The following is a 72,089-nucleotide window of genomic DNA, read 5'->3' as shown; positions in this document are numbered from 1 at the left end:
CCAAAATTTCATTTTTTGACTGAAATATTTCATAGGCTATTCACATCCCAAAGGGGATTTTTTTTCAAAGTTTGAGATAATAGGTTTCAGCCATCTTGACTTAGAGCAGAATGAATAAATGCATTTTCTCCACAGAAAATTCATAATGCCTTAAGCTGAGTTTGTGCCTATGACACATTCTTAACCACCTACTGAATTGCTTTCTCTTCATTTTTGAGGTTAAATGGGAAGCCTGGAGCCTATAGTAGAATTTCACCATATGTGCTGGTGGAAAATTAAAAAAATAATAAAGAAAAAAAAGAGATACAGTTTTATACTTATCAGGCAGCACAGGGAAGCAGTAAAACTTTCCAAGAACTTACTGTCATATTCTTCAGGCCAGATGTCCACTATGTATCATGGAATTATTTGACCTGTACTTTAAACATAAATCACTGCTTGTTTATCTTTTCACTAATACATGTATTTTAAAGAGAAAGGAAGCATATGCTATGTTGTACTGTATCTGATTTTTCAGCAGTATTTCATTTGGAGGAAGAATGGATCAACCATCCATTTGGAGGGAGAAAATAAGCTCAGGCTGGGTAGGATAGAGGTGAAGGAATGTGATCTTATTACAGAGGAAGTTACAGTAGTGGGGAGCTCAGTGGTCGGCTCCTCAATATCAAGTTAGATTAATAGGCTCATCCCTGGGACCCAGGACATGGGGCCATATATTAATAATCAGATAGCTAGGAAGCAGGATTGAGAATATTTTCATCTGTGGCTGGCATTGCTGGCAATTAACATGAGTCCAGACTCCAGGTCTGTCATTAGGTGGGAGAACTCACAGAATCTTGTCAGCTGTCAGTCCTCTAAATGGTCTAAATCAGGCCAACTTGCATTCCTTGTAACAAAGATGGAAAGTGCCTTATGGGCACTAGAGAGCATCCAGGTAGAAATGTCAGGCCCAAGCTTATGGGAAAACAGGCGGGTGGAGAAGGCTATTCAACAGCCAGACCCTGCAGGTACTAACTAGAACACCAGGTCTGGGTTCTAAGAGGCATCAAGACAACTGTAAGCCACAGGTTAACTGAGCTGTATGCATAAATCCTAAGATCTCAGTCTGAGAGTGTGCCCATCATGCATGAACCTCCCTACATCCCTCTGTACTGCCTCAGATATTTTGGGGGGTTTAACACACACGCAAAGGCTATCAGGGTTGTTCATCATTAGGAATGTGACCAAGATTGACAACGAGAAAGACCCTAGACTGATAAACTCTCACAAACAAACATCTGTGAAGCTGACTTATAATCCAGAGATAATTATTTTTTTCAGTATTTTATTTTTTTTAAATGCATGTACATGATTTTAAAATGCAAGTAACACAAAACACCTAATAGAGAAAATAACATTCCTGATTGCTTCTATCTGTTCTACCAAGAGTTCTGCTTTCTAGAGCAAGCACAATAAATTCCTTCTTATTTTACAGTCTTTATTTTAAGTATGTCTTATATATTTCCATTATATAAGTTAATATCCTCATACTGCATATCTTTATTTATGATATTGGGCATCACTATGACTACCCTTTCATGAGGAATGTTTTGGTCTTGCCATCCTCTCCCTCTCCCCATGCATATCTCTCTCTCCTACCATCTCTTTCTATTGCAGTTGTGACACAAGATTTTTATATATCATATATTGTTGGTCTTTGGCATTTTGCTTTGCCTATGTTTGGCCCACTTTGGGTCTTTTATATTTGTGATTGCTATTGTTGCTGTTGTTTTATTGTCTCCAGTTTTGAAGATTTTACTCAAAAGCCTAGTCATTCCTGATTGCATTTATATTTTATTTTTTTATTTTTTAAATTTTTTAAAGAGAGAGAGAGAGAGAGAGAGAGAGAGAGAGAGAATTTTTTAATATTTATTTTTTAGTTTTCGGCGGGCACAACATCTTTGTTTGTATGTGGTGCTGAAGATGGAACCCAGGCCAGAGGCATACCAGGAGAGCACTCTACTGCTTGAGCCACGTCCCCAGCCCCTGCATTTATATTTTAAAGGGATAGAAAAGCTAATGGGAAGCTCTAAGTGCTTCCATGGGTCTTGCTGACTCTAGGACAAGAGAGATTCCCACTGGTCTTTCCAGTGGGAACTCAAACATCAAGATTGGTAGGATTTGCTGCCACACTTGGATCATTGTATTACTTCAATAACATCTCTGTTCTCCTGCTTGTGTTATGGAGATGGGGATAAAGAGGGACAGGCACTTCTCACTCCAACTTTTAGGTTTCCTATAATCTTTGAATTGTCCTTTTTTTTTTTTTTGAGATGCACTAAACTTGATGTCTCAATGTCTATATATACACCTATTTGGTTTATTTTTATTTCTGGGGATTCCTCTGAAAGTTAGGAAGAAAGAAAGTAGTGATGTAGAAGAAAAGGTAATCTCCAGGGGGAGGAAAAAGGGTGCTTGAGTATTATTTTTACCACATACAAATTTTTGCTTAGTTTCCCTGACTCAAATGTGCTTCATGCCTCCTTGTTCTGAGCCATTCTGGGTGGGGTTTTGGAGGACAAATATTCTCATTAATTTGTTAGTAAATCTCAAAAGGACACAGAATTTCCTTCTCTCTCCTCTGCCTCAATTATCACTCCATCATCATTTCCACTCTCCAATAATTTGCTGAGTTCTTCTTCCCTATTCACTTCTTTCTGTAGTTGCAAGAAACACTTTTTTAAGAGAATGCCTATGGTGTTTATTTCTAAAATCTATTAATTGTTTCCTACTTGCTTTTAAATACAGTAGTATGGCGGACACATAGTGCTGTTCAGAAGATGTGTTAGAAGTGGACATTCTAGGCATTGTGGTAAACCATAGGTATTTTAGTTTGACTGTTATTCTGGGTAGTCCTTAAGTAATTCCAGGTGGGTGGCTCTCTATTACATTTAGTTATGAAACCAAGATGGCCCCAACCAAGAACAGCAGCATGTATTGATTTTCCACACATAAATGACTCAGGAGAGCCCCATCTTGTCACCATTTTGCAACATATCTTTAATATGAAAATGGTACGGGAACATATATTCTATTTGTCTTGACAGAAAACACTCCAGGACACAAATTAGATTAGACAAATTCTTATTTGGCCAAGTGATCTTAACCATCTCACATGCACACTGAGACGTTCATACACACCAGAAAAAGAGAATTGTCTGGAAGGAATAGTTTTCACCATAGCCACCTTCAAGTCCTCCTCCTCCACCTAAGCTGAAGGTAGTGCTCCCACCCAGAAATCAACTAATACTCCAGCTTCTCCTCTGCTTGACCAACTAGTGGTGTGAAACTAATTGGAATTCCTCTCATGCCACAGCTATTTCTGAATCTTAGTTTGCATATCTAGAATAGTAGATAATGAAATTATACTTTCAGGCTTTAATATATTTCACTTTTGATTGCAAAATAAGTTAGAGAGGATTATTTGCGCTCAGAACTGTGTCTGAGCTCTTCTACGGAAGATAGAATTTGATACCACACCAATTTATTTACTTTCTTTTCAACTAGATTTCCAGAATAGCAATTTTTGTATTTATTTATAATGTTTATCATTGCTCTAATGCTAATTTAATCTCTTTGAAAAAAATCTTCAGGCTGGTAATAAATGATACACTGGGAAATAGGGAATTGATAATACTCACTGATTTCAAACTCTGTCTGAAATTCCAGTTTAAATTTACACTTAGGAATTATTTATATCCTCTTATGTCATATCAATTTAAATAATATCCCACTCACTGGGGCATAAATAATAATGCTAATATTAAAGTTTCTATTTAATATTTGCTAATTGCACATGAAGGGCTTATATCAGCTGCATTTAGGGTGTTTTTTATTTAATTTTACTGTATTAGAAAATCTATGAGGTTAAGTATCCTGAAATTATTGCTTTTAAATATTAAGTAATAAGAATATTGTCCCCATGATACACCCTATATCATGTGGCCTTGAATAAGCTTTCTCCCATCACAAAGGGAGAGGAGGAAGCAGAATATTTCATCTGATCTTGTTATAAAAAAGGATGATCTTACTCTCATTTTAAAATATCAAATCTGCATTGTAAAAGCTACTTTCTCTCTAACATCAGTATCATGTTATTGATGGGGTTGTAGATTTTATAAAACCAAAGCTTCAGAAGTGAAATAAACCTGATTACTATACAAAGGTAGGTCCTAAACTCAAGGGAGACATAGAAACCTTCAGTGCTCTCTTAATTCTGTAAGAATGGTGAGTTTAAAAAGAGGCTTAGGACCCCGACCAAGACTAGACATCCTTATGGGTTGTGTGACCTGAATCACATTGCTGAGCTTCTCTGAGACTTGATAGTTTCATTGTAGAAGCGAAATGATAATCCTTATGCTGGAGGGTATTCAATATAACAGAAAAAAAATGTTTCCAAAGTGTATTCCAGGGTAGATCTGAGGTTAAGTTTTCTTTTTGAAAAATAACAATAACAACAACAATAGTAATAAAATAATGATGGTGGTAGTAAACTCTTGGAAGTGACGGATGAATTTATGATGTAGATTCTGGTGATAGTTTCATGGGTGCATATTTGCATCCATACTCATCAGATTGAATACATTAAGTACTTTCAGCGTTTTTATATAAATTATACTTCAAAACTGGTTTAAAATAGTTTCTAGTCTATAATAGGTATAGATAAATTGTTGGTCTTAGAAGTCTATGGGTAAAAGTTTACCACAATAAAATAATTTAGATTCTCCTAGTTCTTTAACTATCTGCTCCTGTAGGACCTTGACTCCCATAGAATCCCCTCCAGCATTTGCAAAATACTAACCATTAAGGGGGAAATAACAAACACCTTGCTTCAAGCAATTTTGTATCCGCCATCCCAACTCCTGCTCCTACCCCACCAGAATTCACATAAAAAACTATTTTTCCCAGAGTTGATATTTCTATGTCTAACTCCTTTTTGTCTTATGGCAATGGTCATTTTTCTCCCTAGAGATTTCTCAGAGTTGAGAATCTCAGACCTTCTTGGATCTCTCTTCGATTTTTTCTGGAATTTCTGACAGGAGAGGCTGTGGTTCCTACTAAGATACTGTCCTGTCCAACAACAACAAAGAATGAAAGACTCTCATTCTTTAGCTGGAGAAATAATTCATTTATACTAATAGAAATGCATCTCATAAAAACATTATACAAAACACAAAAACAATATAAACAAAAGCTGAAGGGGAGAGAGAGAACTCTATGTTGGGACTATTGGGGAGAAGTTTAAGGAGGTGATGGTTTCTATATAAAAAAGATGTATTATTTTGACAGAAAATGGAGGAGGATAGAACCTCATAGCATTGCAGATTGGTAGAAAATTACAGTGAGAAAGGATAACTCAAAAGAGTGTTGGACAGAGGAAAGGAAGATAAAGGCACTGCGGTGGTGTTGGTAGTGATGGTCAGGATGTTGCTGATAGTAGTAACCATAGTGATGATGCTGATGTGCTGATGGTGATGATAGAGATAATGTTGAAATACTGTACTCTTTTATTCTCATCTACCATCAATAAAACTCTGAATTTCCAACATGGTATTTATTTAACCCTAAACTGTCTACATTTCTTTATTGTTCCTTTCATTACTCATAGACCACATGTACAGCATAGTGAAATAGTAGCAAAATGAGATAGAGATGAGTCTTATCCCAATGTCATCCCAGGTATAGCACCTACGGTTACCAAAATAAACAGCAACACTGATGAGAGGAACAGTCTGAAGTAGAAATGGCATGATTCTCTAATAAAAAATTTACATCTTACCTTTGTTATTAATTTTTATGTTGGTGAAACATTTACCTTTGTTATTAATTTTTATGTTGGTGAAACATTTATAATAGTTCATTGTTACATAATAGTTAAAAACCATAACTTTTTTCATCATTTGATTAGCTAATTTAATAGGCCCCAATATTTCATGGTCTGTCACATTCAGGGCAGTTATAAATGCCCCTACTCTCCAAATATTGCCATTTGTTTTCAAGATATGGGACAAGGGTGGTGAGTGACTTCCTAGAACGGGCTGAAAGAGCATTGTTATAGCCTCTTGCTATCATTCCCTCTCTGTTACAGTTGTCTAGAGACTAAAAAAAAAAAAAAAAAGATCAATATTTATCTCTATCTCTCCCCAACTCCCCCCCAAAAATTCTTAATTTCTTGTGTCACTATACTTTTCATAGAAAGAGGATCCAGTGAGTTTTATACATCTGTCTGCTTTTTGAAAGAAGAATGAAGGGGAAGAAATTCCAAGAACAGAAACATAGTGGAATTATGGGACAGTAAGATAAACAGATGAATATCAGAGGGGAGAATGTTCTAGAAGGCATGAACACTTTCACTACCTACAAATTGTAGAGGACAAATTTTCAGGTCTCATAGGCATATAACATTTCTTATAATCATATTTGTGGGAGAAATATTGTAGAAAATAAACCCAACAGTGGGAGGAAGCTTCAAAAAGATAATATTGAGGGATTCTGCACATCTGACCCTGACAATCTCAGGCAAAATTCTTATCAACCAAGGGGGAAATATTTTCAACTGAAGAAGCTTGGAATTAAAAAAAAATAGCAAGAAGGAGACTGTCTGTCACATCCATGGCAAGGGTGAGTCAGGTATTGCTCTTTAAGATAAAACTTCAGCAAATATACTATGTCATACCATGAAAATTTCTCCATTAAAAAAAAAAAAACTGTGGGCTGGGGTTGTGGCTCAGTGGTAGAGTGCTCACCCAGCATGTGGGAGGCCCTGATTTGATCCACAGCACCACATAAATAAAAATAAATAAATATATTGTGTCCAACTAAAAAATAAATATTTAAAAAAAGAATTAAAAAAAAACTGTTAGTAGTGACTAAAGCAATCTATGAATTTAGATAATACATTGGATAAATGCTTCTGGTTTGTGATACTAATCAGGAATGCTGCTTTAGTATTAAAGCTAATAAAATGAAACTCAAGAATGTAAGTACATACACATCTATAGTTAATATGTTTTAATGACCTAATTTGGAAGTTTGTAGTTGACTGATGAACAATAACTTCAGCTTAATAAATGTTGTTATTGACCAACAAAAAAATCAATAGCTGCTTAATAAAATTAAAAGAAAATACAAATATATCACTTATTTAATCAGATTACATATTACTTTTAAATCACAAAGTATGATACTTGCAAGAACACTGAATGTTTAATTAGAAGTATATTATCCATGTAGCCATTTTTCAAATAAACCAAAAAGAAGGAACAAAAGATGGAAGGAAGAAAAGAAGGAAGGAAGGAAGGAAGGGAGGGAGGGAGGGAGGGAGGGAGGGAGGGAGGGAGGGTCATATAGATGAACATCTTAACTCAGTATGTGCAGAGGCAATGAAACATGCAAGAAGGCACAACAGTTTGCCCTGCAACTAAAACGATAGGTGACAATTTCCTGGTACAATATTGCAAAGTAAATCTGCACACATATACACATATCCCTGTTAGGGATGGACATTTAAACATTTCACAATATCTTAGTAGGAACCAGAATATTATACCACTAGAGTTCACTTTTCTGAGTTGCATTCGTGTGTATGAAACACTTCTGGAAAAAAAGAAAACTAATACTAGTTATTCTTGGCTTTTAACATATGAATGAATGAGTTTATCTAAATAATCATCATCATTAGGAATGATCAATTAGATTGGGCATTTCTGACACAAACAATAGAATGTACATGTTGTAAAATATGCACATTTGATATGGTTAAGATGGCACAACAAGGTACCTAGAATATTATAGATACCATGAAAAGACACTTATTTCCATATTTTGATTCAAATTTGATCTATAGACCAGAATCATCATGTACATTTTGGCTTATGATCTTCTCATCTTCTCTATGCAATGCAATTACTTCCTAGATTTCCTTTTTTATTTTTCTTTGGTACCAGGAATTGAACTCAGGGGCGCTTAACCACCAAGCCACATCCTCAGCCTTTTTTGGTATTTTATTTTGTGACAGAGTCTTGCTGAGCTGCTTAGGGCCTCACTAAGTTGCTAAGGCTGGTTTTGAACTTGCTATCTTCCTGCCTCAGCCTCCTGAGCCACTGGATTAGATTTCCATCTTGACAAATGGTGCCACCATCTCTTCCTGGTGCATAGAACCCTCTCTTCTGCAGCCTCATTTCCCATTCCTTGCCCTGCCTTCTCTTTGTTCTGTTTTCTCCTCTCTATTATTCCCACACTCTCATTATTTATCATTTGGATTGTTGTTTTCCTACTTAATTTTATACTATCACAAGAATGATCTATTTAAAATGCAAATCAAGTACCTTTATTACCTTGAGCAGAAGAAGGCATGGTTTAGCTGGCATAATAATGGTAGGGTGTATAATGATGGAGGTCGTTGGAATTAAAAAAAAGGTAGGCATCAGCTTTGGGTGTTATCGCCTGCAAAAAGTTGGTCAACTAGAATTCTACCTCAGATGAGTCCTATCTTTTCAATGAGTTTTTGGGAGAGCTAGATACCCAAGGAAAAATTGCACAATATGCCCCAAAGTTCCTCTTTGTTAATAGTTAAAGAGACACTTGAGAACAGTGGAGGTCTATTTGGTGAAAGGCAAATAGAAACATGCTTCCTCTTATGAAGCTCCATAGGTTCCTCCTGTACCCTTCCCAATCCTACTGATAGACTCAGGCATGTGTGTAGAGACAGAAAGACAAAGTAACCAGCTTTATGGAGAAATCTTTGCTAGGATAAGATGGAAGAGAATTGAAGAATTGCTTTTTCCAAGGGTCAATTCTTTGCCCAAGAATTAGAAGTGAGATGATAAGAAAAAATCAGAAACTTGGTACAATAATCTGCTCACTAAGAAAATATAAAACACTAAGTGTGCTGAGATCTTTGATCCACCTGTCAATATGTCCCTCCTTGAAATGGAAAAGGATGGTTAAGGAGGCTGAGTTGAAGGTGCAGAAAGAACAGAATTTCTCTTGAGTCTTTGGTGCTATTACTGCCACAACCTCTATCCCTACCACTGGAAGCCGCCACTTGTTGAATGCTCCTTCTAAATACAGCCAAGACATTGCAGTAAGTCTATCCTTATCTATTTATGTTAAATAATTCAATCCTCTAAATAATCCTGCATAGTGAGCTCTGCCTTAGTGCTTCCATTTTTCAGGTGATAGAAGAGTTTAAGTAACTGGAATGGCTGAATATAGACAGATGTGGAGATTATAAGAGTTTCATTTTTTTTCAGGGGGAAATAAAGTTACCAATCAAGGCAGCTGGAATAATGGGAATAAGCCCTGGATATCAACAGTGGAAGGATACTATGGACAGAGAGTGCATATGTGGGCAAGTGACCCAAATAAATGTGTGGATCTAGAGAAAGTCTGTTAAGTAGATAAGAAGGACAGTCACTGAAGATGCAGAAGTGATAAAAACAGGATATCTGGTCATGTCCCGAGTCATCCAAAGGCATGAAGAAGCCTGGAGCAGGAGGGCTGGCTGACTGCTTCTCTTAGGGTGGGTCAGCTCAGGACAGGATCTGCCACTCCTGACATCCAGCATTCCAGAACACTCTGCCTTGTCCACAGTGAACCAATGGCCTCTCCTGCTCCACTCAGGACTTACACATTAGCATACTCCCAGAGCTTCAAGTTGCACTAAAAGCACCTTGAAGCTAAAATGCTAATGTATCAAAATGGCTGGAGTACTATCTCTAGTCCCATTTGAATTGAAAAATATCCAACTTCAATGTCCAGTGCAATGAATTGATTGAAATCTGCCTGCATTAGAAGACTTCAAGGACACAACTAGCACTCTAGTGACTCCCACTATTCCCAGGTTGGCTTGTGCCTGCAATTCTCCCATTGAAATGCATACTTTTAGCTTAAATGGAGTTCTCCTTTGTGATCAAAGTACAAATCTCCCTTGTGAGAGCTGTGGTTTAGTCTGATTTGGGTCACTTAGAGCTTGGTATAAATGAAGAATCTAAGAGCAGATACTGAGAGGGGAGCAAGAAGCCTGTGGGAAAAGAAAAAGTGAAGGGGAAGTAATCCTGGGGACATCCTGAGCTGATGTCTTCATTCTGCACAACTCTTCTCAGAGAAAAGCCTGCAGCCTTCTTATTCATTCAGTGCATGAACTTCTAAGCCTCATTATAGTTTACCCTGGTCAAATGGTAACATTTCTGTTAGACAAACCAAGGAGTTTGTAAGGAGGAGGGTTTAGTCAATTAAATCAATATCCATAACTAAAATTTAGTTTAGTCATATATTTTATTTCAAATGTATATGGAATAATCTATCTCTTGCCACATAACCCCAGCTTCAGCAAGGGTAGACCATGCCTACATCCTCTCTCACCCCCAGAGAAGGGTTATAAAGTTTTCATGGTTATCACAGACTTCCCTGGCCCAGGGGATTGTTGGATGTTTTTGTATTTTGCAAACGCAGCCTCAGGTAATAGTTGGAGGAGTCTAAATAAATCATTAAAAGTCTCCATAAAGATAGGGGGTCTTGATGTAAAAGTAAATTAATTAGATAACTTTGGACAAAGGGAAATCATAGAAAATCATCATATCCTGACTCCTCCCAAAATACAGTTATTTCTAGGCTTTTATTACCACTTCTTGAGCTTTTTCCCTTCCCCAGATACTCAATATATCAGCTGCTGGGAGAAAAGTCTCTCTCAAAATCCCTGATGCTGAGTTGTCAAGGAGTAAATGGATCACACTCCAAGGGGAATTATGACATCCATAAAGCAATGATTTGGAGTATGAGACTTGGGATCTCCTCTGGCCCCAACATAGACCAGCTGTGGGACTATGAACACAGTATTCCATCTTTTTGTTTGTCAAGGTTCTTACATCTCAGTAACAGAAATTCAACTTAAGTTTGTGTATGTAGAAAGGGGGTCTGCATTAGTTTGCATGAGTAGAAACTCTGAGGGATGAGGGGCTACTTCAGTGGAAGCTGGATTTAGTAGTGCAAATGACTCATGTATTCATTCTATCCCTTGGGGCTCTTCTCCAGAAGAAAGTAAGGTATCTTCTACGTTCCTTCCAGCAGCCTCACTGTAGATAAGCACTCAGTTCCTTTCCTCAGGAGGACCATATGGCTTATAATTCAGGGGAATAAACATGGAGTTACCAAATAATAAACCACTGAAGCCACAAATATAATCATATATTGCAAAATCATTATGTCTTTGTTCTCGGGCCTGAAAGGTATTAAGATAATAAATGAAAGCTTACTTTCTGCTTTTATTCTCTAGAAAAACCTTCACTTAAATTCAGCTTCTTTCTGATACCCCCACCTCTACCCAAGAAGTAGTTCCCAACCTCAAAACATCCCTCTTCCCAGCCTGTACACCAGGAAGTAAACTCAGCATAAAACCTGCCATGTTTTTTGTGTGTTTGTTTTAACTTCAAAGTGTTTATCTTTGCGAGTAAAATTGGGAATGGAGAAGAGAGTAGGAACTCAAAATATTTCAAAGGTCTAGTTCACTATGATGATTAGTCTATATATCAATTTGACTGGACCACAGGATGCCCAGATAGCTTCTTAAACATTATCTCTGGGTATATTTGTGAGAATGTTTATAAACGAGATCAGCATTTGAATTGATAGGCTGAGCAAAAGAAAGGATTCTAACCTAGATGAGTGGGCATCCACTGAAGGCCTGCATGGAAGCAAACAGTGGAGGAAGATGGAATTATGTCTCTCTGACTGGGTGACAAGAAATATCTATTTTCTCCTGCCCTTAGTGTTCCTGGTTCTCAAGCTTTTGATCTATACCACTGGCTTTGCTATGACTGTAGTGTGCAGACTGAATATCATGGGAATTATCAGCTTCCATAATTACAGGAGTCAATTCATATAATAAAGTACATGAACTTATATAGAAATTGCAGGTAGGAAATCCAGGAAAATAAATAAATTTGGAAGAAGTTAAAGGTAATTCTTAATCTTGGAAATGTAGAGTGAGTTGCCTGTGGGCCTACAGGTGAACTGTGGCAGTAGCAATGGCAAGGGACAGGCTCACTTGACTCTAGAGAAAAAACTAAGAGGAACTGGAGAGTCCTTTGAGGTGCTTGTAAAGATGAAGAGGGACCTACAAAAGGAAAATTAGAATAACTTTTCTGTTCATAAATGTCTACTAAGCAGTGGCAAGATCAATGCAAAATCAGTATGGACAACACTGTTTTCAACATGCCTGAACCCCCTTTTCTCATATTTTTTCTCCTCTTCAACTGCTACATCCTGGTGTTCCAGTGTCCTGTAACTTCCTCTAACCTGCAGGATTCTGGAGCATGTTGGTTTCCCTTAAAACACCCTCTTCATCTCTTACAGGTATGCTCTCCTAGGTCTGCATTTTACCTTTTGGGTTTCTTTCTTGTCCCATTCTCCCATTAATTCTGCCCTGAGTCTCATCTCTCTCTCTTGCTTTCTTCTTCCTCATATAAAAAGGTATGGACCCATAGAATAGATTCATGTCCAGCAGCTCCCTCTGTTCTCTCAAATCCCACCATGTTGGTGGACAACTCATCTGGGTCCACACTGAACCAATTCTTTGATGGACATTGTCCCAGAGCTAATTGAAACTGGAGTGGATACTGCAGCTACATGAGGGGCTGAGCTGTGTCCAATAGGAGCTGAGCAATCCTTGTGCATTCCCTCCAAAGTCCATTTATTTTCAAAATGATCAGCTTGAGTGAAGTAACCCTGGCAGTTGTCAGGGAATGGATTTCTTGGCAACACATTGCTCTCTACAATGTGGGTGATAACAATAATTTTACATACCAGTACTATTTCATGACCATTGTGAATGACGGTGTCCAAATGGAGGGAGAACAGTGTATTCAGAGTGAGGCATGGCCCAGGGACAAGCACGGGACCCATTCTGCTTTCTCCCTGCAAAATGTCTCCCCTGGGCTTGAAAGTGACGTTTATCAGCAAACAGTTATTATTACTGTTTTATTATTGCCTCAGTTAGCATTTATATGGCACTTTGTATTTTCAAGGTGCTTTTCAATCATTTTTATTAGTGAGAGAGGGCAGATTCTCAGGCACAGGTAGAAGAAGCTAAGAGGCTGAATTTTCTTGAGAAAAAGAGAGGCTTTTTTTTTGCACACAGTCATTCTGCTCTCTCAATTTGACTTTTCGAATAGTGGTTGAAAGAAACAGAAATCATTTGTGCAGTAATTATACAATAAAAAGTCACTATCGAAATGAAATTCCCAGGGAGAAATTATGAATGCTATGTTATTACATAATCACAAGGAGAGAAGTTCATTCATTCATACTTGTATGCATGAAATTCATTCATCGTCATTTACTGGAAAATGGACAATTTCCACCAAAACTTTGGCTAGGCACTACAAGAAATATTAAAAAAAAAAAAAAGTCGATTCATGACCCTGATCTTAAAAAACTTGAAGTCATTACTTGGAAGATAAAACACTTCAAATTATTAAGACCATGAAGCAAATAATACTTATTTAAAATACAAGGGGGATTTAGAGACAGAAAATTTGTGTTTGGGTAAAAATATTCAGAACAGGTTTCTTCAAGGAAATAGGGCTTAGTTAAACTCTAAAGGTTAGGTAGGCCTTGGAAACACTTTTGGAGAGATAACCTCAGTAGACATGAGCTCTGTCCCCTGAGAATATTCAGCCTGAACATATGAACTTATAGGTTTCTCATATTTAAAGAAGAAAAGGGCTTCACGAGTAGATATAATTAGTGGAAAAGATACGATGTTCTTATGGATTTCAGAATATGAGATGCTTTCCAAACTAAGGTGGGTTTTACCTAAAGTGAATGTCTCAGCTGAAGGGATTAAAAAGGGATTTCTAAGACAGAGACTCACATGAGTTCAAGAAGAAGCTACTTTTAAAAGGGTACTTGCTTAAGATCCTTTTATTGAAGGTTATCTCCAATCAGTCATCAAAGCATGGCTCACTGCTTAAGATGACTCAAGTGTCAGAAAAATTCTTTACCCTACCTTTTTCACCCATTCCACTCAATAATGTATACTATCCTCACACTGAATAGTGGGAACAGTTCATCCTGTGGGCCAAATTAAATTGAATATTTAGTATGAAAAAATAGCATAAAGATATTTATGCTAATTCTCAGTCCCAACCACTTTAATATAACCCATCCATGAATATTTACCTATTAGCTACTAGGCTTCCAGTCTTTAGCTAGTATCTGAAATGGAATTCTAGGAAAAGACCACTGATGGTTCTTAGGAAAATTATTTACTTATAAGTGGTAGCTTATGGTATCAGGAGAATAACATAAATGATTCCTAGAAAAAAAATGAGGTAATTGTGTGACAGGGTAAGGGTAAGGAAGGTGACAAAAGTCACAGTGTTCTTCCTTTAGGTACCAGTCACAGAATGGTGTCTCAGGGGAACCACATGGGATAAGAATGGAGATATGCAGGTATTGTTTCATCTCAGAACCAAATATAGGATATGAGAAAGATATTAGTACTGAAAAACAGTGATGTATATTTTACAAAGTGATACTTGCAAGCAAAATCAGGAATATGAACTTCATCTCTGACTTCCTCTCCTCTTCAAGTCAGCACCTTTTCCTACCCCATCATCCACAGGTACTTGCCTGAAGCTGAAATTTCTCAGATTTCAAAACCCTGGCCTCTTTCTACAGCCCATCATTGGTGCACTGTGGCAATGTGAGGCAGGGTGACTGAATGCTTATGCACCCAAATTTGTTCCCTTGAGGGAACAGGTTAACTTATGTAACACTGATATGTATCACTGTATTTTTATTTTAAGTGTAATTACCTCATTGGGTTGTTGTGAAGTTAAAATATCTAAGACATTTAGCGTTTTCTCCAACATATATTAAGGAACCTAAATATTCTTTTAATTATATTTTAAATTTATCCAAAGGCCACAGGATTTTGCTGTTTAAAATCTTTCAGAATTCTAGCACCTTCCAAAATAATGATGAAATGGTCCTGAAAAACAGATCTGTGCTAGTCTTTTGGTTACCTTTACATTGTTTCATGTTTATTTGGTGTTTTTATCATTTACAAAGCTACAACACGCACTCACTGAAAACCTCAGATAAACTTTAATATTAGCAGAGGAGGAAAACTATGGTTGGTAGAAATTAAACAACTCACCATGTTACCTGGCTTGTGACAAGAGAAACTGAGAATTGCCCTTTCGTCTTTGGTCTCAAATTGGCCTGTATATTGTTGCTCCATATATGTGAATCTGAACATATATGGAGAAAAAGGAATGAGTCATATAACCAGGGCTCTCTTTTCTCTCCTGAGAAATACTTATTTGAGAAAAAAAAAACTATGTTTTATAACTTTAAGGAAGGGTTCTAATGATTATCATTTTCACATTTAGGAGACAAGTGCAAGAGTTATTTTGCAAGAAAAATGAAGGCTGTACAAAGTCAATATTTTAGTAATATATATGACTGGTCATTTCTCTTATAACAAGAGTGAAGAGGACTTTATTGATGAAGTCCCGACTCTGTGTGTGGGCAGAGGAGAGGGTAGGATGAATAATCCAAATTGTCCCAAGCACCTTGAACCATTTTTAAAATTAGAGAAAGCAAAGAGTCCAGCCAAAAGTGTTTCTAGCATTTCTGCATGAAATTTATAGTCATACCCTGTGGTCCAATCAATAAAGTTGAGTAGGAGCCAGGAAATGAAGAATTTCTGTTTGCTGGAAACTTTTTGATTTGTTCTATTATCATAATTGATGACCTGGAATCAAGAACTTACTCAACCAGAATATCAAACATCTCAGTCTTGCATAGACAAATGCTTCTGGAAACCAATTAGGAAAATGTTGTTGATTCACTTATCTCTTCCCTTCCCTGGTAAATTCCCTTTTCTTTTCCCTGCTTCTCCATCTAACTTAAATTCTCCTCCATAGAAATGTGTATGTTAGGGGAAGGGGAGGATTGTAAAGGTATTACATAGTCTATGTGGTCAGAAAAGTCTTGGTCATGCAGAACGCATTTATGACATTTCCAACAAAATTTTACTCCCTTTAAATAGGTCCTGCCTGGGATTTTCAATGGTCAACACCCCTTGGATCATGATATTCCACATAACCCAGTTTATTTCTTGTTCTTGAAAGCCTCTTTCATCTGGCAGTTTCTTGAGCACATCAAACTCATGTACATCTTGTGCTTTTGTTCTGAAGTAAACCCTGTCTATAATCTCTGCACTCAGGTTTCCTGAAAGATGGTACCCTTAATACTCAGATCTTGACTCAAATACCATCTCTTTAGAAAGAGCTTCTTCTGTATTTGTCAGTTTTTCATCACTATGATGAAATATCTGAGTCAGACAAACTTAGTAACCTAAAGAGGTTAATTTAGCTCACAGTTCTAGAAGTCTGAGGGCATGGCCCTGTTATCTGCTCATCTCTGGTGAAGACATCATGGCAGATGGCAAATGACATGATGTCATGACAATGGTAACACATGTGGGAGGAGGAGATTATATCTCAAAAGAAGAAGTCAGACAGGTGGATGGGTCATTACTAGAACTGTTCCATTCTGCCACCTTAGTCTTAGATGTTCAGCCTCCACAACTGGGAGAAATAAATGTTTATTGTTTCAACCACCCACTCTATTATGGCAGCCTAAACTGAGACAGAGATTAAGCATGGATCAAAAGATTTTGGAAAGCAAGATTGGATGGGGCATTGTGAGTGGTAAGGAAAATGGAAAAGGAGCTCTTACAGAGTGCACTAGGCTCCTCCGTCGGGAGCACTGGAGAATGTCACATCTTCAACAGAAATTAAGACAGGATAAGCCACCCATGGAAGATAGGGAGAGAAGTTCATTTGGGTCAAAAAAATCTGAGTCCCCCAAAGGTGGCAAACCTACAAGGAGAGATTCCCAAGAGGAGGAAGAGTGAAGCTGGAAATAGAGGTGAAGAAATCCATTCCATCCCTGGTTGTCTTGAGTTCCATGGGGAGGGGTTGCATTTTCCAGATAAGGGGCAAGAGGACAGAGGCTAATCTTAAAGAAACACCCATTTCAAAGGCATAGAGAAGGAAGAAGAGCAGGAAAGGGAAGGAAAAAAAAGGAAAAAAATGAGGTAGGGTAAAGAATCCAAAAGCAAAATGTCACGGAGATCAAGAAAAAAGCATACATCATTTTGTTACAACATGAATTATATCCATAACTCATTTCTCTAACCAAACAATGAGAAACCTGAAGGTAATTGCCTTTGTTTTGGTTTATCTGATGCAAGAGAGGGAAATGTTTATAAGTAAATTTCATGCCCATAATTTATGTCCATAATTTACTTATTTTAATTATTTTAGTGTGTTTATTTAGTTCAGCTAGTGTGAGATTAACCATGTTGACAAGTATTCCTGACCCTCCCACATCTAGTTTTTTTCACTGAGGTAACTATTTTGTATATGCCAACCCAGTCTTTTTCTAATTTTTTTTATTCTTACAAGATAGGAATGTCTAGGTTTGTTTAGTTCATTTATAGTGATAGCAAATGGTATTATGTCACAGGTCACAACTTGATACATTTTTTTTAACTTCGTACATGTTAAAAACTTTTCTATGCTATGGTCAGGTGTGGTGGCATGTGTCTGTAATCCCAGTGGCTCAGGAGGCTGAGGCAGGAAGATGGCAAGTTCAAAGCCAGCCTCAGCAAAAGCGAGGCACTAAACAACTCAGTAAGACCCTGTCTCTAAATAAAATACAAAATAGGGCTGTGGATGTGGCTCAGTGATTAAGTGCCCCTGAGTTCAATCTCTGGTACAAAAAAAAAAAAAACAAAACAAAACAAAAAAAACTTTCCTATGCTAATTCACAGATACATGCTATACATGCTATTCATATCTACTGCCAAGTGGACTTCAAAAGAACAGTTGAACGTGACTCATTTAACCTGAATTTTGCCATGAATACTAACTCCCCTAAAGTGTGCCTTGTGCACATGTGTGATTTTTTTCATGGACTGGACAAGACAAGGGATTGTTACCTTGGAGAATACAGCCCCCACTTCTCTACTACTTCTTGCTTCAACCTTTCAGGGTCTCATACTGGCCTATACACAGAGTGATTAAAATAAGTGCTGGCCAAATTAAAATCCCCAGAGCTGAATATTTCTTCTGTTCCTTTATTCCCTTTTACATCACCATGGTTGGTTTTAATGCAGGGGTAGAGCAAGTGTTACAGGAGAGACTGCAGGGACAATTGCAAGCCCATGCCCTGGCCCACTAGGGAACAATTCATGGTCTTGGCCATTGTGGCCTCTAGGATGAATACACTGACACAGAAAGAGCACATGCATTCTGTCAAATGTTACACAGAAAATAAGTCGTGAGAGAATCCATGTCTTTCCCTCTCCCCAAGCCCTCTGTGTGTCCTCCTACCCACAAGCCCCAGGGGATTCACATTGCCAGCTTTTCACTGCACTGACACACTCAAACACCCACCACTCTCAACACATTTTATACTTTTCACTTGGTCCCATTCAATCCCATGTGGTGTTTTGAAAATATGTAAAGGGAAAGTGAGGCTCCAATATTTTTCCTCTCCTCATAAATATGGCATTTTAAATAAGGTTCATACATATTCATCCTTTGCTCTTTCTTTTTTCTAAATGTGCACCTATAGCTTAAGTTTTATTCATACCCTTCTCTGGTTTCCTGGTTTGAATTGGAAAATTGAAATGTAAAAATATTACCAAATAGTAAGTTGACTAAAACTCACCTTTCAGTGGGAGACTGAAAAGAAATGGGGACAATCCTCTGAAAATTAACAAGCATGATAATGAAAGACCACATCTAGCTTCAATACAGAACAGCCACAGGAAGACACAACAATCTGTAAACAGAATGTTTATGAAGGGTAAGAGATGGATTTGTAGGAGAAATTTGTGATGTCGGTGTTATTGATTTAGAACCATATTTCAAAATCCAATCTCTGGAATTCTCAGGTAGTTTGAAGACTTTGCCAAAGTTTCTAAAGAACTTTACAATACTTACCCATTGATTCCCCTTAGCTACATGTCCAAATGTGTCCAGCACAGATAAACTACATCCAAAAATCATTATTTTTTTCTTTTTTTTATCTTTTTTTCTTTTAAAAAAAGAAACTGAGCAGGAAATCTCACTTAAACAAGCTGTCTCACGACATTTCTGGCAAATCCTGATTCCAACTAAGTTGAAAATATCTCAAGAGCAGCCTGTCATAAAGAATTTCAGTGCTTCTTCTCCTAGGAAATGCAGAAATAGATGATATGTGGGATTCAAAAGATTCAAAACATCTTAAGAAAAAGCATCTTCATGTGAACTTCAAGCTGACCTGCTTTGATGAGCAAAGCATATGCTGCCCCTTATGTATCGGTAAGCTATGGCTGTGTAACAAATGACCACATCTCTCCGTGATTTAAACAATAAATATATTTATGGCTTATAAGACAATAGGTGAATTGGGCAAATCTACTGTTGCGTGTTGAGTGTTGAGCTCAATTAGAAATCATCAATCAGCAGTTGGTAGGTAAACTAGCCACAATGTTCTTGACTGAGTTCTCTCACACTCTTAAAGGACAATTGTAATCTCCTTTACATGGCCACTCCTCCTCTATCAGGCTAGCCCATGCTCATCCACATGGAAATGACCATGCTTAAGAAAGGCACAAGTGTGCAAGGCCTCTTAAGGTTTTATCTCAGAAGTGGCACACCATCACTGCCACGTTATTTCTTTGGTCAAAGAGGTTCAAACAAAGGTTCAAGAGCTAGAGAAATTGGGGCTGGGGATGTGGCTCAAGCGGTAGCGCGCTCGCCTGGCATGCGTGCGACCCGGGTTCAATCCTCAGCACCACATACCAACAAAGATGTTGTGTCCGCCGAGAACTAAAAAATAAATATTAAAAATTCTCTCTTTCTCTCTCTCTCTCTCTCTCTCTCTCTCTCTCTCTCTCTCTCTCTCTCCCCCCCCCCCACTCTCTCTTTAAAAACAAAACAAAAACAAACAAAAAAAAAGAGCTAGAGAAATAGGTTCTAAGTCCTGGTGCAGAGTCTCATGGCAAAAGGTGTGGAGATCAAGAGGCCATTGGGTGGCACCATTGATGTGTTCATCTATCACACGTCTTTTTAAATGAAACACTTTTTGAGGAATCCCATGAAAAGTTTTTAAAATATCACGTCTAAGTTCACTTACCACAGTCCCTTCACAGGTCCTCAGACAACAGCACCAAAAGGAGCTCTGGGCGTGCATGACCCATTTGCCAGAATTAGGGGAAATAAGAAAAATTTAAAAAAATAGATGCTAATGTAATAATATTTATAAAAACACAAACAGGTTTCCATGTGTCATCCTTTTTGTTCTGTCCTTGAGTGTGTTGATGTCGTAGCACTTATGAAAAGAATGCCCACATTTTAGATCCAGAATTTTCTTCCAAATACTGGCCTCCATTCTTTAAGTTGGGTAAAATGATTTTTTGATTTTACTAGTATCAACAAGATTTTCAGGGAAAAATCAGGGTACACATTCCTTTCCCAAATATTTTTTAAAAGGTGTAGTGACTGAGCTATTGAGAGGTTGTAGTTGCCAGACTAATACCAAGAGAATAATAACCCAGGTCCATCCATGTGCGCATGATGACAACTGGACCCACAGCAATGTCTGCCATAATTGCTTATGAAATGATTCTAGAACTGTCAAAATGTGAACATAATAGGCATCTTCAAGTTGATGAAATATGGCATTAATACCACTGTATTCACTGTACGTAAAAATATTTTCCTGAACACCCTGCATGTTTAATAGCATTCTCCCCAAACAGCTCTATTAGACTTGCTGTTTTTCAAGATGAAATGTCTTGAAAGTTTGTCCATTCTTTTTTTTTGTCTAATTATAGAATCTAATTAGAATGTCATTTCAACTGTTTCCAAAGGGGAAAGATTTTTCCTTAGGAAGCTGGGTGACATTGCCTCTACAGATAAACAAATTCCTTTCAGATATCCTAAAAATACTGAAAAGCATGGGACAAAAAAAAAAAAAAAAAAAAAAGGACACGCGGACATAGCATTCAGGGCACTTTTTGTTCTTTTACTATCTTTACCTTTACAATAAATTAGTGTCTCAAAGTTTAACCTTCGTGTATAATCCATCTGGGGCTTCCTCTCATAACTCACTCCAGAAGGAACATTAGTGGATGTGAGTTTTCTCCCAGGGATTCTCCCTCCTTCTGTTTTAAATCAAAAAATGCTTTTGCAAATTAGCCAAAGGAGACACGCTATAAGCTTCCTGTAAGAATCCTTCAGTGTGCCCTCTGGACTTTTGTCTGGCTGTTCTCAAAAGTTGTGCAAGTTAGGATGGACATTAAAATCTACATGGAATGTGTAAACAGCACATATGGGGACACACATCTTCCATAAAAACAACAGGCATCTGCAGAGTCGCTGCGATTGAAATGCACAGCATAAATGCTTACCAATCAGAGGCAAGCAGGTAATTTTTAGGTTTTTGCAAATAGCTCTTAGAAATCACGCTAGTGTAACCCTTTCATTTTACATAGACAGAAATAGAGACTAATTATTCTTTCATTCAAAAACGTAATTATTAAGTGTCTTTAATCAAGACAGGAATTGTTATAGCCCCAAGACACAGCAGAACGAAAAAAAATCAAGTGACTTTTCTGTGGGAGTTGGCACAAGCCCTGCACTAGGACTATAGTGCCCTCACTTCTGCAGAAATCTTACCAGTACCTGCATCTTTAATTAACTTAGAATAGTTGGCAATAGGGAAAAAGAAAAAAAAATGATACATTTCAACTTCCCATGCCCTGATCAAATATTTGCTCTTCTCTAGTTATTCACCTACCTTCAAGAGAGCAACAGAAAATCAGTTACACAGGTGTAACTGGCACCCTCAGTAACAGAACTGAACTGCCAAATCAGCACACAGAGACCACTGCTTCCAGGCTCAAGGAAAATTTGTGTTTCGTGCATTTGCTCCATTGTTTACACTGCACTCTGTACAGAGTCCACAGAAAAATGCAAAAGGGGCCATAAAAGGAGAAAGATGCAGCCCCAGTCCTCATAAAATGGCTTAATTATCCAAACTAAAAACAACAACAAACAACAACAGTGTAATAATTGGAGACAAGACACATGATAGCATATACCAATTTGTGCTGCAAGAATTGAGTGAGTTTAGTGTGGAGTTCGTCAAAAAGGTTTTCTGGTGAAGACCAATCTAGGGTTGTAACTTAAGGATGTAAAGAAACTACTGAATGAAATTCAGACATTATTTTAGTTTTTGGAAAGTCATTTTTTTTAAATATTTAAGAATAGTATTTTGATTTTTTTCCCTTTTAAGGTACTATTCATGCGTATGCTGAAAGCTCCTTTCTTGTCTTTTATATCTTCAATTTATATTGCTTTTAAATTTGTTCATTCGATTTTATTTCACTCACTGTTCTCAATCCTGATGTTCATTCCTCTTAGTATTTTGTTGTTGTTGTTGTTGTTGTTATTGGGTGTTTGTTTTCTTCAGGGTCTGTTCTCCTTTGTGCTCTGAATAGGGACTTCATTTCAGTAATGGTTTTATTTTTTCCCACATTCTCTTATTTTCTATGCCATGCCAGTCCTGGTTTAATCTCCTTCGATTCTCATCTCTGAAATGTCTGCATTATTCTACCTTGTTATCTGATAGAGGCATTTGTTTTCTACCTAAAACAAATATTTTTGGTGATGTGCTCCATCACATTCTCCAGCTGATGTGTGCTAACTTTTCAGGGTATGTTCTCTCTCACAAGATATCATCATTTAGTAAGGTCTCATTTTGTTTTTCCTGGTTACTTATCTTTTTTTTTTTTTTTTTTTTTTTTTTTTTTTTTTGAGCAGGGCGATACTGGGGATTGAACTCGGGGGCACTTGACCACTGAGCCACATCCCCAGTCCTATTTTGTATTTTATTTAGACACTGGGTCTCGCTGAGTTGCTTAGTGCCTCACTTTTGCTGAGGCTGCTTTGAACTCAAAGCTGGTGATCCTCTTGCCTCAGCCTCCCAAGCTGCTGGTATTATAGGCATGTGCCACCACTCCCAGCCTTACTTATCATTTTTAAAGACAACTCTCTGTGTTTTTTGTTTATCCCTCACCTTTGAGTGAGGAAGTTCTTTTGGATCAGTTGTTGGTGGCAGGCTGGAAGTTGCCTGAAGTTGTATTTCAGCTGCTGATAGAGGAAGCAGTGAGATCTCACAGCCATCCATGGTCATTATTTCTCCCAGAAATCAAGCTAAGCTCTGCAGATCTTTCCATAATACAGTCTTCTCTTCCACCCACTTCACCTGCTTTCTACAAAGCTGGTTCATGGTGTTACCTGAAACACCCTGATTCTGCTGGGCCTTACTTTTAAGGATTTTTAGGAAAGACCACAGCAGCATTTACTAGATGTCCTTCTCAACAAAAGCAAGACTCCTCTGAGTACAGTACCAAAGCACCAAACCTTTTGGAATTTCCAGTCTGGCAGGTGGAAAGACACACTCTTCTGGTCCCACGCAGCCCAAATGTCCTCTCATCTAATCTTTTTGGACAGTTCTTTCCTTGGCCTGTCTTTATTTATAGGGGATTGTTTCAGATGGAGGATAAGTCTGATCCCTGGTACTGCATTTTGCCCACAAAGAGAAGGTGTAGGTTACAGTGTACTTCCTTGTTCAGTCCCAATTTTCTGTCTTCTAAAAACTCGTTTCAAATAGCATTCAAGAAAAGCTGGCTCCATTTCTGTTTCTCCATACAAGAATTGAAGGTTCTGCTCCTCAGAATGTGCCACTTAGGCCGGAGACCTGGGTTCTGCCTTCATTGTCTGAGATATCCACCAGGGACACTGCCTCAGCATGCTCCCGCACAGCTATTTAACCTTCACTGCATTGGTGGCCCTTCATCTTGTATCATGGTTAAGAATAACAGATGTCTCCAGGGTGTGTTGCTTCGCATTTCCTTTTCATTCCCCTTTATTTGGGGAAGAAATCATCATGTTGACTTAGCCTTCCCTCCATCGGATGCTGAGCCCCTCAGCAGGTAAGGATTGTAAGTCAAAATGCATAGACGTCCCTGCGCATGGCATGAAGCCCGCACACTGGGAACTCTTAAAGGGCATTCACAGATGATAAAGAGGAATTCATGAAAGTTGATAATATCTGAGGAAGAAAAAGAGAGAAGGGTATGATAAGGACACAGCAGAGCAAATGTCGTGATTAATAGGCACGCCACTTATGTTCCAATTTGAATAGAACCCAAATATATAAAATTGAGTGTTTTTTTTTCAGTTAAGATGCACACTCTAGAAATGGTTTAATAACCATCCAGATAATAATGACAAGATACAAGGCCATAGATGAATAAAATATCTAGGGAAACAAAGCATATAAGAATGCAAACAGCACATAGTATTTGTTTCTCAAAAGCTCATGAAGAGAAGCAGCTTCCTTCTTGCTAACAGTCACTGCTTATCTTGGCTTCTATGAAGCATTCACTAATAGAAATAAAAGTGAACCGAAAGTTAGAAAAATGTGATAATGTCAACTGTACTCAAGGAAGAAATATAATTACTTAGTTGCTCTAATTACACATGCAGAGTAAAGCAATCGCTTGCTATTACTGGTGTATGCCAAAAACAACTTAATATTAATAAATATTTGTGAGAAATCACCTTGTAAATTTTAATTACTTAACAAAAGTAATAAAATAATTTTTAATTAAAAAGTATGTACAACCCTAAGTAAAATGACCCTTTGTATTCCAATATAGCAGCTTCTTTTTAGAGCTGCAGGATAATATTTCCAAGCCCCTAATTATATACAAATCATGAGGGAGAAAAGAGACTAAATACCATATTGTGTGTTCCCCATGGAAAACTAGGAAATACAATTGCCAAAAGAAAAGAAGGGAGGAGGGGATTCAAATAGGTCTTTTTTTTTTTTCAAGATTTTTTTTCCTGCCTTGAAAGGCACATTCCCTTCGTTTTTTGTTTTTGTTTTTTGGTTTTGTTTTGCTTTGTCCCTCTTTCCCCCACCCCAGGAAAGTTCTTGGGGCTGCCAAGAGTAATGCAGAAACCCCATGTTCTGGAAACTACTTTTCTGCTCTTATCATTATGCCAGTCTCCAATGGGCCCACTCATTACAATTCTTAGTGAATCTATTAATTGGTATTTTCTTATTGGAAATAACAACCCATTTATGAAAATTAGTACTGATGATTTTTTTCAACAGTATATAAGTCTTATTAATTATACCAAAAACTAATCAGCTCTCATTGGAAATCAACAACTTGTGGGGTGGCATGGTAGGTTAGCACCCCCACTTTCCTTCTAGAGGTCAGGAGGAGAAAATTCAATGAAATGCCCTTATTTTCTCATCCCAAGGAAAACTAGATTCTTCTGCCATCCCTAATATGGATATGCAAATCATGTAATAAAGCAGTTTTCCTTATTTCTCATTCAGTTAATACAAAATTCTGTCCCTTATTCATACATACTAAATCTTCCTCATTGTTAGCACAGAAAGCTCATAGAATGGAATTATTCCAGTCCCCTTTAAGAGTTTTATAATTAGGTTCTCTACTGAATTTTTAAGTTTCTGATATCCTGGGTAAAAGTTTCCTTGAATTTCTTCTTTCGGATGGAGCCTACAGCAGCGGAGGCAGGAAGAGGTGACACAGGGAGCAAGAAAAGGACATTCTCTAAAGCAGACCTGTTTCCTGAGACATGATTTACTAGATGAACTTGTTGGCCACAGTCCCCTAACTAATTTTAATCTGAATAGAGAAATAAGGTCAGATTCCACCAACAAGGCGCAACAGAGTCATTCTTCTGATAACAGCAATTTAGCCCTGGGAAGGAACACGTATCAACCTGAAAAATTCATGAAGATTTGAATCTGCTGCCTAATTAGCCACCATAGTTGATACAAGAGGGGGGAAAAAAGCAGCCCACAACTAAAATGTCAAATTAGAGGCATTTGCTGGAACTTTCCCTTGAATGGCTAACTCAATTACAATACCCACCTGACCAACTAAGTATATGGAATCAGGCCTACTAGAAAGTTGTTTTATGATTATGATATCATCTTTGAGTATGGGTAACTCAGAAAGCATAAACATAAGTCAAACTCACTGTCAACACATATGTGTGTATACAAGAGGAAATAGTGGTAGGAAATTTCAAATAAATGGGAATCAGAAGCAAGAATGACTACATACAGTTTCTCCAGGGACAGAATATATGCACTCTCTCAAATTGTCCCTTCATTGTATCAATCTCTTTCTTCCACCAAAACCCAAACTGAAACCAGAACAAAATAAAACAAAACAAAATCCATCAATGGGTACTAGAACACCTGTTAGTAAATGCTCAACTATATACCATAAATACTTTTCTCCCTTAGATCTCAGCCATATTTATTCCTCTCCAAAATGTTCACCTGAGTGAGGCCCTGACAAACCTAGGAAATGGTCAATGAAAACAGTACTTAGGAGAGTATTTTCACTTTCCCTTCCCACATGGAATGGCACTAGATCTAATAAGACCCAGGGTTCAAAACTGAACCTTTTTCTTGAGACCTTTGGGATTAAGGGGAATCAAAGGACAGTGCAGAAATCAGAGAAAATGAAACAAAGAATAAGCAACTTACCTCTTGTTCTGGGTTTTAGATTTCACAGAATAGTAAAGGGAAATGAGGTTTCTTTCTAGGTACCTAGCACACTCATCTCCATAAGAGGGGAAAGCTCTACCCAGAGGCTCATGCAGAAACATGTTATGCTCTTCCCTGGGAAACAGCCTAGCAGTGAAGAAACAAAATGAGTGCACCAAAACCTGGAAAGGAGAACCATATTTCATTATTGAACCATTGTAATTGCTAAAGTTTCATACTGAGTCCTAATCAACTTTCCAGTATGGGTTATAAAAGAAAATATATTTTGAATCAACATCTATGTAGAAACAGATATAAGTAATACCTGTATATACTCTATATTTATATATGCATGCATACATATATATGCTTAGCTATTTCCTAAGTAATAAATGGAAGGATCAAAGACAAATATGTGAGTTTATCTGGATTATTGAAACCAGAAATCGATTTGTGCAGATAAGGAGACATGTGAAGTATATCTAATTATGCTACCCAAGAAAAAATTTTCAGCAGGATGAATGGTAAGTGAAACAAGAGTTGACAGTGAGTGTGCTAATTTCAGATGTTTTGTAACATTCTCTTGGAGGAGATATAAAGGATGGCAAAAGTCTGATTCAATGAATAAGATGGAAAAAAAGGCGGGAAAGCAAATCAGCTTTCAGAAAGATGCAAAGGAAGGTGTGGGACTGCTTCTTTGCAAGTTAATAATGTATCAGTGGTTGCTTAATTCAGAGGCAGACCTAAGTTACACTTCACACAAAAAGATAAAAAGGATGCCCAACCCTACCTGACCTCACCTTTCCTTATCTCCTACTGCTACTACATTCAGGAATGGCTACAACTTACTTGGACATCAGAAGGAAATGCAGGATGACGGGCTACACAAAGCGATACTTTTGTTAAAGAAATACGCTTGCATTTAGCCAATGACCCTGGAGTGGTAAGGATATGATTGTGCAATTATGTTGGTTTGTTCATGTGCTTTGTACCTGTCCTAGGCTCCTGCTTTCCCCTCAAAGGACTACTTTGCACACGTCACTTGGGCATGAAGCATTCCAAAGGTTTCTAATTGTTCCCACATTGTATCAATGTTGAAGTTAGCTTTTGAAGAGTATTCTCTACAATAATGTTGATATTTAACACATTTGCACTAAGACAAAATGTTCCTTTTGGTTGCATTTCAGGAAATCCCAGGTCTCTGGCTGTGCCATCTGTTCAAGACAAGGTGTAATTCCATGGCTTTGGGGTATTTGGGCCTCCCTCTGGCTATCTCTTGAATTAGAGCCCATCTGGATGCCAATTCACGGCTGCACTTTCTTTAGATCCAAGAATAGATTTTAGGAAAAAAAAAAGAGCAGAAACCCAAGTATTGGGTCAAGTGAATAGTCTGTTAAGGTGTCCACCAACCAGTCTTCTCTCTTTTGCTGTAGATGTAAAAGCTAAACTTTTAACAGTTATGTTCTTTCTTCATGGACTATAGGCAGTTCAAAGAAAGTACTAAGAATAAATACAAACAGCTTTGTTCATCAAATTCAGTTCTGTTTTAGTCAAACATTTCCATAAAAATGAAAATAGAGATCTTGATTAAGAACTTCTAAAACATTTACTAGCTACTATTTAAAAACAATAAAAGAGAAAAAGACAATAGGTCTTGATTAATCAAAAGCAAAGGAACTTGATTATTTATTAGCTGATCTTTGGTGAGTGATCACTGATGGTGGTGACGAATAGGCAGGTGAGTGTTATTCAAGATGTGGAGGGGGGAATACTCTAAACTGACTTGAGTTAGACCAAAACATAAAATCCTGACTGATGCGGATTGGCTGATAGGGTTTCTAAAATCTGATAACAAAGCTGTCTTTCAAAATATGACACTTTCAAGAGCTTTTTGCATATATCCAACTCAAAGATAATTTTTTTTAATCCTCTGGGAACTAGGAGTTATCCTAGGAAGCTTAGTCATATTAATCAGGAAAATTTTTCTTTAAGACTTAGGTTTGGGTTAAAATCCAAGTTTCCTTGTGAGTTATCACTCTAAACTGACATTGGTCACGTTCCCTTTACAGTGACTAAAAAATATCAGAGCAGGCTTTATTTTAACTCAGCTAGGAGGGTGAGGGTCATGGAAAAGTGAAACAGATAAAGAAGGAATAAAGGTGGAAGGAATATAGAGTGGGGAAGCAGGAATATTAAATTGCTGATCACAAATGACAGGATTTTATTTTTTGTATGATTAAATAGTATCCCATTGCACATTTATACATTTTCTTTATCAATTTATCAGTTGATAGACACATTGGTGTTTCTATTTTTTGTATACTGTGAATAGTGCTGTAATAAACATGAGAGTATAAATGTCTCTTTTACATATTGATTTAATTTTCTTTTCTCATATACCCAGTAGTGGATTGGCTGGATCACTTGATAATCCTAATTTCAATTTTTTTAAAGAATTTCTGTATTGTTTTCTGTAATAGCTGAACTAATCTACATTCCACCAATAGTGTATAGGTGTTCTCATTTTTTTTCACATCCTTGCCAGTACTTAGCTTTTGTATTCTTGAAATTAGCCATTTCAACTGGAGTGAGGTAGTATCTAATTGTGATTCTGATTGGCATTTTTCTCATGATTACTAATATCAAACATTTTTTTTCATATGCTAGTTGGCCATTTGCATGGCTTCTTTTGAGAAATGTCTGTTTATGTTGATTGCTTATTTTTAAATGGATTGTAGTATTTTTTTTCTTTTTTTTTCCCCTCCTGAGTTATTTGCATTCCTTACATAGTCTGGATATTAACCTCCAGGAAGATGCATACTTTGGAAATATTTTTATTCCATTCTGTAGATTATCTCTCTTGAAGGATAAAATCTTGTTATTCAAAAAAAACATGGGTACAACTAGAGGTCTTTATATTAAGTGACATAAGACAAGCACAGAAGGACAAGTACAGCATGATCTCAATCTAACAACTGATCTCATAGAAGCTGGGAGCATGGGGACAGTACCTGGAGAGAAAGTAATGGAGAAATGTTGGACAACAGGTATTCATTTACATTTAGGTAGAAAATAAGTTATAGAGTTCTGTTCATATTAAGGAAAGACTATATATGATATAGTAATAATGTGATGCATATTTCTAAAAATTTGAAGAAAGAAAGTTGAATGTTTTCACTACAAAGAAATGATACATGATACATGCTTATCATGATTTGCACATTACCCAAAATATAGAGTTAGCATAGCATCCCATGGAACTCCATAAATATGTACCATTTATTATTCAAATATAAAAGTAATAAAAAACAAAAAACAGCCAAAGAGTGGCTTGCACTTTCCTGAATCCCAACATCTGATGTGAGAGAACACAGCGGCCATGGAATTCCTGAAAGATTAAGAGAATTTTTAGGGATTTTACATGTAGTTGGGCTACCATGGTCCCAATGTGGCCATCACAGCTAACAAACTCTTCTTGTCTTCTTCCACCACTGAAAAGCTGGTGAAAATAAGTTTTGTTCTAAAGGTTCAAGACACTGGGATTTATTCCAGGGCACAAAAATGACAGTTTTCCTCCCTGAAATTATAGAATGAGGATTAGATGTACTTTTTCACCATGTCAGCATTCACATGATGTTCTGTATTCTTTCTCAAAGGCATATAAAGAGATTCTGACCATAAATGGGTCAAATTTTCTTAATATTACTTTTCCATCCAAGTATTATGCAGCAGAGATATAAGTCCTCTTTTCCATAGACCATGCCACCTGGCTGCTTTATGTCCTAACAAACTATAATTTAAGGACAGACAGAACACAGGAGAGAGAAACACGGAGGGGCTAATAAAGTCAATTGAGAAAAAATATAAAAATCAAGATGTGAGAGATGTTGGAAAAATATTGAGTGTGGTCTAGAAGTTGAGAAGGAGAATCCTAGTGCTAATACCAAGAGATCCATTAAAACTGCCTTTATGATCCCCTATCCCTAATCCTAACTCTAACCCCTGCAGCATGACCCAGCCTGTCTCTCTAGCTACCTCCTCTTCTTGTTTCTGTCGCCTGTCCTAGGCTTCTCTGGATTACTACCATTCCTTCTAAAATCCTCTTCCCTTTCATGTTCACTTTATTCCACTCCATCTCTCTTTCTTTATGTACTCCACAAGGCTCATCCTTAAAGAAATCCTCACTTCCCCCTCCAATCAAGTGTCATATCTCTGTTCTCCAAATAACTAGAGATGTTTATTCACACCATGCTTTGATGTATTGTCTTATTATATCCAAAAATATTTACTGAACACAGACTATGTGTTGCACAATGTTTTAGGTGCTATTATACTCTATATCCTATGTCCCTGAAAGTTGCCAAAGCAGGTATAGCTTCAGTCATGTTTAGATCTTCTACATGCTCATTCTACATAGAAGAGGCTTAGTTAAGTCAACCTTAGATCAACTGGAATGTAATTCTAAGAGTAAACATTTCTGTTTTTGTCAAGGACTCTACTTTGTAAGATAAATCCTTGGTTCTCTTAGTATGAATCATTTTCCACCGCTAGCAGGGAGAGGTTTTTTTTTGTTGTTGTTGTTTGCTAGGTAAGCTAGCGGGTTCAATATGTAATGGGGATATTGAGACCTTTCTGAATATTGTATTGTTGTAAAGGTCTACAGATTGGTTTCTGGGATTTTGTGAAACTCTTAAAATAATGTATTCATTTGTCTTGTTTTCCATAGATTCTCTAAGGTCTCTACAATTCCCTAACATTAAATAATGTAACAAAGGAAAGTTATTCTTAGTTCTGAAGGGAAAAGGTACTGGATTGGTACATTATCATTTGACCACCCTTAGGAGTTTCTCTGGAACATTATCTTCCAGACAGGGATTCTAATCTACCCCTGACCAGTGAAAATACAATGAAATAGGTATGAGGAAAATACAGTGAAAAAGGTATTAGTTGACTGTGATCCCTGGAATTATAGATACCATTTATAGATTATAGATTATATCCCTGGAATTATAGATACCATTTCCATAAAGTTCACTCTAACGGCCTTGGTTTTGGAGAGTGTGCCTGTTAGACTCTCAATAAGTAGGCATTTAATATATGAATGAATAAAAGGATAACAAAGTCCAAGTTTGGCAAACAGTGGTGAGATTATCCTGGAATGAGATTATCAGCCAGCACACAGCACCTTGGCCTGATTCCAACTTCTCCACAATGCTGATATGTGCTGATAGTGCTCCATGCAGCACCTCTTCACTATGTGTCTGCCTCCTGTCTAGAAGGTTGCCATGAATGAACAAACTTCACTCTTTTCAGTCAGTCGCATTGTTCCCTGTGCAGAGCAGGGCACAGAGAGAGGGGCTAAAAAGAGCAGCGGAAAATTGATCTTTCAAGGATGTGTGTGGCCCTGCTGCTCCACCGCCTCTCAGCCCCTTAACATCCTGAATCATATCAGCTGGGTCTTTCTCATAGTGTGAATCTTCTTCAAGGAAGTTTTTTTTAAAATTATATTTTTCCTCGCCTCAATGCCTATTCACAAAAACACAGAAAGAATTAAGAAAAGACAGAGGGTACCAAAAAATAAAATAAAATAATAAAATTTAAAATAATAAAAATTAAAATAACCATTATATGCCAGAGTGCATGTAATGGAGGTAACCAAGGTTGGCCTCGTTCATCTTTTTTTATGAATATAAATGAACATTCACTTAACAATACAACCCTGATTCTGAGACTGCCCTCAAATCCTTAACCTAAACTTCTAAAATTTACAACGTATAAACTCATGATTACTAGCCATTTGATTTTAGCCTGTTAGTGAGAAAAATATTGGGGAAATTGGGTTTGACATTAAGAATCTCTATTTCCCACAGATGCCTTTCTCACAAAAGTTTTTATATGTTTCCAGATCAATGAGTGAATATTTTGATAATCTTATTTCCTTCAATTTAAGAAACCAATTCTTGATAATGGGGTATAAACCTGAATAGCACCAGGGAATCAAGTAGGTGTATCTCACTGGGTGAGATATAATCTCACTGCTCCAAAGCCATGATACCAAATTCATTTTGATGGTCACATGCATGTTCCGCCCTTTGTGAGAGAATGTCATTCCAGCAGGAATAAAACACATGCTTCCTTTACTTCATTTTTAAAATTATTGTTTTTTGCATATAATTTTTTCTTAGAGAAAATTTTCCAAGTTCATCTAGCCAAAGTATGACAGACTATCTTGGCTACTGTAGGCGTATCTACAATAGTAACATGAACAGCTTTCTGAATGTAATATAAGCGATGTCTTCTAATCTATTAGAAAACATTCCCCACAAATTTAAAGGAAAATCCACTGCCTAGAAGGATGGCTGAGAGATGCATGAACATCTCTTAGAGAAAGAGGACAGATGGAACTCACTGGATTTCTTCAAAGGCAAATGTTATGGTTTTGATCTGGAATGTCCCCCAATACCTCATGTGTACATAGGCAATGACCAAATCACAACATATCTGACCTCATCATTAATCATAATAGCTGTATGTTCTACTGGGAGGTAGAATTCAGTTGGAGTAAGTAGATCACTGGGGGCATACCCTGGAAGGGTTTCTTTTCTTCCAGATTATTTCATATCTCTCTCTCTCTCTCTCTCTCTCTCTCTCTCTCTCTCTCTCTCTCTCTCTCTCTCTCCCCACACACACACACACACACACACACACCTTCCCAGATGTCATGAGCTAAGCACCTTTCCTCTTTGATCCCTTCTGCCTTATCTCAGACCCCAAGTAATAGTGCCAGGCAACACGAACTGAAGCCTCTGAAACCATACACCAAAATAAAACTTTTCTCCTCTAAGCTGTTCTTATTAGGTATTTGTGTCATAGCAACAAAAAGCTGACTAACACAGCAAAGTATTTGGAAATTCAGATAATCCTAGGACATTGGGATTAAAACCAAATAAGAGAATAACTAGTGAAATGTGTGGCGTTTCCATTGATGCTAACGATGGGTCATAATTCATTAACGAGGACTGCTTATTAACAAAAATGTTGATGTGAGTTGTGGAGAATAATAGGTAAGTTGTAACTAACAGGGTCACTGATTTCTTCTAAGCATAAAAAAATTGAAATATTTCAGAAAGATCCAAATAGAATAGCTAAATGACCAGGCTATCCAGAAGATACATGATCTCCACCACCCATGAGAGAAATACAAAATAAAAATGGTTAATACTGAGTTATGTGAATTCTAATATACAAGAAGGTGTTTAAAACAATAGTGTGCAGATAACACTCATTTGGCTTTGCCTTTTGAATTATCCCTTAACAAAAATTTCCACTTGTCAATTTTTAAAATGAAATTTGCAATTATTAAGACCTTTATAAGAAGTTGCTTCTCATCATGCCTGGCATAAGAAACAGTCAATAAATTTGGTGATTTTTTGTTTTTTTTGTTTGTTGGTTTTTTTTTTTTTTTGGTTAACCAATTGCTATTATAGTAAAAAGAAAATCAATGTCATATTAAAAATTTCCATGAATAATTAATTTCTAGGTTACAGAATCCAGTGTATTATATCATTTAGGGTTTCTCTCACCTGCGTCAAGTAACTTCTAAAACAAAATTGTCTTAAAGAGCAAGCAGGAAGTCTTAAAATATTTTAAGAAAGCTTGGCATTTACTTAAGTAACTCCCTTTAGCTGTTTTAGTCTCCCAAAATTTTATTGACCTGGGGTGATACTTCTGGTTCTATAGATGTTAGTGTGTGCTATGACCAAAAGCCCAGACTATTGTCAATTACCATAGTCATCATCAAAGAAAGTAAACACTCCAGTGCAAAACTCTTTTGTTTATTCCATCTATCATTTCTCTCACTTGTATCTTCTAGTGTTAGAAGTCTAGCAGATAACAAAATCTCCCTCACTCTCATACATGCTCAGTTGTTTCAAATGGTCACTCGACAAGATCCATAGCAAAGCCAATCTATTGGTGCCCATTGTTGGTGTTTTTTTTACAAGAGAAGCATGAATATGTATAGATTTTACTCCTTCCAGGTAAGCATTGGCATCGCGCAAACTACACATGGCTCCCTGCTTCAAGCTTCTCTTAGAAACTGCTTTGGTCGTCTATGAATTGCTGTCCTAGAGCTAATCACTGATAGTTGTAACTCAGCTACTGGACGACTGTGTGTTGCAATTTGACTTCCACTAGAGTTAGGCAGAATGGCATGCTCTTGATGAAAATGGCATGCTCTTGATGAAAGGGAGGCGTTATAGGTTAGTAAAAGGTTTCCCCTGCACAGTTCCTGTGCTGATACAGGAATGTCCTAAGATGAAATGGTATGAGAGCTAATCAATCTATCCTATTTTGAATGGACAGACTGGGATGTAGCTGTAGGCCATTGGGCAAGCCCTGGGAGAGTGCATCTACTTTGCTACCCCATCTCTCTCTCTCTCTGTCTCTCTGTGTCTCTCCCTCTCTCTCTATCTCTCTCTCTCCCCCCTTCCTGCCTACCATGAAATTAAATGAGCAGATTTTCTCTGCTAGGCCTTCAGCCATGAAGCTTTTCTCTACTTCCCTTTGGCCATGATGTACCACATCACCCCAGGCCCAGAGCAATGAAATCAGCCTTCTATACACTGAATCTCTGAAACCATGAGCCCAAAATCAACTTTCCTAGTCTAAGTTGACCTTGCTGGGTATTTTGATGATAGTGATGCAAAGCTGACCAACACAGAGGATGAGGACTGATGAAGAATTATCGAGGCATCCACATGCTCACTGAGTTCCTGCCCTGTGCTTAATAGAGGTACAAGAAAAACAGCTCTTTCCTTCAAGGTCTGTACAGTTTAGTTGAGAAGATGAGTATAAACCTTGTAAACTAATGTAGGATATAAGATTTTATCCTTATAAGTGAATCTGGATGACACAAAAAGCAGGAGAAAGGAGAACAGAAAGTTTAATCGGAGGTTTCAATAATAAGGGAAATTCATGCAAGTGGTTGAACTTGTTTCAAGCTGGAAACGAACAGCAGGGATACCTGGACATGTGAAAGTTGTAGTGAGAAGAGAGGATGCTGACTCATATGGAGCAGTTGGACCATGTGGAAAATAGTGGGATAACGGAAGGTCTTGACATCTTGTCAAAGGAGCTCACACTCAGTGCAGCTGAAAGTAAAGACTCACTAGAGATTCTGAGCTGGGGAATAGCCTGACAATATAAAATAGCTGAAAACACAAAACAGCAATCAGTTTAGAGCTTTTCCCATGGGCACAGAGAACTGGGGATTAATTCAGCTATGACAGATCAAATATTTTCCTCAGACTCTGAAATATACCAAAGATCTCTGATTCACAGCCCTCTATATCCCGGCATCTAGTGAAACCATATGTGCCAGTCCCAGTCATGAGAAAGGACTCAAAGAGAAACAAGTCCTTAATCAAAGAGAAAGTTGTGGATATCTAAAACAAATAATAGGGGTTATAATAATACCCAAATTAGACACACTTGAATTGGTGAAATTATGCAAAAACAGAATTTGTTTAATTTGAGATAATTAATCCTGAGAAGACCAACTTTTGCCTTTGTGAAAAGCACATTAGTTAAAAACACAGACTTGAGAATTAGAGCAGCCAGGTTTGGATCCCAGTTCTGCCACTTATTAGTTCTATGACTCGGATAAATTTCTTAATCTCTCTGGACCTCAGTTCTCCAGTTATAATACCTACTTTATGGGCATGATAATTAAAGTTTGTAAAACACTTAAAACAGTAAAAATTAAGGACATAATATGTGCTACATAAATACTGTTAAAATAAATAAGAAGAAATTAATATGGAGAAAGCAGAATTTTCCTAATCATATTAAATTATCATAAGGGTTTGTTCAATCCATTGAAAAGATGCAAATGTTTTAAGAATTTTGGAGCCTGATCTAAGCAATCTATCTCAGTATGTGTGGATGGGGGGGTTAACACAGGTTTTGCCTCCCCTCACCCCGGGGAATTTGGCAATGACTGGAGATATTTTTGGCTGTCACAACTGCAAAGTAAAGGCATGGGGACAGGGGGAGCTATTGTCATCTAGTAAAGAGACTAGGGATACTTCTAAGCATCCTCTATTATGTACAGCAGCTCCCACATAATAGTGAATGATCCTGCCCGAAGCATTAACAGTGTTAGTGCTCAGAACCTCTGGATTATGACATGTATATGTTATTGTTATTCATCAAAAGCAGCAAAGTAAGAATGGAAGGAATGTCCTGAATCCATCCCTTACTGCACTTTTTGTACACTGCATTCCTCTGTTAACCCATTTTTAACTGCAGTCATAATTAAGGTGTCCTATTGCAAACTTCAAATCATGACATAGTGCATTAGGAAGGAAAATCAGGGATTTTTTTTTCACTAAAGTATAGCACTCTGTGCAAGCATCATCACTGTGTCCATTCTGTAGCCAACAAGAGCATGTGGTCAAGGGGATGGAATCCCTTCCCTCAGGGAACATTCTCTTTGGTTGAGGAACCAAGAGCCACACTTGGGAAATTATTATGAAGTCTCATGCAACTGTATGAGAAAGACTCCAGACACAAGTGTCCAGGCCTATACTAGAAAGGAGAAATGAGCTGAGCAGAGCGGCAGCTTCTATAAAGCCTTCATAGAGGCATCAAGTCCAAGTTAAACTTGAGACATGAATTGGACTTTGATGGATGAGGAATAGGCATTCTCCTGGATGATAACAGATTAACCAAACCACAGGGGTGAGAATATTTATCCAGAGAACAATGAGGAAAATACTCCCCCAGGGGGAGGGGGAAGTAGTTCTGAGGCTGAGTGTGGGGAAGATTGGTGAGAATAGGAAATAAATTTGGATAAGGATGGTGCCTGGGAAGGCACTTAAGTCTCTTCCTGAAGGTTGTGAGAAATATATGCTCAAGGGCTTCATGCATGGAGACAGCAAAAGGAAAATATGTTAATACATCTGGGCTGCATCAGCATGAAGGTGGATTTCATCCAGGAAAGCCCAGGGAGGGATCTTGCATCCTGCCCTCTCTAAAAGGGAAGAAAAGGGCCTTCTGCCCTGGAGACCACTGCATATGGCACAAGCTGCTAAGCCGGTTGTGCTTCCTGGGAAAGGTGTTGTTTAACCTAGCAACAGTTTTAAGTTTGTACACATTTGCATGCCGAGATGTGCTGCCACACAGTGCCATTTACAAACACCATCGCGAGCCCAGCCTTTAGCTTGGGGTGGGTATTCATGTTTACTTAGCTATCTGGGTTTCTTTTTTCTTTTTTTTTTTTTCTTTTGGTTACTAAATTATACATGTAAATCAATATGTATCTTGAATTTACATACCAAATGCAAATGGTGCGACTGTCGCTTTTTCTCCTGTTCCATATTTGTTCTCTGCAGAATGAATACCATATGCACCTTCGGTGAATCACTCTGGGCCTTTGCCCTTCCCACTTCTCAGAAAATTATCATGGAAGAAATGGGAGAAGAGTTCTGCCGGGCATTCCAAGGAGCCAAGCAGTGAGGCCTTACTGCACATAGCCTGACAGTTCAGAATCGGACAGTTACCCTCCATAGAGGAAATCATGGCTCTTATCATACACGGCTACCATTGGTGACTACCTGGTTCATGGTAGCTGCTGTGAACTGGGGAAAGAATGTCTCAGTTAAAGAAATAAGTTTAAAAAAGAAAAATAAACCTCTGGGAAATGGGGAACAAACTAGCCCCCAAAGCCTAAGAGCTGCCTGGTGCCAGCCCCATGTGCCACATGTACCACAGTCAAGATGGAGCACTCAGGCCATTATCACTAGGAGCTATCTATTCGGCAGTGCTCCAGTTGCCCTTGTCAAGGATAAACCCTGGCACTCCTAGGAGATTGGCAGTATCTATCTGTAGTCCTAACCTCCCCATTCTGTGTTTTTCTTTTCCTTGGCTGACCCGAGGTCCTTCCAGGACCTGTAACTCCAGCTATCCTATCTGGGCAGGGCCTGGGGCCTTTCTCTTCCTCTAGTCCATTCCACACTGACTCGCAGACAGCATGGCTCATTTACTCTACTCAGAAATTCTCCCTAGGAAACCCTGCCTCATCATTCATAAAAAAACAATCAAATAGACTCCAAGAATGATTTCTGAGGATATTTTGGAGCAGAAAAGAAAATTAGCTTCCTCCATTACCCTCTTCTAATTCCACCTCTAAAATTTCATCCTGCTATTTCTAGCATTGTCTTTCTTCACGTAAAATAATTTCTAGTATTAACTGCATGAAATGGGCAAGATTAATTCTGAGATTTTTTTTAAACTAAATTTGATTTTGATTCTTTCTACCAAATCTCATTCTCTCTCTTCTATTTTTTTTTCTTGCCAGTTCAGCACATTTCCCATTAAGAGCTATCAAATTCAATCAAAGTACTCAATTCTCATGGTTCAACTTTCCTGAAATTTGGTGCTCTTCTCTCCTTCTCAATGAACTTTGCTAACTACATGCATAGAGTTGTCATTCAACCTTAGTTACATCAAACAGATGCATTTCAAGTTGTTCATATCTAAGACAGGAGCAATAAGACTTTAATCATTTCCAAATGGAAACATAGTTCTCTGATCATTGACAGCCATGCTGTGTCAGCAGGATAGATTCTCCCATTATCCCATCCAACTGGTAGGAAGCCCTCCATTTCTTTTATGGTGAACCTCTCCAATTCCTCACCTACTGAAGGGGTACTTAGGAATCCAATTATATTTACAGTACAATAGCTAATTCCTTTTTTGTCCTCTACATTATTTTATTGGTGTATTATTGTTGCATATATGGGTGGGATTTGTTGTTACATATTAGTACATGCACATGATATATATAAATGTGTGTGTGTGTGTGTGTGTGTGTGTGTGTGAGTGTGTGTGTTGGCATCAGGGATGGAACCTAGAGCCACTCAACCACTGAGTGACATTCCAAATCCTTTTTTTAATTCTTTATTTTGAGACAGGGTCTTGCTAAATTGCCGAGGCTGGCTTTAAATTTGTGATCCTCCTGCCTCAGATTCCTGAGCTGCTGGGATTACAGGCATGTGCACCACGCCTGGCCCAACAGCTTACTTCAAAACACTGAAACATTTCATAATTCTTGCCACTACCTTCAAGGATGAGAGTTAATCTTCAGAATACCCTAAAATAACTTGAGCTGTGTTTAATTTACTTCCTCCATACCCACATGCACATATATCACTTTTTTATTTTTTTGTACTAGGAGAGAAAGCAAACCAATGTACACTGTAATGGAACCACTAATGAGCTGATGCTATCTACTGGCCTCTTTAAAATGCTGTTTCCTTCCTGTTTTGCATTTGTTAGGATATAAGTTTAAATTACGTATGCGTTCCCAACTCTCCTCTTCACCCCTCCTCTCTCTCTCTTTCATTTTGTAATCCAAGAATCACATTCCCTTAGGCATCAACAGATTCACACTCTCACCTGCATATACACACCTGTACACACCTGCACAAAGACCATGCTGTAGAATCACCTAATTTCACATTCTTGCAAGAAGGTAACTTGTGTGCATACACACATCCTCTTTCCATCTGCGAACATGTATTGTCCTATATCTACCTTTTTGCAAATAATTTACACTTTCAATTTTTGATATTTAGCAGTCTTTGTTTCCTAGGAACTCTTTATTTCGTAAAAGGTAGCATTTTATATGGATTGCTTTATATATTCGTTTAAATAAAATCTGCAGTGTCTGCTGAGGGTACATGCATACAGCTTCCTAATTTGAAAGAGGAAGAGTTGATGATGTGTTGAGGAGAATGGGTAATACTTTATGTATAGGGAAATTATACGTCCAGTTCCCCTGGACAGGCCTTGGCAACTGTTGTCCATTATTGTTATTGTAGTATTATCCTTTGTACTCTCAATTGTTTTCTGGCTTGGGCCATGAATTATATGGTCATCATTATGCCCAGCACTTATGCACAGTGTAATTATAGTTGCTGATGAAATGTGTTTACTGAAAAAGTAGAATGTACAAAGATGAAGATCCTCTAGATTTTTGTAAGAGTAGAAGGAACATTTCAGAAAGGCCAACTCTGGTCCTAATTGTGAAGTAAGACAGAAATCCCTGTCCGGAACATCCAACATCTATCCTTGTCGAAACCATTTTTTACCTCTGCCAATGATCTCTTCTCACTCAGAGTCTTCATGTTGTTGCCTGACTTTTCTACCCAGTCTCCAACTATAGTCTACTAGAACAACGTACTGAAAGATTTTTGGATGTAACATCCTATGCTCAACTAGTATAGGAGACTTTTCCAAATTCAGAGTGCCAGTAAATGAGAGACTAAAGATTAAGATCTAAGACTCTAAACCCCAGGCTTAGTGGTTGTTCTTGCATCTTATGAGTACTTAATGTTAAGTGAGTTCTCCCAGGTTATAACCCATAAGATGGTACCTTCTGGATTTGACCACTCTGGTACTTCTTCATCGTCTCTTCTGATAAGTAACACAAGTTCAGTAGGAGTCTATTGTGTAAGACCTTTGGACCTTGGGATAGAGAGTGTATGTGTGTGCAGCTGGGTATGTGTTTGTGGGTGTGGTTGTTAAACTTTCACCCAGCAGGATGCATAATGGAAGAACAGAATTTTTACTCTCCAAGGACCAGCTCACACAACTCCTTTGCCTCTGGCCATTCAGCCCGCTGGAAGCTCATAGTTCATTAAGCTCAAAGCACTTTTGGTCTGTAGCTCTCATTTGACAATGAGCACTGGATCTAGAGACATCTCTTATCTTTGTCATTTTTCATGTGTTAATGTGTCTCTCCAGCTAGACTCTAAACTCATCAAGAGCAGGGGCAGCATCACATTTTCACCACTTACCAAAGATCTAGAAATGCAGAAGTTGATGAATGGCTTCTGACGGATGACCATTCCCAAACATTGGGAAGAAACCTTAAAATTGCACACATCAAGATAACTCTGAACAGTTCCAATAAAATGGCAATATTGCCTAAGTATTCATTTTAGCCATAGAATATTTGTCATGGAATATGAATTTCTCTTTTAGAAACTCATCATTATTGAGTTCATTGGATATCAGAGGTAGAAAGAACTCTACTCACAACCTAACTCAGAAGCTCTGCTTCATGGATGAACAGGCTGACTGACATGAATCGACTTGCTTAAGGTGGTTACACCATGAATTGGGGGTAGGGTTAGATCCTAGAATGTGCACAAAGGTCCCCTCCTGTCTTCCTCTCTGCAAGCCACACCTAGCCTTCAAGAAAGAGTTTCTGAGACAGAATATCAGTTTCCTAGCCAGATAGTTTTTGAATTTGGCTGTGAAATAGAGAATTGTGCTCACTCAATATCATTTCTTGACTTTTTTTCTTATAATTTTAGAATTTTTTTTCCTTGAAGTCATCTCCAGACATGTAATCTCCCAAACTGCTTGTCTACAATCACTCTCTGCTATCCACAGGAAGGAATCATCTATGGAATAACTGCCAAAAATCAAGAGCATTCTTCACAATACATCTCTGCTGGGCTGGACCTCTGGACCCCCGTCCCATAATTCTTACTTTACTCCCGTACAAGTTCTGCTGCATCTTTCTATGGACACTTGGCATTGCTCAGCAATGGATCTGTGAGCAGTTAGTCTCTGCCCCCAACTTCTTCTTTCTTCTTTGTTTCCTCCCTCTCCCCTCTACACAGTCATTGGTGCTGAAATGCACCAGACCCTACCTGGGTCCAATATTTTCACAGCAAAGTCCTCCTCTCCAACTTTTGACCTTATAATAACACCTTCCCCACCTCATCCAGGAGCAGCTTCGCTAAGTCCTCCAAGACTTGGCTTTTCTGCCAAGAAGCTACTTTCCAGGACATCTTTATAAATAAATGAAATCGAATGTCCGACTTTTTCTTATTTGCTTAGTGGCTTTGTATGACATTTAATGGAAACCCTCCTGATGTATTATTTGTAGCAGGTTCCTCGTGGTATATGGGGGTCACGATTTTATAAAAAACAACTTGGATTATCAATCTAGAGTTTCCTATCAAAACCCTGTCTTACAATATCATACTCAGGGTGAAATCAGATTAAACTTTGACTCACAATGCCTCAGGAAGATGGTTTGCATACAACTTTTATTTTCTGTAACATATGCTATTGCAGCACAAAAAAATCATGGCATGAGCCAGCACTCTGGGCAGGGTGAGATATGAAATTTAAAATTTAACCAGAAACAAAAAGTAAAATGGCATTCCATTAAGAAGAGAAAGGAAGGAAGGAGAGAGTTGTTTGTTTCAAATTAACCATTCGTGATGACAGAGTAAAACAACAGATTAAACTTTGACAAGGGGTTTCCCTCAATAATGGAGAACCCCCAGTTATGCCCTTCATTCCAGCCTCTACCCCCTTGAGCTGTGACCCACACACAACCACACAGTACACATCCAGCCTTGTTCCTGGTTCTTCTTACTCTAAGAATATCATATCACTCCTTTTCCTTTTCCCTTCATATTACTTCCTCAATTTATCTTTTCATTCCTCTCCCCACCCCCTACTTTCTGTTGGAAGTGGATTTTCTAAGCAGCTTCTTGGCAGAAAAGCAGGACCTTGAGTCTTGGAGGACTTAGTCAAGCCACTCCTGGGTGAGGTGGGGAAGACCTTATTGTAAGGTCAATGGCTGTGGATTTTCAAAACAACTGAGTCAAAATCCCTTTATCCCTCTTACACCTTCCCCCCAAATCCTAACTTTCTCCTTGTGCCAGGGCTTCTTGCCAGTATTTCAGCTTGCTTGGAACAAGAAATTCCCAGTATGTGCAAACCCATTTTGAATAGCACCCGGCCCCTCAGTCCAGTCAATCAGCTGGGAAGGGCGAAGCATCTGTGGCTGCTTCTTGGTCCTTAGACCATGAAGTGCTCCCCATTGTACTGCTCCCCTATAGGAGTGAGTAGGCTGTGACACGGGGAAACTCTGCCCTCGAAGGGCTTACCACCCAGGTAGAGAAAGGCCACATACACGTGGAAGGAAATAGAGACTATGAAGGAGAAGAATCGCTTCTGTGGTTTGGAAATGATTTCCCCCCCAGTGGTTCACGTGATAGAAGTGTGGTCTCAAACAGTATGGAGAGATGGTCGATCTTTAAGAGGTAGGGTCCAGGGGAAAGTAAGTAGGTCATAGAAGGACCACCCTCAGAAGGAGTTCATTCCTTCTCCGGGGAGTGAGCCAGGCCTCCTCAGATTGAGTAACCACAAAACATGTTCTGATAAAGTGAGCTCAGCTTTCTCAGCTCCCTCCTTTGCTTTCACTCCCAGGCACATGCGCTCCTTATACACACAGCTGCTTATCTGCCATGCTGTCATGTCGCCAGAGGGCCTCACCAGACACCAGGACAGTGCTATTGGGACTTCTGATCCAGCAGAACTATAAGCTAAATAAACCTCATTTCTTTATAAAGCAACAAGCTTAAGGATGTTGGTTATAGCAACACAAAACAAAACTAAGTCCTTGAAGGTCCTTCATCATATAAGGAATGGGTGTTTAAAACGAGAGAAGCAGCTGGTCTGCATAAGGAAATGGCAGGAAAGCCTGGGTGGAGATGAGGGCTTTAGGGTCACTGGTTCTCAGTACAGGTGACATGCTCATCTGCCTAGAAAGTGAGGTAGAGAGTGGCTGCAGTGCCCTCCGGGCAGCCTCCTCCTTGGGCCACCTGGCAGCTTTAAGAAAGCAATGAAGCTACAACAGCCACATAAAGTCAGAAGGAGGTTTGGGGGTTAATGAGTTTTGTTAGCGTGTTACTTTAATTGCTGTCGTTATTTCTGTACATACGCCTAGAGGCTTGCAGTGAATGCATTTTATTATTAATATTAAGCATTTTGTACAGCACTTTCTGTTTGCAAAGTGCTTTACAATCATTAATTAGTTATTCCTCCTGACACTCCAGCGTGGTGATCCAGGCCTCATTCACTCCCCCTGCTTGGTTATAAAGGACAGCCCCAGTATGTTGAGGTTAAGTGACTTGGCCAAGGTCACCAGGCCATTAGGGGGGGAAAGGCTAGGATTAGAATTCCCCTGCTGCCCTTCAGGCAGAGGCCCATGTTGCTGGAAGCAGCAGCTTCCCTGGACAGTGCACATAAATGGTACAATAAATAAATAAATGAAGCCAGAGGCAGGAAAAAAAAAATGGTTCGTAGGCCTCATTGCTAAGGCCTGGGGACACCTCTGTCACAGTGGCAGGAACTAGAAAGTGCTGAGAGAAGACCAAAAGAGAGCTCCCGTAGTAACCTAACCTTCCAAGTTCTCCTAGCCAGCCCTAACGTGTCCTCCTGGAGACCCTCGCTGTCCTTGTTGCTGGCTCCTCGGAGGATCCCGTTTCCTCTGCACGTTTCTTCTTAACTCTGAAGGCATTTACTGCCCAAAAGGGCTCCGAGATGTATAATAACGCGGTGATGCCCGGAAGAGCACCGTGTCAATTTAATTTGAACCAATTTGACAAGTCTGATACACTTTGGGGACAGCAGCCCACCACGCGGACCGCAGCGGCTTCTCTTGTTAGGTTCTCACCTGCGCTATTTCTCCTGGAGGTAATTACCTTAGATCAAGAGACCGATTGTAAACGCGTTAGGTTTTGCTGACAGCACAAAGCTGGTGGGGGTAGCAGGACTCCCGTTTGAGAGACAAGGAAAATGCAACACGATGTGCCTCCCTCTCCATAAGCGGCTCTGCGGCAAATGCAATTCAGTATTGACAAACGCACATTAATGCCATTGGCCAGGGAGAGGGGCGGGCAGGAAAGTGCTGACCTGCAGAAGAAACATTTTCTAAAGGTGTCCCCCCCCCCCGGGGCCACACTGCTGGAAACATCCAGAGAGTCTCATGGAGCCCAGAGCCTCTGGGAGATGTCTTTCTATTTTAAAAGAACGCATCCGTTTATGAAAGAATTGCCCCCTCCCACCTCTTTCCCCACACCTGCCCACGCCCACTCCCTAGTGTCGCTGCCAATTGGAGAAGCTCCTAAGACATTTTCCAGGGATTAGTGATCAAAGCCGACATCCTGTAAGGAAATAGAGATTTTTTTTCTAAAAACAGGAATACTCAATTTAAATCCCCTTATGGCAGATGTTTTTTTTTTTTTTTTTCCTTTTTCTTTTTTTTAAAAAAAAAAAAAAGCTAAACCTGTTTTGCCTCAATCTGGGCAGGACAAGCCCAGACTTGATTTATGTTCATTACTCTCTCAGCAATCTTCCTTTCAGATGTGAGAGGGGATCATGATTGTTCAGTTTGTAGCACAATTTCTCACTCCATTTTGATGATATTTCCAGAAAAGAAGAAGAAAAAAAAAAATGTCACAGAACCAGATGGGCCCCCTTCCTCCGCGACGCCCAAAGTTAGCTGTTACCTTCGAACAGAAGAAAACACCACCACGGACGGCTTGGCACATTCTTCACAACATTTCTTTTTGGGGTTTGTTTACGTGTTTGACGTGATCTTTCCGCGTGCTAAAAGGAGCACATCCTAAGGAAACACTCGCTACCCTGCACTGGAGTGTCAGGTAGCTAGAGGCATCACACTGTTCTCAGGGAACTTACTGTGGAGGTGAGGAAAAAAAAAAAAGATTTAGAAATCACAGTTCTGCTTAGGAGAACTAGACATGGGTCAGATGCCAACAGAAAGACTCAGAGCATTACAGGAACTTGTAGGTCAGCCATAAGAGGAAACCTCTGGAAACTCATGGGGGAAGACACAGTTGTGCAAGGCCCTAAAGAACCAGTGGAGCGAACCTACACACATTCATGAACAGAAAGCTAGTTTCATGTTTTTGTCATCTGACCTAGAATTTCCTCCCAGTGCTCTTTGAATTCTGTTCCATTGCCCTCAAAGTTCTGGAAGCTGGAGAAGAACTCAGTGTGGGGTCTCCTTGGTTCAAGGTAAAGGCATCTCAGGATCAGTGGGAGGGGTATGTGTGGTTTTCATGCTCAGGATCTATTTCCTGAACACCAAGATCTTGAGTTCTTTCAGGGGACTTTTTGTTTTCTTTTTTTTTTTTTTTCCTGATGAATTTCTAAATCCTTGCATCAGCCCCCCTCAAAGCTCCCACGGATCCCCCCCCCCACCCTAGGCTCTTGGAGGAGGGCAAGTCGTGATTTCTTCCTGGAGAGTGCCTGCTCATCCCAAGAGCCCCTGGCAGGCAGCAGTTTCTCCCACTTGTTTTTCTCCTCCCTCCAACAATCAGGACACTGTAGATCTCTAATCAGCTTTTCAAGGTGACACTAGCTCACTGTACACACTCTTTTTTGCATGCCAGAGTATCATTTGTTTGAGTAGTCCTCAGTATAATAATATGGGAATAATATCTAGTATTAATTAAACGCCTATTGTTATTGTGTGTAATGCACTATGTTGGATGTATTGCACATTACCCCACAGAATCCCATAACAGTCCTGTGGAAGCAGGTACGTCTATTATCCCCATGTTTAACATGAATAACCTCAGGCTTTGAGAGGTTGCTAAGAATTTCAAGATTACACAACCAGTAATTGGCTGCACTGCGGTTGAAATCATCTCTGGCTGACTCAGAGTTTTCTGTTCTAATCTCTACCTCCCTGCAGGAACACAAGATGACAGTTAGAGAATGTGTGGCAAAGTGTCGTTCTTCGGTCTCAACTCTTTTTAACAATGATGAAACTCGGAGTTAAGGGGAAGGTTAAGGGAAGTTAAGGGAAATATAAAGAATCAAGAGAGATTTCAAAAATTTGGTGTACTTTTGACTCATGGGAGAATCATTCCATGGTTGTTTATTCATTTTTTAAATAAAGAATTATCAGTATTTTTTAATTTTTATTTTTTGGAGGCATTGGGAATTGACAGTTTTCACTAAGTTGCTGAGGCTGGCCTCAAACTTGAGATCCTCCTGCATCAACTTTTGGAAGGGCTTGGACCACAGGCCTCTGCCACCATACCTGACCAATTATCAGCTTTTGTCCTGATCACCTACCAAAACAGATCAAAGGGAACAACCACTCCCATTTTAACCTATGAGGACAATGAATTTGATAGGCATTATAGTTATATTTCTAAGGCGATGATACTGATACATGGGGTGGGGGATCAGGATACAACTCTCAGTCTGAGTCCTCATTATAATTTTTGAGAAAGTTTTTCAAATACATTTTCTTAAAATCAAACTCAAATGTTAATTTAATCTTCAGAACTATAAAGGGGCCCTTACACAAAGGGAATCATAAATTATAGGTTGCTAGAATTGCAAAGGCTCTTTTAATCTGAACCTATATTTAACAGTTGAGCTATAAGCCCTTGTGAAATGTTAGAAATCTGGCAATTAAGAGATTCTGGACCATTTAATGTGCTTGTAGCAACCTAGATTAAAATCTGTCATTAATCTATATTGTGCTTTCCCGTAGTATACCATGCTATTCCAACTACAACCAACCCAAAGTATAAAAACATGTAATTCCATAAAGCTTTGCATGTCTTAACAGGCTGAGCCATAACTAGTATGAATTGTATATCAATAGATATGTTTCTTGTCTTGATCTAATTAAAATAACTTAAATCATACTATAAACATGGTATACTTTTGAATATACATGAAAACTTTTAATAAAATCATGTATCACTAGGGATAACATAAAATACCATCACAATAATACAAGTGAGAAAAGCTATATGAAGGTTTGCAAATTGGTCACTATACCACATAGATGGGAGACTTTATTAAGAAATACTTTGCAATTACTCACACTCATAGTATCTACAGAGGCCCTATACATTTGTTCATGTGAAAAAAATAGCAAGAATATAGTTCATACAGGTCTTCCAAGTGAACTTTCTGAATAAGCTAACTTGCCCTCCACCTCTACTTTCAAACACTTTTGCACCATAACTGTCTCACACCATCTTCCTCAAGAATTAAGGCCCTTTAGTACAAAGTTTGAAGTATAATTTTTCTGGAGACTTTTAAAATTCCACCATCAGGAATTTTCAATCTCTGGAATCCATAGTATTAATGTTTATGATAAAATTCATCAATATTTAGTTTCAGTGAAGGAAGTCTATAGGACTTAACTTTTCTTCTGATGTCATGTGAAACTTAAGACAGGGAATTTGTCCAGCAGATCCAATTTCAAAATACCCACACTGAATTTAATTTAATTCATCATGTGTTTACCAAACATTGACAATATACTCAACACATTTCCTGGTACTAAGGGATATAAGAGAAACTATAGAATTTTTTGATATAAATTTATAGATTATATGAGAATAACCAAAGAATATGCTTGAAACAATAGGCAACTAGATAAAGGCGAATGAAAAATGTTAATCATGGTTAAAAATTGTTGCCAAGGTATTACAGAAGGAAATATCTGGGGAGAGGAGATCAGTGTGACAAGCAATACTGTCATGAGATTCATACTGAATGAGTCCCTACCTTGGCCTCTGTGGTAGACAGAGGTGATTATCTATAGAAAACGACTTTCCATTACAAAGACAGGCAGGATCATGGGCAGTGTGTGGGCACAGAAAGATGTGAAACAAATTGATGTGGGAGGCCCATGGGATGGAGAAGGGAAGATCAGGTTGGAAAAGAAGTTTGGTGCATTAGAAAGATGGCCACCCACACACACACCTTAATACATGGATCTATACAATGGAAATGGCCTTCCCTCTTCACAGGAGGAACAACGGACTCCAACTGCAACTTAGAGGGGCTGGTCAGAGCTCCCTGCAGATTCTCATTGAAATATTTTCTCATCAAGAAGACATTTAAAAGGATGGAGAGGGGTGCAAATGGCCAATAGAAGGACTTACTGAAATGAAAGCAGCAAAATAATTTCCCAGATTGCCAATGACTATTAAAATAGGCCATGAGGGTCCATGGTTATTACTTTAACAATTAGTTAATTTTAGCAGCAGGGAGGCCATTAGCTGACCAGCTCACTCTTCTGCCCAGCATATCCTAGCCAATGAGCTATGATTGGGCAATAAAAATGAGATTGTGCCCAGACAATAAAATATTTAGACTTTTAATTTGTTGGTGGAGATGGACCACATTTTAAAGTGACAGAGCATCATATTTCCCATTATTTATTTTTCTAAGGCCAATGTGTCTAATCGTTGCCTCTGCAATTTCAGAGAAGATATAAGAAAAGCAACTGGAACAGGAAAGAGGGTGAAAAGAAACAAAAATTAATAAAATCCAAAAGGAAGTATACACACATATCCAGTGTGCTGCAATAAGTAGATAAACTTGGGTTTTGCCTCCAAAAAGAAAACAGAATATGTGTAAAATCACTGCATAAACATCAAATTAACATAATTTATAAAGAATGTAAGAATTAATGAGGAAAACATAACTTTATCTGTGAATGGTGTCTATGGCTAATGTCTTTACCCATAAATGCCTCCCAAATGTAAGTAAATTGTGGATTTAAATTTAATCTACCAAACATATGCAAATAATTTAAACATTCTATATGCAAGTTAATGTAAATATTGCAAAACCCCTGAAATGGAAATGAGTATGTAAAACTTCCTGCATCAACAAAGCCAACATTGATATTCCTATGTTTCTCTCAATGGAGATTTGATTTTCTACACCAAATGATAAGTGCAATGTAAACTTGAAATTTATACTGAGGTGAACATCCTGAGTTCTTTCTTAAAATCCTTCCAGTTCCATGCACACCATAATGACCATGAAGTCAGAATCAGTCTCCTTTCATCCATGGTATACATTTGAGCATCCTTTTTTCTTATCTTATTGAGAATATATTTCCCCCATTGTCTCCCTGTCCAAGTCCTACCCAAACATTAAAACTTATTATGTCCATCTGGGAACATTAAGCTTCCTGCTTGTAAAAGTATTGTATTTCTCACACTATTGAAAGATTTATAGCATTCTCAATAGATGTGATTATATTCTCAAATAATTTAAGAAAGATTTCCATTGAGATTGAAACCTGTACTGCCCTTGAAGGATAAATATTGTCTAGATGGGGAAGAGGAGTGGTCAATGCCCTATGGATAAAAAGTAATCAGAAGAAGATCTGACGAAGGAAGGCTGTAAACCACATGTACACTTTTTAAGGGCAAAGACTACTTGGCATGAAGGAGGCTGAAATATAGAGCAATGATGGGGAGATCCATCTTCCAGATGGTTCTTCAAACCTGCTAGCCAACCATGAGATGATACTCTCCAGGTTCAGCTTCACACATCTCTGGTCTAGGAGTACTCTTTACTTCAGACTAGCAGGTGGGCAGCTCTTGCTGGTGTTCATGGCATTACATCATCGTGGAGTTCTTGGCACAACACTTAGCTTCAAATTTACTAGTATTCATTATTTGTTTAAAAAAAGGAAAAAAAGGAAAAAGGAAAAAAATAAAGAGGATAATTTACATTTCCTGATTCAAAGCCAGGGCCTATTCATCATCGCCTGCACATCGCTTATAAAGATGATAAATGAATGTATAGTAACTGAACCCTAAAACAAAATAATGTGTTTTTCTTAAAGCTTCGCAGGGCTGCATTTCCGCTGTAATTAGTTTACTTTTTTTAATCAAATTCTGTTAAGCAGCAGTCAAAATGAAAGCTGATTTTCAGACTGCTAAAAGCAGCCCAAAAGAGAGAAAAGGACAGAAAATAGGGTTATTTTTTCACATGTAATGGTGCAAAAATATCAAGGTAATTGCATAACTTTCAGAAACAGCAAGAATATAATCATGTCTTGCTGATTGTATGATATTCAAATACAGGTTGCTATAAGAGAAACTACCATTTGATATAAACCAAGATAAATTGCTATTCTATCTTTAGAAATTCACATCAAGAAGGACATTGTTAAATTTCTATGGTTCCACAATGCCCACAGGATAATCTGTAAACCCCCAAATATTACCATTTATATTTCAGTACTTTGTTCTAAACTGAATCCCTGTTCTCTCAAAAGTATAGACTTAATTCATCTTATGGTTCCCCGTTTTTGAAACTCATATTATACTCTAAGTCTGCAATGTCAACCACTCCTTCCTCATCTATATGACTCCTGCCTATCTCTATCATTGTAGTTTGTTTCCCTACTCTATTAAGCCTCCTCTGGCACCTCTACCAGTAATAATAGCTCATTAAGTCGCTGGATCTTTCTATCACATACATTTCAGTTGAGATATAGATATATATATATATATATATATATATATGTTTTTAACTGTATTGTTTTTAGCTGTTCAGTTTTTCTGATGTGTCCTTGTCTCCTAGACTATATCACATAACATCTGAGAACAGAACTCATGTCTAATAGAAGTCTAGTGTTCACTGAAGGACAATATTGGGATTAAAGAACCCAGTCCTCATCGAACTGCATCAGGAGTACCATAGAAGCCATCCAATATGTCATCCATCCATAGCGTCACAGCTTCAGAGCACCTGAGATTCCAGGTTAGCTTAGTTCCTTTTCTCTTACAAAGAGGTGGGTAGAAAAATATGTCCCCTGTCATATCTGAAGTGTGTTAGACATCTTTTTCTACACATGACACACTCTTGAAATACAACTGAGGTATTGGAACTCTCCATGAGTTGGTAGTTTCTCACTGCTTTACATTCCTTCTTTCCACTCTTCTCTAATGCTCCACAGCTACCATCCCTAAACACATCTATTCAACAATGTCCCAGAACCATTAAGACCTAAACCTTCCTCTTGAATTAACAGTTTATTACAACCTGTCCTCAGAGCCTGCCTGCTTTCTCCAGGGTAAACATTTGTTAACAGCCTAGACTGCAGGCCCTAGAATATGACATTTTTCAAGAACAATTCAGGCACTCACTATTTACGTGTTTTGCTCACTCAGGTAGCACAGAATGAACAAAAACCTTGTGTTGTGAGTTTCACCATGTGATTTACAAAATTTTATTTTTATTTGTTTCCAACATTTGCATATAATATTGCATCCTCACTGATAGATAGCCTTGGAGGAAGGCTACCTAATTTTTCACATTAACTTTAGATCCAAGAGTCTCTCTGTAAGGATTTTTAATATTAGAAGCTTGCTTTCTCTTATTTCTCAATTTACTTCCTCTCTTTCACCTTCCTTTCTTTTCTCTCCTGTCCTCTTCTCCTTTCCCTTCTCTTCTCTTCCTCTGTCTCCCTCCCCTCTTATTCGATTTGTGCATGATTCATCAAACAAATTCAAAATACCAAAATTCAATCTGTATTTGCACCCCTAGTCCACCCTCCTCTTGTTCTGCCACTTAATGATGCAAGGAAACTATACTCACTTCATAATGTTTCACCAATGTTGTTTGGGATAGTCTTCCAGTGTTATAGCTAACCCAGGTATACACACTGCACATGTGAGCCTCAGGAGAAGACCATAAGCATTAGGATGCTCACTAATGTTCTACATGGAAAAGCCACAAATTATTTTTTCAGTACAACTACATGGTCCATATAAGTTCTGAAATATCACTAAGATCCTGGCAATGGCTTTCTTTCTGCCTTAGTTGTCTCAGAGATTATAGGTATTCATTTTTAAATTTGTCATCAAATTTCCATTGGCAGATGTGCAAAGGATATTTCAGGAATGGCTAGTCAATGTTTGTTTTACCAGAAATCAAAGTAAGCTGTGTGACATAAATTATATCATATCTTTTCCACAGTTAAAATCCTTCAATAATTCCCCATTGTTGGCAAAATAAACATTAAAATCCCTTTATAGGAGATAGGTAAAAGTCTTCCACATTCTGTTCTGGGCCCAACCATGCATATTCCTCTCTCACCACCCCCATCTAGGGTTATAGGCTGAATTGTGTCCCCCACCCCCAATTTCCATGTTGCTTCTCTCCCAGTCTAGCTGTAATTGGAATATTATCTTCTCTCTCTCTCTCTCTCTCTCTCTCTCTCTCTCTCTCTCTCTCCCTCCCTCCCTCCCTCCCTCCCTCCCTCCCTAACTCCAATTCCATAGTTTTCTATTTTGTCACTTAAAAGTAATTATCACATTTATCTTTAGCACTCATGATACTTGGTAAAGTCCATGTGAGGACATAGTGACAAGGTGGCCATCTATAAACAATGAAGAAAACCTTCATCAGGAAAAGTATTTGTAGAGACTTTTGATCTCATATTTGCCATCCTACAGAATCATGAGACAATAAATTTCAATTGTTTTGTCAACCAGTCTATAGTATTTTATTATAGCATCCTGAGCAGACTATCATACCTAATGTCCTTGAATCAACCAGAACTCTTCAGGAGATGATAAACATAGGTGACAGATGATAGATAGATAGATAGATAGATAGATAGATAGATAGATAGAATAAATTGGTTCATGTGACTAGAGAGGCTCAGAAGCCCCAAGATCTGAGGTTGGCAAGCTGAAGATCCAAGAAAGCTCATGCTGTAATCCTATTCCAAAGAGTCCAAAGGCTGGAGAACACTTATGTTTCAATCAGACAGGCAGAGAGAGCAAATTTTATTTCACTCAACTTTTTTATTCTATTTAGACCCTTAACAGATTGGATGAGCCCCACCCACACTTGGAAGAAAGATGTGCTTTACCCTATCTGTCAATTTAAATATTAATCTCACCCAGAAACACCTTACAGACACAGCAAGAATAATGTTTCTCCAAATATCTGGGTACCCTATGGTCCTGTCATATTGGCACATAGAACTACCCTTCACAGTTTTCTTCATGGTACTGGTCCACACAATGTACCATGGGCTACTTACCAATTTACTAACTTGACAAGAGATCTGTTGAATCCTTTTGGCACATGTTGTCTTCTTCTGCCCTGAATTTGTTTTTCCCTTCACTCCTTCATTGGGCATATTCAGCTAGAATACTCTCACCTATTCCTTGAAATCTCAACTGAATGGCCTCTAAAGCCTCTTCTCATTTTCTCAGAATTGACATTTTCTTCCATTGCCCCTTTAAGCAACTGATGATAAAGCCCTTATCAGGTATTATTATAATAGTATTTATAAATAAAAACGCTTATTTTTCACTAGACTATGAGCTCCTTCTGCTTTAAATATTATTTAAATTTTTTTGCATTTAGTACAAACCAGTATGTATCAAAGTACATTATAATAAACTTCTGTTGATTGAACTTATGTGCATATGAAACAAAAGCAAGGTTAGAAATCAAAAGACAAGAGTACGAGCCTGAGACAATGCCATTGTAAGCATTAAGTAGTGGCATATTGCCAGGACTCCTGATGGCAAAGCATAAGGAAACTTCCTTCTTACAGACGTGAGCACTCTATCCAGGCTCCCGTCTCCATAGCATCATCCCATCTTCCTCTCTGTTGCCATTTCTTCTAATTCCTCAGGCAGTGGGTGGGTTCCCCTCAGAGAACTAAGTGGGAGCTCACAACCATCTCAGCACCACACACCTGAAGAATGTGATTCTCCCCATTGTCTCAGTGTGTGAGGAGAAGGAGTGCAAAGGAGAGCAAATATAAATATTCTGGTGCCTAAAATATCCTTAGGCCAAATTTGGCACAAAGTCCACTGGAATCAAACACGGAAGTCTGGTTTAGGCCTGGGCATAATCCAGGATGGGGAAAGATGGGGCCTGAGGAAAAGGAGATAACAGAAGCCTTTTTGTCTATCATGTGCTCTCACACCATTCCTGGCAGGAGGTCCACTGGTGCTGAGCATGAGGGGATCTGAGCAGTCTCACTCACAAAGCTGGAGAAGACCCTGTAATCTTGGTCTGAGAAACCCCTCCCAGGAGGTACAATGTTTGCTTGCAGTTCTAGGACCAGAGAAAGGCAAGAAGAATGGGAGCCTGGGCAGGGTCCAGTCCACGCTTTTGTTAGAAATTGCTGTGGAAATAGAGGATATGGGTCTCCAGCCAGTAGACAGAAAGTACCAAATGCAAATATAGGCTTCTTCTGTTGAGGCTCTCAATATAGTTTCCTATCCATGTCCAGTTTGATGACCAAGACATTGTAAATCACAGGAATGCCCAATCCCATCGGTTTTCACATCAATACAGGAGAGCATGCTAGGGGACTTTTCATCACTGTGACAAAATCCCCAGGTGAAGCAAGTTAAAGGAGAAAAGAATTCTTTGGGCCCACAATTTTGGAGGTTTTATTCCATGGTCAGCTGGCTCCATCGTTTCTGGGCCTGTGGTGAGGTAGAACATCATGATGCCAGGACGTGGAAGAAGAAAGCTGCTCATCTCATGGTGGCCAGGAAGTTGAGAGAGAAAGGAGAGCAGGGAAGGAATAAGATATACCCTTATACACACTATGACCTACTTCCTCCAAGGAAGCCCCACCTCTTATTAAAGTTTCCACCACTTCCTGATAGCATCCTCATTTGGGGCCCAAGTCTTCCATACATGAGCCTTTTGGGGACATTCTGGATACAAACTATAACAGATAGCAAACAAAGAGAGGGGGGACCTGCTAGATTTTAATATAGTTTCTTGGTGTTTCTTCTGTTCCCAAATCACCGTGCCTGCCTCCTGAAAGCATATTCTGCTTTCTTTAATTTTTTGATAACTGAGAATTAGTCTCTCTTTTCTGAGTGGAAAATTTGGAGCCAGTTCTCTGGCAATTTTCTGGGCACCTAAGTATGATTTGGTCTGTCTGGCCATGCCATGGTGAACATACCCATGCTAACTGGTAGCAACAACATACACCAGGGACAAAAGGGCTTCAGGTGAAAACATAAGTTATTATTGTTCTGCTCTCAATATAGATAAGTGTGTTAGGGAATGAAGGAAGAAAGTTTTAATGGCAGCTCAAGAGAGAATTGAATCTCCAGCTATATACATCCCCAAACTCACATTCACACACACACACACACACACACACACACACACAAAAACCCTCATCCTCCACATCTTAAGGGTAAAAAATGTGGAAGCATTTGAGAGTTTATCCTGAAGTTTGTGCTGGATTGGTCTTTTCCATATATTGTTTAGAGTGGTGGAATTTGGTGTCACTGACCCTGCCACGATTTCAGTCAGTACTTTCAGTGTGGCAAGTAGAACTCTAGAGAACCCACTGTGACCCAGTGGAGTTGTTCCTGTGGTTAATACAGTAGATTATCTGACTAGGATATTTTAGCTATCTGGTAAGAAACAACTGCTATCACCACCCATATTTTCTATGGTTCTGAAAAACAAAAGGGTATAGTGTCTCATCAGGGCTCGATGATCTGTAGGCATCTCTACTGCCTCTACCCTGAGACTGGAGTAACTGAGATTTGGGAGAAGTTTGGCCTGAAAAATCTAGTGAGGGCAATATCAATTCTTGCTTGACTGGTAGCATGTGGTATCTGAAGATTGTCCCTGCCCCAGCTAATGTCTTTTCAGATTTGTACATTCCTTTAATTAAATAGTCAGTTAATATTAGGTTTTCCTCCTGCTTGAGTTTACAGAAAGTCCAGTGTTTTACTGGATATTCATTCCCAAGGAGTGCTTATTACCTGTCCCACCATCACCTGTCACCTCAGGCAAACATCTGCTTCACAGGACAACACTCCTTTTCCTCCCTTTCATCTCCTGTCTTCCAGCAGGTGACCACTGCTGTACTTTGACTACAACATCTAAAGCAGGAATGGAGCCTCCTCCAAACGATGGCTAAGACCAGCTACAAAAGTTTAAACTTTCTTATCAAAGGCTCCCAGACAATAGAAGAGACTTATAAGAGAGAAAGCCCTTGACACTGGTTATGAGATGTGAGAAATTCTGGATTGGATAGGCTATATTTCCTGTATAGCCATACCCTCAATAGAAATACCTTGGACATTGTCCCCCTGTTTGAAGTACTGACCCTTCTGTAATACCTCAAGGTCCATCAGAGGACTGGAGGAAGTAGTTCTCCTCATTCTCAGGCTCACATTCATGTCCCAGGCTTGAATAATAATCTGTAGATGTACAACTTTGTCCACAAAGACACCAATTTTTATAATGAGGCTATGCACATTATCTCCCCTTTGTTATCTACATGTAATTTACAGGTTCAAGAAAACATTCTATCTACTGAAGAACAATACTAGGTAACATTTTCTTTTATTGAGATATTTCTAATCTCCAAGATTACCATCCTAAGGGTATCACCTACATTAACTAGCTTAATGTCTACCTCAATTCTCTGAGATAATAATAAAAGTAATTATTATTTCCATTTTTCTGATTAGTAAAAGTAGAAACAGAAATTTTAAATACTTTTCAAGAACAAGAAAATGAAGTAGCATCTAAATGTCAAATGAAAATATTAAGTGAAAGACCAAAAATTGCTGCAGATTTAGAAGGGTGGCATCACTACCTCTTGTCATTCCTGTCCCCTGGCCCACCCAGGCTCTACTGCTAGCCAAGAAGTATAAGCAACAATTGAATCTACTCTCAGAGCCTCTGTATAATCCTGAGAGCATCTTCCTGAGGTCCTGCCTTGCCACAGGGACATTTTCACTGGGATTTCATTGGGTGTCTAGCAGAAATCTTCAGTGTGAAGGAAACACAGAAGAGAATCTCTTTCAGAATCCTTTTCCTAAAGACAGTAAACTGATTTGGGGGTCAAATACAATAGAAAAAGAGCTACAGTTTGGCCAGATGAAGAACAGGTTTCCCCCAGAATTCCAATATTGTTCTAGTCCTTCCATTCTCAGGAAGTGAGCACACTTCTGAATCTTTGGATTCCATGTGGCAGGCAAAGCTCCCCATGTCTTGGGTTCAACTGAAAAAGCATTGAGGTCTAGACTCAGAGTGATCAATTTGAACATCATCAGAAAGGCTTTCTTGCATGACCATATATAGCTGGTTGCACAGCAGGGAGGGTCATGGCTACTATCTGTTGATCCAGGAGAAAAGCAATTACAACTCTTTCTAAGGTTTTCCAGTGTGCAGCATTATTTAATATTAATTCCTAACTGAGAACTGTGTGTTTTGGAGCTTAATGTTGATAATGGAAGTAAAGTATCCAATGTTGAGCAGAGATGGTAAGTTGGATAAAAGTTTAAAAATACACGATCTTCTTATTGCCAAAATATATTCTATTACAGAGATGTGATACAGATGCTTGATGTGACACATATGCTTGATTCATTACTGAGATTTGGAAATCTCAATAATTAAAAAAACAAACTACTGATACATATGATGATGTGGATGCATCTCAAAACATTAGAACAAGTAACAGAAACCAGAGACAAAAGAAGACATCAGTAATTGCCTGGCATGAGTCTAGGATTGGTATGGAGCTGACTTCAATGATACAGGAAGAAGATTTGGGAGTGTGGAAATGTTCTGAAACTTGAACGTGGCAGTAGCCTCATGACTGTACACATTTACACCAAAACCCATCAAATTGTGAATTTAAAATGGGTGAATTTTTAAGGTACAATTGTGTTTCACATAACAATGTTCAGTCAATGACAGGTCCTAATATACAATGGTATACAGCCAACTTGTGTAGTAGGCTGTCCGCTATATTTCTTTTTTTTTTCTTTTTTTTTTTTGGTTGTTCAAAACATTACAAAGATTGCAGAATCACATCAGTTACACATCCATATAATGTCCACTATATTTCCATGAGTGTCAGTGTGCTCTGTGAAGTTTGCACACTGACAAATTCACCTAATGATGCATTTCTCAGAACGCATTCCTATCACTAATCACATATGATTGTATTTAACTTACACTCCAACAAAGCTGTGTGTGCATATACAGGTACACACACACACACACACACACACACACACACACACACATCCAAACCCAAGAGAAAGTTTCAAAGCGGGTATCTGAAATTCGGGAATGAAAAAAGAAGCATTAAGGGCCAAGTGAAAAACTAGAGGAGCTACAATCTGCAAGCTAAAAGTATGCCAAGAGTCCTCTCCTGGGAAGCTTCTGTGGCTACAGTTCCTATAGGAAAATAAGGAAATTCAAAGCAAAACCTACTGGAAATCGACTAGAATTCACTTGATAGCAAAACCATTCCTACAGTATCATTAGGCTACTGACATATAATGAATAGTTGGAAATTTCACCAAAAATACTGCTTATGTTTGTTCACAGGTTTGTGCTCCAGACCCTACTGTATATACTGTGTTATCTTTATTCAAAAAGCCAGAAACCTATCTGGTGTCAAGATTTTCATATTAAAGACTGTGGGTCTGTATCACATTACAGAAATTCTGTAGCCTCAAAGGCTATATCAAACTTCCCTCAGCTACACTGATGAGCAACTGAGGGTGTGGAATGTGCTTTCAGACTCTAACAACTCCAAATAGGCACCCCCAACTCCCTTGCACATACTTTGACTGACAGATCCTAAGGAAGTATGGGGCATTGGATCAGTGAATTTGATTTGATAGTGAAGAATAAAGGGAAAATGAAGATAAAATGAGAAACAATGACGGAGAGAGGTTGATTCCACAGGTACAAGCTGATCTTCTGATACATACAGCCATAGGTCACACCTAATATGGTCCTCTGAAAAATTGGAATTGGCCCCTACATTCCCTAAAGAGCAGTGGTATCAGAGAGAACAGGGAACTCACATTTTGACTCAGTGAGAATTATGACTTAATGTATGTCAATCATGATGCCAATCATACACATCAATGGCTTTGAATCTCCTTATTTCTTACCTGATTTCTATGGTACACTGAGTTTCCACAGTGAAGAGTATTACCTAGCACTTTCAACCATCATGAACAAGATCTTTTCTGCATTGCTCGCTGTCAGCACTCTTTCACCTCAAGGAAACAGATCAGGTTGAAGCATGATGGATGAAATTTATGGGCTTAGCAAGAGAGACATCACGGTGCAGAGGAAGCACATGTGCCACCTCTAAAGAACTCTCACCATTCAATTAGAACCCATGTGTCCTTGGACAAGTCACTTCCTCACTCAAAGTTATATTTCTTTTGACCATTTATAAATGTTTGTTATTAATGAGCAGTTTAGACTAAATAATTAATATTAAAAATGTTTTTAGTATGTTTACATATCAATTAGGTTATATTTACATCACCTTTGTATTGTATTTTATGGATATACCAAATTTACTGAAATTATCCATAATTGTTAATCATGTTGTTTCCAGGTTTCTCTCTCATATGAATTCTGGAATAATATTACATATATCTCATGTTATGCTTATCTAATGGCTTCCTTCAAAAAATTATAAAAATTGATTTTGAATGGCAAAATTTTTACTTAAATAAATTTTATTGAGGCAAAATTACATAACGTAAAATATGCAAGTTATATAAGTATATGTAGTACATTGAGTTTTGACAAATATATGCATCTATGTAACCACCATTCAGGTCAACTCTATAATCCAATATAGTTAATCTTAACTTTCTTGTACCATTTTCCATTCAATTCCAGTTCCTCATTCTTGACCCCAGGCAAGCATTGATCTTTTTCTATCACCAAAATAAAGATTTTTTTAGGTTTTATATTAAATGAAAGTGTTCAGTATACTGTTTTATGACTAGATTCTTTTGCTAAGAATATTTTTGAATTTTATATAAATTATTGCCTTTATTATGAGTCTGTTCTTTTTATAACAGGGTAGATGTCCATTGAATCAATAGACCATTATTTTTTTATCAATTTATCCATTCACTAGCTCTTATGAGTAAAGCTTCTATGAACATTCATTTGTAAGTCTTTGAGCAGGCATATATTTTCATTTATCTCAAGAAGATACCAAGGAGTAAAATTATATATCATATAATAAGTGTATGACTTATAGGAAACCATGGAATTATTGTCCATGATGGATTATCATCTACATATTTCACCACCAATGTATGAGAGCTCCAGTTGCTGCTAATTTTCACCAACACTTGTATTATCATAATTTTAATCTATTTTCCATTGTACACACCTGTAATCCCAGTGGCTCAGGAAGCTGAAGCAGGAGGATCTCACATTCAAAGCCAGCCTCAGCAAAAGTGAAGTGCTAAGCAACTCAGTGAGACCCTGTCTACAAATAAAATACAAAATAGGGCTAGGAATGTAGGTCAGTGATTGAGTGCCCCTGAGTTCAATCCCTGATACCAAAAAATAAAATAAATTAATATCTATATCCTCAAATATTTATTATTTAGTTGTGGTAAAAAAAAATCAAAATTCTTTATTTGAACATTTTGAAATAGTCATTGTCAAAATCTATGGTCTCCCTACTATGCAATAGAACATGAGAACTTACTTCTTTTATTAGGAACTTGGTACTCATTGAAAGACTTTTCCACATGCCTCCTTCCCAGCCTCTTGTTTACCCTGAGATGGAAACAATTTTCTCTGTTTTTTTCTTTTTGAAATGGTATATTTTACACTTGGTTTATGACCTATTCCACATTAATATTTGTATATGACAATTTCTTCTGCTATTAAATCCAGAGGTGCCAGTAATGAAAGATGTTTAAAGCTGAAATTTCTATCCATCTAAACAATCACTCAAACAAAAGAGCTATAAACCTATTATGAAGCATATAAGGTATAAGAAGCTTTGTTGCACACAGTGCCTTTGGAAAATAGTTTGGAATGAACATCCACTTTAAGTAACAGAAGAGATTAATACAGGCCAAGCTCAAACATAGGACACATAAAATCAAATATGTCCACAACAGCATAGAATTAAAATTCCTGGAAAATAGAGATAATACTTTATAAAAAGAAAAATTACTAAAATAACACAACAAGTGGGAAAACATGAAAAATAAAAAGATGGTACATTTCAACACATTTCACCTATTGATAGAACAAGTAGGTAACTAAAACAAGCATTTAAAAGTTAAAAACAATATAATTAATAACCTTGAACTTGCAGCCACCTGTAGAGTTTTGCAAGCAACATTACAAAATGCACATTTCTCTCAAGTACTGATTGAACATTTACAAATATATGATGTGCCATGCCATCAGAAAACCTCAAGACAGCTCAAAAAAATGTGATTCCCATATATATCTGCTTTGTATACACATATTTCCCCCTTGATGACTGTAGATCAGAGGTCTAAGTCATCAAAAGTCAGAATAAAGGCACTGCTTTTCTGAATATAATGGAAGACAGAAAAGCATGAATAAATGTCAACTGTCCCTTGCATCTTTCATTGTTTCACAGACATACCTGGTCACCAACAGGTTTAGGCCAATGCCAACACTCCACCTTTATACCTGTTAAAAGTAGCCTCACACATTTCTACCTCTGGTTATAACAGGGTAGCTTGTAGTAGAACAACATTCTTTTCTTCTGAAAGCAACTAAAAAGTTAAGGTACTAACAAGTAATATCTGTTTGACACAATAAACAGTTTTTGAGTCAATGAAGACCTTAGATCTTATGGAACCAAGATCTTAATTAGATAGGGAGTCTGGGGAATTTTGAAAAATTTAAGCAGTGGTAGGTAGGCAACTAAAGATTGAGCTGTAGCTTGTCTATAAGAAGCAGAGAAGACATCAGAGCTTTCAGCTGACACAGATCTGGAAAGACCAAAAGTGGACTTGGGCAATACACATGGTTGCAGAAGAGGATTAGGATCCGTGAGAAAAGCATGGTGGGAAAAAGTAAAATTGATATCTTACACTTGGAAATGGATGAGCTGAAAGCAACTAAAGAATTTGGCAGAGCGCCCAGTTATCTCTTGGCAGGAAATCTGCAGTTCGTAACCTCCCAACCAACAGATTCACTGACAACCACCCCAGGATCTCAGTAGCAAAAGCTGAAGAACTAGGCAACTAAAAGATCTATCAAGACTTACAAAGTCTTGAAATCCAGCTTGGAGTCAGCTTAATTAATTGATGGTTGAATTGAGGTAATGTGTTCTCACTTTTACTGCCTGCCAAAGAATAAAGTCCTTCCTTTATGGAGGAATATAACATTATCCAGAGACTGTACAAAATTTTTAATTAAAAAGTCCATCATTCAAGCAAAAGTAACCACGCATTCCAAGAAAAATGAACCCAGAGGAAAACTAGAAAACAGCAACAAACTCACACTTTTTCCAGATATTAGAGTTATCAGACATAGACTAATGTGTTTGGAAAAATAGGCAACAGGATGAGGCATTTCACTATAGGACGGGAAACCCTGAGAAAGCATCAAATGGATATTCTAGAATTGACAATTACAATACCTGAAATTGAGAACTCAATACGCGAGCTTAACAGTCATTGGGTTACTACTGCTGAGAATGAAATTAAGTAAAACACAGGTTAGTAGAAAATAATTGAAGGCCAGTGATAAATGAATGGAAAACACTAAAGACAGGGAAAGAGAACTGTATCATGGTGAAAGATATAATATATGGGTAATCATAAGCCCTAGAGAGGATGAGGCAAAAAAATATAAACATGATTTCTAAGATCTTTCCAAAAGATTAAAAAAATTTTGAAACCATAATTTTAGAAACTATACAAATTCCTAAGAAAGAAAACTGCAAGGAAAATACATCTACCTATGTCATAATAAAACCTCTGAAAACCAAAGACCAAAAACAAAAACCCAAAAAGCAGCCAGAGAAAAAAAGACACCACTTTGGGATGAGAAACTATAAGATGAACATTGATTTCTCAGAATATGCAGAAGCCAGACAATACCATAATGATATTCTTGAAGTACCAAAAGAAAACACCTGCCAACATAAAATTCAAAAATGAGTGAAAATATCCTTCAAAAGTGAAAGTAAAAATGTTAGATGTCTAATCAAACAAAAACCGAGAAGATTGTTAATGAACACCTGCACTCAAGTATGTATTAATGAGACTTCTAGAAAAGAAACATTATTAAAGATGAACTCAAGGAAAAAAACGTAGTAGGAATAAAATCTGAAAAAGAAAAATATGTGGATTAATACAAATTATCCCTGCTCCTCCCCCCACTAAAATTCTTTCATTTTTATCATGTGATATATAGATTTTAGATAATTTCTGGGTTTTTAACAGATTTTGTGATCCTCTGAACTATGTTTGTGAGCCTTTAAGTGTGATACTCAATAGTGGGTAAGATATGATGAATCTAATATGCATTATGTGATACAGAAGTTCTACTGCAAATATGATCTTTGTATGAATGAGCTACATGTGAAGCCACAACATTTTAGTAATGATTTCTATTGGGTGAGCGATTACCCAGACACCACATTTTTTAAACGAACTAAATCGAATCCACAATTTTGCACGTTACCCAGCTCCTTCTCTGAATCCACATCTATACTGGTACATTTCTCATCTTAACCATCTCATGTTGCTAAATGTTATTGACATCAACATTTGGTAGGGTCCTATATTCCTGGTTTGAGGAAAGTGAGAAAGTTTCTAAGTCTGCATTACATACTTCCAATGGCACCATAGTCTTGTAAGGCTCATGTCATTAGTTTTATATCCTCTTGCTCTGTGTGTTGGAATGCTATCAGGAAAGGCAGAGGCATTTATAAGCCACATAGCTAATAAGTTCTATTCCAAACACCAACTTATTATGCAAAGAGAAACAATGTCAGTTATTTACCTAGTGTCTTATAGCACCACAATGGCTCTTTTCTCTTCTCTATAATTCTGAATTTATTCATCTATAAATTAAATTTTCCACTTACCTCTGTCAACCAGTTTCCTATTAGTGTTTCCCCAAGGAGGTATTAGTTAGCTATCAGAAGATGGGAGAAGAAATTCTTCTGACTTGATTTCTCGGCTTCGGGCAACATCTTCAGCATCTTTGGAAGTCTATCTGCTTTTTCAATAATTTCGACTGGACATTAATAGATGACAGCATTTGGTAGCAAGAGACTAGATATTTGTACTAGCTGTGAATTCTGTCACAATGCCATTGAACTAGCCTTTTTTCATAATGGAGAAGAATGGCTAGATCTTGGGAAGTGACTGTGGATTACCACAAAATAAATCAAGCTGTCGCTTGACTTGCAGCTGCTCTTCCTGGTGTGGCATCTTTCGTTGAACAAAGCAAATCCTCCTAGTACCTGGTATCAAACTAATGGTATATAATTTCTCTCTTCTGTATACTAATTTATTAAGATCAGGTGAGGGAGGAAGCCTTCACCTCACAGGGTAATGATACTCTTTAATTGATGTGCTCCAGAGCTATATGAATTCTCCTGACCTCTGTTATAAACTAGCTTTCAGAGACTCTAGACCTATGGAACACTCCTGCATACACATACACATAATATTGTATTGGTGTACCACCTTGACGGCATCATTCTGATTGGTCTTGACAAGTAGGAAATAGCGATTATCTTAAAAACCTTGTTAACATTTAGGTGTGCCAAAGATTAGGAGTTAAACCTCATAAAAATACATGACACTTTGGTGACATTCCTAGGAATACAATAGAGTTTCACCTTACGAAGGATACCACTAACATGCACAAAATATGTATTCAGATTTTGGAAGCAGCACATACTTCATTGGAGGGTACTAACAACACCCACTTACTGCTAACCTGAAAGCCTTCCAGTTGTGGGTGCTCTGAGGCTGCTCCAGGTTATAGTGAATGCTGCTCTGCCATGTAGAGCTTACTATCCAGCATCTCCTATGGAACATGAAATAACTATGGCAGATAGAAGTACTAGATGAAGTCTCTGGAACTCACCAGTAGACAAATCATTGGATGATTGCTCAGAATTCAGGAACAAAGTAATGCACCATTCTGAAGACATTATTTACATCCAGAAAAAACAAAAAATATGTCCTAGATTAGTGCTGATCCTGGTAGAGATTTAATATCTGATTACAGGACAAAACTATCAACTTGAATTACATCATGAACTGGGTATTTCCTCACCTACTAAATCGTAAATTTGGGGGTATACAGTGGCTCTCTATCATCAACTGAAACTGTGGTATAATAGAAAAGAGTATATAAGGGTCTAAAGGCACAGGACAATTGCATGAGCTCAGAATCTCCTGGCACCGCCACAGATGCGCTATCACTCACTACTACTTTAACCTCCTCTTAGGGTCTATGGGATGATCCGAATGATTGGTTTACAGAGGAAGAAAGAAGTCAGACCTAGGATGCAAATAGTTCCACATAATATGCTATTACCAGTCAACCCCAATCAGGAACATCCCAGAAAGACAACAGTGAATTTTCCACTTCCTAATCGAGCCCAAAGAGGTGGAAAGGTTTCTGGCTCAACTGTCTGAATTTGCCACCACCAATCAGATCAGTCTGGGCCCTCTCAGAAGCATCGTGAAAAGCCTCCTCCTGGTTCCCAATGGTGCCTTGAAGAGGAGTCTCACAGCAGAGCAGGTCCAGGCGGATTTCCTAACTCTGGGCCTCAGCGAGGAGAAAGCCACTTACTTTTCTGAAAAGTGGAAACAGAATGCCCCCACCCTTGCTCAGTGGGCCCTGGGGCAGACCCTGATGATCAACCAGCTTATCGACATGGAGTGGAAGTTCGGAGTGACATCTGGAAGCAGTGACCCTATTGGGTCCAAATTTATATATATATATATATATATATATATATATATATATATATATATATATATATATATATATAAATGCAAAAATTTATTTGCACCAATGAAAATATGGCCAGAGGTGTGAATGTATAATGACAAGTGTATGGATTAAGGGTCATGTCTTCAGAAAGTAAGATTTAAGGATTAATTATAAGAAGTTCAGAGAGAAATCAGGGAATGAACTTCCAAGATGGGCAGGCAAGACAAGCTATATTTGTCCTTTGTTGTTTGATTATCAAAGGATGCCCAGAACAGAGGAAATTTTCAAATATCAGTTAGACAAACTGACCCTTTCCGCAGATGTAAGGCAGCCTCTTTGTCCTGACACTCTGGTACTTATAAAACAGACTCACATTCAAATTTCTATGGCAGCAGATATGAAGTTATATAATAAGTCAAGCATAAGCTCTCACTTCACCAAAACCACCCTTAGGAGTGGTGACTCCTTCTTACATTGATTAATTTCTGAATCACTTTCCCATTTCCGTCTACTGTCTCTTTGAAACAGGTACAACAATTTTGTGATCCAACCTCCCATGCCCTTCTTTGGCCCATTCTGTCCCTCATTTCTGGATATTTAAATATCTTCTTTCATTGGAAATTAATGATTTTTGCCTAGTCTTTGGGGGTCTTGGGAGTTTCCAGAAGCCCCATCTGTACTTCTGGTAAGAGAAAGGGGAAGGAGAAGAAAGAGGATCTGAATTGTTTAAGAAACACTGTGCTTGCTTCAACGGTATTTTTTCTGCTTCATATGTTTTGTTTACAGTTTTTAGAGGGATTTCAATAGAACAAAGGCTTTTACTTATAATACAGTGTTTGAAATCATGGATCTCTGCCACCAATAAACACACTGAGTAGAAGAACTTGGTCTACAATAAAAATCTGGATACTGCCTCGAAAGATCATCGCTTTGTTCTAACTAGAAAGTGGGTGGAAGACATCATGGAAGGCCAAGTTTCCTTCCTTTATTCTAAAATTCTTACCTCATTTCATTAATTTCCATTTTATCCCATGGCCTTGACCCTCCACTCCTTGTTTCTAGAATAGTCTCACCCTCAAAAGCCTGGCTGAAAAAAAATTCCCTGAACGTATTGTGTTATCAAAAGAGCGAATGCATTCAGAGAGCCTGCAATAAAAATAACCCAAACAAATGACTACCACATCACATGTCCTATTAGCAAAGTACTTGTGTGGGAACAAAATGTTGTTGTTGGTTTTGTTTTCATTTTTTTTAATACAGTCAAGGCCCCAGTGAGGCATGAATGTGGAATATCATCCCATTTTATAATATATGCACCATAATCTTCTTAAAATGAGTTTTCACTTCAAGAAACATAAGGACTTAAATATGAGCAGCCTGTTTTGTGCGCTTGTGTGTTTGGCATCTCATTACACTTCAGACCATTTTGTCTTCTTAGAACAATTGAATATCATTAGTGGAGGCATATTTTGTTGCCAGAACTTGCTTGGTTGCGATTGCGCTCGTTAAAATGTGTCCATTTGCCAGCTGATGGATGGGAATTCTGAAGGGTGCCTGGTGGGTGAGCATTTGAATATCAGAACTTTCATCTCTTTCTTCCAGAGAGAAAAATAGCTTTGCTACCAACCAACACAAAGCATGAATTGTCCTTGACTTCCCCTCCCTCCTTCTTGTCTTCTTTGTGTAATACTTAGTTGAGCTCAGAGTTTCTATAGGCACCCAGAACTGTGCGAGACATATAAGCCTCAGAGCCAGGCAGTCCTGGGAGAAAATGCAGGCTCCTTGGCTTTATTTGCACTGTGACCTTCAGAAAATCACTTAACCTCTCTGGATCTCAAGGTTTTAATTTAGAAACAAAACCTCCAGATGCTTATTTTCCCCATTCTTAAAATGAAAATTCTAAGCTCAGTTTTTGGGCACATAGTTGATGCTTAATGATCAGGATCTATCCAAAATGGTGGATCAAAGAGAAGCATAAAAACAATTTGAGAAGAGTTCAAAATCAAATAAAGTATGAAATTAACTAGAATATGAGCAACACTAAAATATGAGATACTCCATGTAAATCCACTTGAAGGCAAGACCTAGAAGATGCAGCTGATTCTCATTACTCAGTGGTATATAAAGTTCTAAAAAGGCACTGAACACTGCATTAGCACCAAATTAGCATAAAGTATAAACCATTGTTTCTAGAGTGAAAATAAGATTAGGTTCCTATGACACTCTTGTCATGATATTTTCATCACCTAATCAAATACCTGTCCTTGTTTGATGCATGTTTGCATTTAAAGTCATTTTATATATATTGTTGAATCACTAGCATTGAATTCACAGCCAGTAGTATTATAATTCATGCTTCATGAAGCTTCATTAATACATGTATTTTCTCTATAGGGTACATCACAACCTTTTTTGTCTTGTTTAGGAACACAAGACAGCAACTCAGCACAGTTGTTGGGTCTCACCCTACAGCTTTTTATGCACACAAAAAATGTGAAAAAAAAGTCACACTATATAGATAATGAAAAGAACACATGTTTACAATATGAGAGGTGAAATAAGAAGGAAGAGTGTCACCGTATTCAACCTCAGCTAGGAACATCTCCACACAGTGATTTGAAATCTTCAGTACTTTGTGCAGGCACCTGTCCATAGATGACCACAAAGATGCTGTGAATATTGATTTGGGCAGTTCAAATAACTTTAGTAAGGAGGACACTTCACAGAAATGGAACATGCAAATGGTGAAGATATTTCTACCAGGGAGGGCTTGTGGAGAAAGGTGGTGATGGCTAAAAATAAGCTATGAGAAAATAGAGGACAGGTAGGAAAAGCCCCTTTAGCACAGGGATGAAGACGATTAATGACCAGGAACAGTGTTGGGAACAAGTCATATCTGCCAGGAACCCTGTTGGACCATTCCCATGTGACACTTCTGCTTACTTCCTTCAGTTCTCATCAAATGCCCCTTATTTAGAGTGACCTTCTCTCGCCTCCCTATTGACAAAATCATTCACCTCTGGTCCTTTGCTCTTGAGTCTTTCCCTTCTTTATTCTTCCCAGAGCACACTTCCAAGACCTCCCTTATGAGTGCTTTTACAAATTTTCTGTCAGTCTCTGCCTGGATGCAGACGTCTTGAAGATAGGGACTTTGCTGTATGTACCAGTCCTGACATCTACAGAGTGCCTCTGCCTGTGCCGCTATCACTACCTGTTGAATGAAGACACAAACATAATGGTCTGAGTAACACATTAAGAAATATGCCTTTCCTCTAAGAGAAATAAACAGTCATTTGAGCAAAGACTCTTATCAGATATGGAAGATGTACGGTCAGATATTGTATGAAAAATGAAGGAGAAAAAAACTATTCCTAGCATCACAGAGCAAGCAATCTAGAGACAGCAGAAAGGGCCTGAAGACAGAGCTCTGCAGACCATTCATAGCTTGCATCTGGTATTGTAGCTAAGCATGGTTGTTTATATAATTAAAAATCTTTGGAATGGTACACAAGTTTTTGAGATTATAAAGCAAGAAGAAAGAGCATGTAGAATAATGTTTAGATTATATATTCAAAATGGCAACACTTACCTGCCAAAACCAAGTAGACCCAAGTTTCTCTGTCTTAAAACCTTTTAGGAGGTTTACACAGAAAACACCACTCCCTCTTCCAAATCCCAGCGTTTAAGGCCCATCTTATTATCCCCATTCATTCATGTTTGCATCTTGTACAAAACCGTCACTGAAATTAGAGCAAGCCTCTATCCTTAACAAAAACAACTTTCTGGTCATTTTTAAGTCTACTTAAATTGCAGCTGCTACCTCCATGATATGATTTTAGTGAAACTGGGAGGATCTCTGTACTATCAATAGTACCTAAACTGAGAATACTGAGAACCTCTTGGAACTAAGGATTTTCAAAATCCCACTGTATTTGAAGTATCTAACATATTAAGCCATCTTCAGTCATTAATACTTTAGTGTAAATCAGCTTATCTTGGAGTTTGAAATGATAATTATGTAATTCCAAACTGTAATTTTATAGAATGAGAAAACTGAGATCCATAATGGGAACATAGTTGCATAGCTAATTTAGTAATGTGAGACAGGACAAAAACCCAGGTCTCCTGGCATTCAATTAACTTTAGCATTCTGATCCAAACCCATTCCAAATGTGACAGCTAACTGAGGTGGTTAGGACTATTTCCTAATGAAATATCCAATTAGTAATCCTTGTGAGGAAAGAGTACAAAACCCTTAATAAAAAGCAATATCTTAACTGAAAAAAATGCAAATAACTCGAAAAGGTATTATCTTCAATTTGTTTATCTAATTAGCTGTTCCCAGAAGTCAAGAACCATCCAAGGCACAGTATTCTCCTATGGAAGGTAAATTGAGTTTAGTTTTTGTTTAAAAAAAAAGATAAGGAACTCAAGAAAAGCTGGAGATCTGAACAGACTTTGGCCAATGTGCTGAAAAGGTAAAATATGGGAAGCTCAAGAGGGGCACAAAGAGGAGGTCAGAGAACTAGACATAAGAGTCCCCCAGAGCACACATCAGCTTTGCAACTCCTCTGTGCTTCACTCTGGCCTGTCCACTGGAGCCTAGGTCTCCCCCCCCCCCAAGAGATTGGTAGGTAGCTACAGGAAGCCAGCTCTTCCAGGTACATGCAGGTTGCCTGAGAGAGTCATGTAGAAGCAAATCTTGTGACTGCAAATGCTAATCAGAAAACCAATTACACCTCATTGAGAAGTGAAAGATGATTTGATTCCTTAATGGAGGAATTGCTTGGGTTTTGACTAATGTGGCTCTGGAAACATCTCATTTCAGTGCTATCCATTTCATAAATACATGCCACAAGTGCCTTTACAACCATGTCCCATACAACACACACACCACATGCACGTGTGTGCACGTG

Source organism: Spermophilus citellus, assembly GCF_964194105.1.
Source record: "Spermophilus citellus genome assembly, chromosome: 12".
Taxonomy (NCBI): domain Eukaryota; kingdom Metazoa; phylum Chordata; class Mammalia; order Rodentia; family Sciuridae; genus Spermophilus; species Spermophilus citellus.
This window is presented reverse-complemented; position numbering follows the sequence as displayed.